This window comes from Epinephelus lanceolatus, chromosome 7, assembly GCF_041903045.1.
Source record: "Epinephelus lanceolatus isolate andai-2023 chromosome 7, ASM4190304v1, whole genome shotgun sequence".
Classification (NCBI taxonomy): Eukaryota; Metazoa; Chordata; class Actinopteri; order Perciformes; family Serranidae; genus Epinephelus; species Epinephelus lanceolatus.
This window is the reverse complement of record NC_135740.1, coordinates 26,009,248-26,073,900: the sequence shown is the minus strand read 5'-3', so window position 1 is coordinate 26,073,900 and position 64,653 is coordinate 26,009,248. Positions and strand designations below refer to the sequence as shown.

Genomic DNA, 64,653 nt, shown 5'->3' with positions numbered 1-64,653 from the left:
ATTAGACGCGTAAAATAAGGAATAGACAAGTGTTGTTACCAAATTAAAGCGTGTTCCCCGGGAAAGTTGAGGCCCATTAAAATGATAGATTGCATGGTGTATGCAAAGGGATGCTTTACACCCACAAAACAGTCTAATTGCATTCATTCCTGTAAGAAGTCCACAAATGTTGAATCTAGATTCTCAGGCGTATTGGCAGCAAGCTGCTAGACAGCAGATGACTAGCTTCAAACGAGTAGGGAGGGGGAGGGATGTAAAATCTTGACAAACAGTGAGAGCCAGTGTCCACATCATCTCTCGCCCCTGACAGGCTTCCCCATGCATGAATTCAAAGCTGGTAAAACCATGGCTGGATTCATTTTGATCTGACATCCATCATGTAGATCAGTGTTGTGGCTTCACTGTACTGTGTCCACGATAAGATGTTTTGGCAATCGGCCCATGACATCTGTTCGAGTCAGTCAAGAGAAACTGGGACCAATTTGGCATTTCTGTCACAAGTTATTGTTGGCTCTTTGGCTTCATTCCGATTAGAATAGTCACACAAAACTATTCCTGAATGTAATTACAATGTCTACATTGAAAAGAAAAAGTTAATTAAAAACTTCTGTATAGGAAGCTAATCATATTCACTCATGATCATTTTTTTGAGGTTGCAGTGTAAGGTGGCGTTGCATCAGATTGTGTGATTCTGTAATGTGTTCCTGTAATGTTTCCCCCCTCTGTATCTCTGCTGTGTCTTTACCTCGGAGAGGATTTGCAAATTGGAAAATTGCGAGGGGCTGCAGATTTATTCTTCTTTTATTTGTTTAAAGCAACCTGAAAAAAAAGCATTGTAGCCAGTCACCAGGGGGTAAATGGGTGTTGTGTACTAGTTTAAAACCATTAAGAAATAAATTACATGATACTGCAATATTAATGATGTGAGAGGCAGACTCAGAGTCAGGGGTTCTTTGACGGTTACAGTGATGTGGTTCACAGCACTGTCCGAGCCTGCTCAGTATATAAGTCTCATTGCTGCGGTATAGAATCACAGATAAAGCGTTGCTGTGTTTCTGTACCAGCTTGTATGGCTCAAGCATGGCGGCATGTGTGTGGAAGGCGTTAGGCAGATGGGATGTGTCTGATATCTCTCACTCAACATAATGAGACGAGAATGCGCTTCACCAATCTTAGGGCCCGTCTGATGGCAAGAGACACAGTGCCCACTCATATGGGAGGGATCTTTCCCCTCTTCAAAGATAATGAGATGACAATGTATTCAACTATCATTAGATAGAGACAGGGTTTGGTGGTGGTGGGTAGGGAGGAGGGGACGGAGGGAGAAACATTCTACAGCACTTGTCTGCAGCCTTTGATCAGACAAGAAAAGCAACTGTCATTCTTTGTATCAGTGCCGGACTCATGAAAGCACAGCTAACTACTTTATCACCACCGGTGTCACTGAAAGGCTATAGTTTGTGCTGTAGTTCCCTCAAGCAGGCGATTTCTCAAGCTCACCTGGATTGTTAGCCAAACAGGAACACACACATCTCTGTTGTTGTCACCGTGCTGCTGCTGCTGCCCAGTGTGATATGCTAAATCTTTGTCTCTCTCTGAATTCAGTCGCTTGACAAAAAATTGCAGCAGTGTAAAAATCAATTTGCCGTCACCTGGGAAGAGAAGACGCAACACTTTTGCCTGACATGGCACTCCATTGCAAGATGTCAAAAGTGCCATGTTAACAGGCTTATTTAAGCAGGCCTGACGAGACAATCTTATTCTAAGTTGACAGTTTGTTGTGGCACTTGTAGAGGGATCCATCTTGTCTTTTGTCCCCGCGGAGAAGATGATCCCTCGCATGCTGGTTTTTTTTTATTTTGTCTTTCTTAGAACACTGTGTTTTGACAAATAAACCATCCAAATCTTTTTTTTTTTTTTTTTTCCTCCCAGGCATTCTTCAGCGAGCATTAGGCCAACTGATCTGCACTGAAGTTCTGAGACTGTATTTTGACAGCAAACAATTATGCAGCGTTATCATTTATCTGGCAGAAGAAAATGTGTTTTGGTGAAGTCCAACAATCTGCGCCTGTAACGTGTAATCTTTGAAAGTTTTCATCAATTACAAATCGCCGCATTACAGTCTTAACATTTTGTACGTTATGTAAGGAACTGGTGCACATGCGGTATGGCTTCAAAAACCAACAATCAATACAGTACAATGTTTGCAACACACACTGTGCTGTTGCATCTCTCTCTCATCACTTTCCATCTCTGTTCACTGTCACACACAAGAAAAGAGAATAAAATACGAGGGAGAGCTGCTCCCTCACTCCCTAAAAAAAAAAAAAAGAAATCAAACAAAGGCTAGGAGCAGAGCTCAAAAATAGAACAATCTGTCTACATTTGTCACACAATTATGAGAGATTGTTCAAACTTTTGTGACGCCAAAATCCCTTTAAAACCTGACAAATCATGTCTCAAGTCAGGACTCATCATCCTCTCCGTGCTTCCCCTTAAAACTCAGCAAGATGCTCATTTGAAAGTAAGAGAAGGAGACGCCTTAACATCCAATTTCCCAACATTTCATCATCGTGTCTCAATAATTATGCAGGGTTATTAGCTCAAGTATTTGTCCTTGGCATCCTTAATGCCGGCTGACATTTATTATGAACAGTAATGGTATTGGAGATCTTTGATTTGCCATTTGCGGTGGTTAAGTGTAGTTTGGTGTGTTCTCTGCAGTGCAACAGCACCCTCTCTTGATAATTTATGATATGATTACATCACCATGAAGGAGCATACAGTATGTTGAGTGAGTGTGTGTGATACTGGTGGGAATATACTAGAGCCCAAACTGCTAAGATGAACGAAGCAGAGTGCTCACTAACAACACCAAAATGGATGCATGCAAATTTTATTACTTTGTTTGCATATTTTTATTGCAAAGTCCCTGAACCAGGCGCTGACAGTGTACATTTGTGTTGGGGCGTCTGCACTAACAAAAGCTACAGTCTACACTGAATGTGCAAAATCTACATCTCATTTGTCTAAATCTTAAATCATCATCTTAACTTCTCTGTGTCTCCTGTTTTGTGGTGTTTCTAGCTTCAATTATTCACTTCATTAGCCATACATTGGGATTAGGGCTGTTTTCAGAGAAGAATAAAGGGTTGCTTTTAATTAGGGCAGTGATAATCTTAAAAAAAATTGAAGGTGACTTAAATATATAGTAATATTTAGCCGACACATTCAGTTTTCGGATTAAATTTAAATGGAAACTGAGGATCCTCTTATGTAGTAATGTGTTTTATTCAATGTAGGTCATATAAAACACCTAAAAGGGTTTAATAATAGGATTCTAAGAATAATCATAATGGGATTTTTATATCAGAGTTTTCCAACTTCAGCTAGCTTTGAGTTAAGTCGGTGCTGCACCACCTTACTTTTAAATTATCACTGAGTTTATTAGGAGTTCCAGTTTAAAAAAATGTAGCAACAGTCAAACTACTGCAGTGAAAGTGTGTCTGCTGCCATTGAAATGTTGTACTGTATCATAAATAGGGTGTCTACAGGCATCACACACTTAAATGTAACGATTTTTAGGAGCTTTTTTAAGATAATATTTAACATTTTTATTATTGGACAAATCATCTTTTTTCTTATTCAAGCATTGCACATATGAATAAAACTACAGCATATATATTTATGGTTATAAGAATAAGGTTCATCTACATTTTGCTAACAGGTAAATACAACTTTAAAGTCAAACTGAGACAGTTTTTGAAGAAGAATCACCTGTGCAGTCATGAATATTTTGGTGCTTCCTGCTCTATGGTGCTAATTATGTATTGCAGTTTGTGTCTTGTATTGTTCTGTCTGTATTTCTATTGTTGTTTGTGCTTTGCACTGTCACTTGTGTTCTTGTTGCTGAGTCTTTTGTATCTTAAGGCCCAGCTAGGGATGGGCATTGCAAATGAGCTTAGGCTATAAATGCTGTGGTGTGGCGTCTATGTATGCTACATACTTGTCCCTGTACAAATAAACATGAAATAAATAAAATAAAAAGTCAGTATTAGGTTCAAGGGTGAGTTTAAAGATGTGTATCGTCAAAAATGTGGACTGTCAGGCAGAAGAGCTTGGCTCGTTTTGACAAAAATAAATGGATTAATGAAAATGTCTAGAATTTTTGTGGCAATTAAGACCTCAAAAATTCAAATTTAAAGACCTTTTAATGACTTTTAAGGCCTAATATTTATTAAATTGGATTTAAGACATTGAAAGACTTTTAATGACCTGCAGACACCTCGGAGAGGCACATTTTTCCTATGGCCCTCTCTGGAAACCTGATGATTTTGTCAAAAAATAAATGGATAAATGAAAATGTCTAAAATTTTTGTTCCACTTAAGACCTCAAAAATTCTAATTTAAGATTTTTTTAATGACTTTTAAGGCCTAATATTTATAACATTTAAGACTTACAGACCTGCAGACACACTGGAAAAGCACATTTTCCCTATGGCCCTCTCTGGAAGCTTAATGACTTTGAGGTAATGTATCATACCCTCATAATGTGATGCTCCTCCTCACTGTTTGTTTTAAACTGTTGTTGCAAAACTGCGGGTGGAACTAGACTGAGTCGACAAAACAGTTTCGTCTAACAGATGTGGAATTTAAAATGGGGCAATACTGAGCTAACCCTCAGGAGAAGAATATAATGTTGCACATTTGCAACAATCATATCCATCGCAGGGACAAATTGAATAAAGCTATTTTCATCACTATGGGCTCATGTTTCCACAGCCATTACACTATGCCTTTGAATTAATTGGACAGAGATATATCGAGATAAATATTCTACATGCTGGGGCTTTCAGTAATGTTATACTCTGAAGAGGTGAACTTAGGTGAAAGCTATTATCCTTTATTGATCTCCATTTTAAGATCTGACAGGAGGAGATGCAGATAAACAGAAATAGAAAGTTGGAGAAGGAGATTTATCTTTGCACCAGCTGAGATACGGATGGTGCAAAAAGGACTATATACAGTACAGGCCAAAAGTTTGGACACACCTTCTCATTCAATGCGTTTTCTTTATTTTCATGACTATTTACATTGTAGATTCTCACTGAAGGCATCAAAACTATGAATGAACACATGTGGAGTTATGTACTTAACAAAAAAAGGTGAAATAACTGAAAACATGTTTTATATTCTAGTTTCTTCAAAATAGCCACCCTTTGCTCTGATTACTGCTTTGCACACTCTTGGCATTCTCTCCATGAGCTTCAAGAGGTAGTCACCTGAAATGGTTTTCCAACAGTCTTGAAGGAGTTCCCAGAGGTGTTTAGCACTTGTTGGCCCCTTTGCCTTCACTCTGCGGTCCAGCTCACCCCAAACCATCTCGACTGGGTTCAGGTCCGGTGACTGTGGAGGCCAGGTCATCTGCCGCAGCACTCCATCACTCTCCTTCTTGGTCAAATAGCCCTTACACAGCCTGGAGGTGTGTTTGGGGTCATTGTCCTGTTGAAAAATAAATGATCGTCCAACTAAACGCAAACCGGATGGGATGGCATGTCGCTGCAGGATGCTGTGGTAGCCATGCTGGTTCAGTGTGCCTTCAATTTTGAATAAATCCCCAACAGTGTCACCAGCAAAACACCCCCACACCATCACACCTCCTCCTCCATGCTTCACAGTGGGAACCAGGCATGTGGAATCCATCCGTTCACCTTTTCTGCGTCTCACAAAGACACAGCGGTTGGAACCAAAGATCTCAAATTTGGACTCATCAGACCAAAGCACAGATTTCCACTGGTCTAATGTCCATTCCTTGTGTTTCTTGGCCCAAACAAATCTCTTCTGCTTGTTGCCTCTCCTTAGCAGTGGTTTCCTAGCAGCTATTTGACCATGAAGGCCTGATTGGCGCAGTCTCCTCTTAACAGTTGTTCTAGAGATGGGTCTGCTGCTAGAACTCTGTGTGGCATTCATCTGGTCTCTGATCTGAGCTGCTGTTAACTTGCGATTTCTGAGGCTGGTGACTCGGATGAACTTATCCTCAGAAGCAGAGGTGACTCTTGGTCTTCCTTTCCTGGGTCGGTCCTCATGTGTGCCAGTTTCGTTGTAGCGCTTGATGGTTTTTGCGACTCCACTTGGGGACACATTTAAAGTTTTTGCAATTTTCCAGACTGACTGACCTTCATTTCTTAAAGTAATGATGGCCACTCGTTTTTCTTTAGTTAGCTGATTGGTTCTTGCCATAATATGAATTTTAACACTTGTCCAATAGGGCTGTCGGCTGTGTATTAACCTGACTTCTGCACAACACAACTGATGGTCCCAACCCCATTGATAAAGCAAGAAATTCCACTAATTAACCCTGATAAGGCACACCTGTGAAGTGGAAACCATTTCAGGTGACTACCTCTTGAAGCTCATGGAGAGAATGCCAAGAGTGTGCAAAGCAGTAATCAGAGCAAAGGGTGGCTATTTTGAAGAAACTAGAATATAAAACATGTTTTCAGTTATTTCACCTTTTTTTGTTAAGTACATAACTCCACGTGTTCATTCATAGTTTTGATGCCTTCAGTGAGAATCTACAATGTAAATAGTCATGAAAATAAAGAAAACGCATTGAATGAGAAGGTGTGTCCAAACTTTTGGCCTGTACTGTACCTCCAAATGAAAAAGATAAAGGTGTGTAATGTTTCGTGTCTTGTGAAAAATAATTAAAACTGTCGATGTAGACATATAAGCTGGTATTCTGTGTGCAAAAACCATCGAAATCTCACCAAACAAGTGAGAGGAGGGTGGAGTGGTGGGGGGACCTTGAAACTATTTGGAGGGTAAACAATGAAAAAACACAAAGGCAAGCAACAGCAGTTGGTCCTCAGTCTGTCGAGTGAAATCAACAAACATGCTTGCTTGATTTAAAAAGTGGGTGCTGCAACGAGAAGAACGCTGAGGTTAATGCCGACATCAAAGTAGTTTCCAAGTCTGTTTAGTCAAAGAATCAGTTTAGTTTACTTTCAGCAGAACAAGAGAAATCAAAATCTGCCCGCCAAGGGGCCACAATCAGCTCTAAACATGGATTTGAACGTGCAGAGAAGACTGAAGTCGTTTTATTTATAGGTTTGCATGCTGTACAAAATTATGATAAAAACTAACATTTGGCCCCAAAAACGTGTCATAATTACAGTTACAAATTGTTCCCGTTGTGATAAAGTTAGTAATGAGCAGAACAACCAACTATGAATCTAAAAATTTCAGATCAAAGTCACATTAGTGAAGTACTGTGGATATCAGGTTTCTGAGTGCTGCGCATTAGACTCAAATAGCTGGTTTGGGTGCACCCAGTGCCTCTTAGCCATAATCTGCCATTTATTCTAGGTTAAAGGACGACCTCACCCTCATATGAACATTTGTAAATGTTTGTCAGTCATGCTGTGTAACCTTGAATTCTTTAAGAAAACAGTTTTCTTGCACGCCTCCACAGAAAATGGCAAACATGTTGACCATCCTTAACAGCAGCAACACTACATCAAAACATCAGTTTGCAAACTCTCACACAACTCCTGCAGTATAATGCAAGTCTATTTTATCTAGTTGAAAGCTCAGAACCTTCCAAACACATGCACGTTCACTACAAAATTCTTAATGACAGAGTCTGGCTTTGAAGAGCGCAGTGTTAATTTCGTTGACGAAAACAATTACGAAACGTTTTCATCAATGACCTTTTTTCCATGATGAAAATCAGACGATGACAAGCTTAAAATAGATCTTGATAATAAAAACTTAGACGAAATCTGTGCTTCATTTTTCGTTGATGAGACGAGACGAAAATGTTTGTGGTGGACTATCAGACACTAAAAGCTGAGAACGGCCGTGTAAGCAATTGTCTTAAAAATGCTGCATGAAGCAAGTAGTCTGCGCAAAAAAACACTCAGACTGGAGCAGCTTCAGCCGTTGGTGTGAGTTGTGAGTTGTCAGCAGTAAATAATCAGCTGTGTGTGTCTGACTATGAATGGAGGAGCTGCTGAATGGATTTGTGGAGTTTGTTAGTTGCAGTGGTGGCTGTTAGCAGTTAGCTCCGCTTTTTAGTCGCTGAATGGCAGCGGAGCAAGCAGCCACCAGCCGCCGGACTTCAAATCTGTTGATGCCAACAGGACTCAGATCAAACCTGGACTGTCTCCAGAAGGTTTATGGGTTGATGCTGTTTGAAAGGCAGGTAAGAGGCTCGGTTATCTGTGCTGTAAGTACAAAGTCTGAACTCAGATCAGTTTTCTCTGACAGAGATTTAAGTTTAGTTTAATCACCGGCTCTGAGAGGGCACAAGTTTAAACCTAACATGTTGCAGATTAAGAAAGAATTCAGGCTTTAATTGGATTATTTTTCTGCTTCTTAACAATGAGATCAATAAGTCAGAGTTTAAAATGAACCTGGGTACCAATCCCAGTTGTCTCAGATTAGTTATTTGTGCTGTCAAAGTTTGAGAGCATAAATAGAGAGGTGTTTACCTTTTCAAATGATGACCAGTGAGTGTGTGCTCGTAAATCACCCATTAAAACTGTCAAACACTGCTGGAGAAATGACAGTTTCGGAAGTGTGCGGAAATTATTTGTAGTTGCAGAAAAAAATGGTCTAAATGAAGTTATTATACAACTACAATGACTAAAATGTCATGAATTTTCATCGACTAAAACTATGAAGGATAAAAATAACTAAAAAGTGACTAAACTAATAAACATTTTCGTCTCAAGACTAAAATATCTGTCAAAATTAACACTGGAAGAGAGCATAGGTAAGTTTCTCTTTCACTTTGGTTTTATATACTAACGTTTGAGTGAAAGTGCATGTGTTAGGGAAGTACTGAGCATACGACTGGCTCAATGAGACTGGGATTATACTGCACGAGGTGTGCAAGAGTTTGCAAATGGATGTTTTGATATAGTTTGCTGTTGTTAAACACGGTCCCCAATCAATCAATGCAACAATATGTTCCATGTTTTCTGTGGAGCACTTCGAGAAAACAAAGTTTTTACAAACTTGAGGTAACACGGCGTGACTGACTGATATATAAATGGTTATTTTGTGGGTGAAGTGTCCCTTTAACCCACTGGTTGTGTTGTAAATGATAACATCCAAAAGGCATCATGTCCTTAAAAATACAGAGTGATCTCGATATATAATATTGCATAAATCAAATTAAACATTCGCTCAGCCAGCATGCCCAGAAATAAAGATAAAAGAATAATAACTGTCATCACCAGGCTGCACTGGTGCTGCACTATCAACACAAATGCAGTTTCAGAAAGTTCACAAAAAAATCTGTACAGCAATGTGAAATATCAATATGATATATTTTCTGTAATTCACAATTTTGTAAACTTTTATTTAATGCGAAACAAGACTTCTAAGACAAGCAAATGACTTTGGTGTTCTGTAGCTACAGGCTCAATAATAATAATAATAATAATAATAATAAAAAAATCCAAATATATTATTCAGTAAAATTTCATTCCTGTTTTTTCAAACCAGCCTGGATGAACTCATCGCCCTCAGTGTTCACAGTGGTCTCCTCCGCAAAAGAGAAAGAATCTGTTCAGACCACCCACTGAGGAGAGACACAGGTACGTGGTGACATTTATATATCATAACAACTTTCATTTGAAGTGGCTATAAAGTGAAATATAAACCCCAAAATATACTGTTTCATGTGATGGCACCGATAAGAAAAGTCTCTGTATAGATGTAAACTAACCTGCAGGCTTCTTTTTCTCAAAATGTAACTTTTACATTTAATCTTACGAACATACACAGAACGTTTCAGAAAACTAGTATAACAAAGCAGTACAACAAAGCCTTGGCACTTGCTACAGCTTAGCCAAGTCTATGGAAATTCTTGATCGTTTGAGAATGTGGAGAATGTGCAGTGCATTCCAGTTTCTGAATAAGTCCTCCCCAGTGGGCAGGCATGTCCACTAATGATAGAAACAATGGTTTATGGGCAAGGCTCTGTCTGTGTTCCCTTCTGAAAAATGTGGACAGCCGAGTTAAAGAAGATGAAAAAACCCCCCGAAACAACAAAAAAAAAACACGACTCTCGAAGGATGTGTCCTTGATCCGTTGTTTTGTTTGTCCACTCCTCTTCACCGCTCTCTCATTTGTTTCCCATGCTGTCGTGAGACAAAACGCTCAAGGCAATTTCACCACCACCACGCAGGCGCCTGCCCTGCCAATGTTGAGAGGGACCTCCTACAGGACGACAGAGAGGTTAACATGCAGCCTCTCATCTGAGGCTGTCTTCAAAAAGAATCCTATTTTACTTCATGCCGATAAGAGGGTTACAGAGGCAAGATTGGAAAAACATATTGCGAAAAAAGAGGAGAAGAAAGCTATAAAATATTGATAGGATTCAGTGACTTGAGCAGATTTATGCTCCTGAGGGGTTTTAACTGGAACCCCGATGTTACATGTCACCAGTGCTGGCAACAAAAACTACAATCTAATTAAAAAGTTTAACCATTTAAAATGTCACAAGTTCCCTAGTTTTATTTATATATCTCAAACAATAGAACATCTATACTGTGATAAATGCATTTTGGTGCGATTACCTCAGTCCACTCGTTGTTCTGTGCGTCATAGGACTCAACGGTGTTCAGATACGTCTGGCCGTCGTATCCACCCACAGCATACAGCCTGTCTCCCAGCAGGCAAACACCCACTGCGTCCCGGGGGACACTGAGTGAGGACACAGTGGTCCACGTGTCCGTCTTTGGATCATACCTGTAATTGCAATATTTGGATTATTTCTGCACTACGGCTGATATGGAAAATGAAGTTTTTTTATTCATCCAAATGGCAAAAATCTCAATAGGTAAAGAGTGTCCCATGTCCACTGAGACATCCTATACGTTTGTGGCAACCCCTCTCAGCACAAACAGAGAGCCAGATTGAAACTTAAAGAGACAGTTCACCCCCAAAATGAAAAATTCATACTTTTCTTTTTCCTGTAGTGCTATTTATCTACATTGTTTTGGTGTGAGTTGCAGAGTGTTGGAGATATCGGCCATACAGATGTCTGCCCTCTCTCAAACATAATGGATCTGCAGGATGATACAGTTGGCTTGTGTAGACTGGTAGAAAGAAAATAGTTCCTCGCAACAAGGTCTGAGGATTATCTCCACCGGGTCATGATTTCTGGAAAGGGACATTGCTATTGAGTTTTAAAAATATACTTAATAGGTGCTTTGAGCACCACAAGCTGAGTGCTGTTTACTCCAGTATATTCAAGAAAAGGCAGACGTCTCTATAGCCAGTGGTGGCCCTAGCACATTTGGTGCCTGATGCAAGTCTTTCCCTGACCCCCAAACATGTTTGCAGACAAAGTACTGCACATTAATTACCAAAATGCAAAGAAACTACCTTGCAAATAAAAATAAAATAATAATTTGTGCTAATTTGCTTTAAGTAACATGTTGTACATATAGTATAAAAACAATTACAAATTAACTTAGAAGAATAAAGAAGAAGAATAAAAAATGAAATAATATATGACATTGTAAAATAATAATAAAATGTACAAAGTAACTTTCTAATTAAACTAGGGATGCACTGATTTTTAAATTCTAGGCCGAAACTGATACCAGTGTTTAAAATAACGATTTCATAGCCAATAGCATTTTTTTATTGATGTTGAGAATAAGCAAAAGGCCCTTTTACTACATATGATACGTCATAATTCCCTGTCTAATATCTATTTTATATTGCTGTGAAAACATCAACACAATTCTCCTTCAAACAGCTGTATTTATTCAAGTTTGCCACCAAACGCTACATTTTACAAGATGACATTGAACACATCATGAGACGGTCATAATTTACCTCTGCCTAATTCTCCTTTTTACTGAACAGAGCTCGAACGCCTCACAGTGTAAATCAATGCAACCTCCGTGAGCTGAGCAGAGGTAATGATAACCAGCTCTCCTCCTGCTGATTCTGCAACACAGATTTGTTGTTGTTATTTTCATGTCTAGTGGTAGTTGGGTGGGCACCAGAGAGCTTTTGTCGTTTTGACAGCAGGAAACCAAAAAAAGGCCTCTCTATTATTTAGTAGGCTTTGCGATGTTGTTATGTTGTTGTGGCCTGATGTGGCATTTCAAAATAATAGCAGTACTAGTATCAGTAAAAAATAGTAAAAGATAAACATTTTGATTTTCCTTCCCCCATTAGTGGCGCCCCCCATGAATGACAGTGCCCTTAGTGTTCTCCTATACTGCCGATGCCCAGGGCCGGCCCTGTCTATGACTGATATCGACAACACTCGTCAACTCACACCTAAACAAGCTAGGTAGAATCTAGATAGCACTGATTATGGGGTGAACTGTCTCTTTAAAGCACATGAAGCGTGACACAACGGATAAACCAAGCTGGTTCCAGAGGACAATTTGATGCACAATCGCTACAACAGAAAGATCAATCTGTTATTATTGTTGCTAAATTACTATGGAATAAACTGCGAACTGACCGCTGGGACTTTTTCAAATCCCCTTGGGAACCTTTATTGAATAATACTTGGATTCTAATTGGAGATAAAGTGGTTAACTGGACACTATGTAAACAATTTCTGAGCTTTAACCAAACTGCAGACAAGTAGAAATTACAAGCTAATCCATTTTGGAGGTAGCGTAAAACTCCAATTAAAAGCCTGGTCCCAATTAAATCTTTTACCAGCCTGGTGTGGCTACACATTTTGACAAATAAAGGCCTGTCTCAATTAGAGGCCTGGTCTGGTTGCCAAGCAGTGCATTTTTCTAATGGAAGTCCTTCTCATGTTTAAAACCGGGTTGTTGGCTACCTCAAATTATGTGTCCATTCCTCAATTACACTGTAAGTTATTCATATCTTTAGTCTGTAAGGGTCCTCAGATCAAAAGAATCAAAAGGGCTTTTCATAAAGTTGTGTGGACTGTTTTAACAGGATAAAGTGGTGCTGTGTCAGTATACCGGGTGCCGTAATCCTCAAGTGTCGTGACTCACTCTCCCTCTGATGCACTGTCTGCTGGAGGTAGATCAAAAGAATGATTCATAATTGATATAAAATCTGAAGCCTAATTTTTGAACAAGTAATATTTGTTTAAATAGACAATTTGTATTTCCCATCCTCGCTGATAAGCAGTTGTGTGTGAAAAGAATTAAAAGCCTGTCCCAAATAGAGGCATGCTGATTTCAGTGACTTAAGCAAATAATAGCTGGGGCTATTAACTGAAGTTTTACGGTATGTCCAAATGCAAAGTACCTTGTCTAAATGGGTATGCAGCCCTCTTAGCTGTCCCACAGGCAGCCCCAAAGAAGAAATGCTTACTAGAGCATCATGTAAGGACACCTCTTCAAAGATCTATCACTCACTGCAGGAACAGTTTTGTGACACCTTGATCAAAGTAGAAAAAACAAAACAACAGGCAGGGGACGTGGCTGCAGACATAGCCTGAGGCCTGGAAGTCATGTTTGACTAACATCAATAACATGCACAAAAAAGGAGCAATAGGTTTATCCATCTGAGAACAACACACAGATGGCATCAGACACCACAACAGTTATATAAGTGGAGACTGACACAAATAGCCTCCTGCTGGAGACGTGACCAGAACAACGCTTCTGTCCTAAATGTACTCTGGATGTGTCCAGCTATTAAAGGTTTGTGGAAGAATATCCAACAGGTTATTTATTTAATACAAAGTCAGGACTTGTACTTGTCCTCCTTTGAAGAGAAATTGATTATTTTCGCTTTTACAACAGCTAAACTGATACTACTGAGACACTGCAGGAAAAGCACCAGACCCCTTGCAAAGAATGAGCTACAACAAGGGCTCAGGTGTCTGCTCAGGAGAGGGTGCCACACTTTGTATTGAACATGCTTGATCAGTTTTTGTTTACATGCTGCCCTTTCACTGATTGGCTGTAACTAGAACTGTACCTTAGAAGTCAATTTAGTGATCCAGTGTAACTAATGGACTGTTGTGCTTAACCTCGGAGAAGATGCCAGTGTGATGGTTTTTGTGTTTTCCCCATGCATCTGATTTTGCACGTTTGTATGGGAGTCTGTTTCTGGTAGGTCTGTTAAGTGGTTATTTTGTCCTTGTCACCTTGTTTTAACTCTCAATAACATCTCGAATATTAAAAAAAAAAAAGCAAAATTGTCTCTTGAACAGCAGCTGGCAGCCTATCAGTGTCGGCACATGCTGAAAAAGACATTTTTTCCTGGGGCATTGGTGTCTTAGTGGATAGACAAGGCACCCCATGTACAAGGCTGTTGCCACAGTGGCCCGGGTTCGACTCCAGCCTGTGGCCCTTTGCTGCATGTCACTCCCTCTCTCCCTCCCCCTCACACTTGACTTTCCTATCAATTAAAGGCAAAACTGCCCAAAAAATATCTTAAAAAAAAGAAGACTTTTTTCCACCATGTTGATCATTAAGATGAAAATGAAGACACATTTTATGATTTACTTTCAATTATTTCTGGGTAATGAGGTCCTTTAAATGTTTAAAAATTCAGCCATGTCTTGCTGAGACTTGGTACTGCCAAGGATTGAAGCTGCCTCATGTAGTTTTGATCAAATAATGATGTGACAGAATGTGATCTGCAATCAGAAAATGTGATATAATAAGTGAAACATCTCATAAACAGTGGTGGAAAAAGTATTTGGATATTTTACTTAAGTAAAAGCAGAAGTATTACAATACTTTTCAAGTACCAAAAATACACTTAAAGTACCAACAGAAAAAGTACTCATCATGCAAAATGGCCATTTTCAGATTCATATATATTATAAAAGTGAATTATAGTTGGTGATACATTAATATATTAATCACTGCAAATGTAGCAGCTGGTAAATGTGGAGCTTATTTTATTTACTTTGTGTACTGATGGGTAGTTCAGTTTAAAAAACCTCCATCATCCTTTATTAGTTTATTGTATTTCATGGTAATAATCTGAATCTGCAAAGAAATTAGTGCTTTAAGTTATCGCATAAATCTAGTTATGACAAAATAATATAATATGTGCTTCCAAAGTGTGGCGGAGTGGAGGTATAGAGTATTATACAACAGCAATAATACTTAGCTGGAGTACAAGTCCCTCAAAATTGTACTTAAGTACAGTACTGGAGTAAATGTACCTGGTTACATTCCACCACTGCTCATAAACATGTGACTGAGTAGACACTGATATACTCGTAATTATTTGATATTATACTGTGTAATGTTTAAAGCGAGTCCATGCCGACTTCTGCTGCATCAAATACATGCAATTAAAATGTAAATACACCTTCTGATCTTGGAGACTGATAAATTGATAAAAGAGGCTAACCACAAAATGCTCAATGCAAACGATTCAAAAATGCTTTTCAGTGAGTAAAAATCACTGTTTCATACATCACTGAACTGTCAGATACCAGGGGCCGTATTCACAAACATTCTGAGAACTCTCTCAGAGAGCTCCTAACTTGGCCTAAAAGTTTTAACTAAGGAGTCCTAGCTTAGGAGTGATTTAGGAAAGGTCTCAGAGCAATGCTAACCAAGGAAGGGACAGAAACTTTTATCTTAGTGAAGAGGTGTGGTTGACCCCGTTGCTAGGTGTGATGCTTTCTTTTAACAGATGTGATTGGTTGTGACAGACCCAAGTCATCACTGCTGCACTGATGCATTTTTCCAGTTTTCCAGATATCTTAGTGTTGTGATCATTTTATTTGTGGCGTTTAGCGTTAGGCGTGAAATGTGTGCGTATCCCTAATGAGACTGACCACACATATCATCCCTGCATGATCCAATCTGTAGCGTTACCCATTGTCATCCAGCATTTGGAGAATATTCCTCCGACCTGTGTGTCTCCACCATTTTCTTCTCTCTTTCAGAAACCCTTAAGCCTCTTAAAAAGTCCTCCTCCCTGCTCCTAACAGTTTTTCACATTAGCAGCTGTTTTAAGGTCTAAGATGCTTTGTGAATAACTTTTATCTTTACAAGGACCTAGTCTTAACTTTAAGGAGAATTTCTAAGTAAACGTTGCAATTCTAAGAATTTTCTTAGAATTTCGTCACAAGGAGCAACTCTTTGTACTGGGAAGCTTCATGAATACGCTCCCTGGTTGTCTACAGGTATCTGACAATTAAATCTAATGCTTTTTAAGGCTTTTTCAAGGTCATTTTTTAACCAAATTTGAGGCAGATTTTTGGCAAATCATCTTTTTCTTATTCAAGCACTGCAGGTCAGTAAAATGGTAAGTATATTTTGCCAACACATAGGTGTGAGTAAATAAGTAAAAAGACTTTGAGTTCAGTAGTGTGTTTAAAGATTTGTAACACTGGAAATGTGAACTTTGAAATTAAAAAATGTGACTCATATCGGACAAAAATGAATAAAAGGATGGATGAATTAAATAAGATAAAATTTACGTGGAAAGTAAGGACTCACAAATTCAAATTTAAGACTATTTAAGATAATTGTTAGGGCCTAACATTGATGAAATTGAATTTAAAACATTTTAAGATCTATTAAGAATCTGCAGTCTCCCTGTGAGCTGTTGTCAAATCGACTAAACACAGGAAATAGAGAGAAATCAGACAGCGCTGAAGGGATGTATGTTCACTTTAATTATCTGTTATTTGAGTTACTGAGTTATTTCAGTAAACAGATATTGAAAATTAAACATAGTTTGGTTGGAAATTATATAGCAACTTCATTTATGTTTATTAAAATTAATCTGTAGCAGAAACCTTGTTTAATTTTCATTACCTCCGCTCACAAAATAATGATACAGATTATGTGATGTTAAATAGAAAGGTGGTAGCAGCATCAGATTTTTCTTTAAATACACAAATAACAGGAAGCACATAAAAATTAGGTGTAATTTGTGATTAAAAATGGGACTAGGTGTTCTTAGCAGTGAGTTCCAGCTGAAGGTGCTCTACTGTGAGTCACACCAGCGTCAGATTCAGGCAGATATTACCGCCACCAGATGGTGCCAGATACTATTAAATAAAACCATGTGTGGAAACTATGATCTCTTCTATTAAGTATCAGTAGTACAATACAGACATGTCTCAAAATGCAGGAACAGGGTGTGGATTAAGAGCAGTTTGCCTCCCTTTTGTTCCAAAAGTGTCGTCCCCACCCACAGCTGCAATCCCAAACCACTTACGTAACATTTTTGTGTGTTTTTTATCCCAGAGAATAAGCGTTTACCAACCTTTCAACACAATCGGAGAGTCTAGAACAGTGGTTGGATGCGGGGGCGTCGTGTCCACCTACAGCATACAGGAAGTTGTTGTACGTCGCCACACCCACACCTCCTCGCCTTTTGGCCATGGGAGCACACATGCTCCACTTGTTGGTGTGCGGATCGAAGCACTCCATCGACCTCAGGCACGAGCTGCCGTCTCGACCACCCACTGCAAACAATCTGAGAAATTAAACAAAGCGGGTTCAAGATCTGAAACATCTGACATGTGCGTACAGTGCTGGAGGATCAGGGGGGAGCAGCTCATATCAGTTGTCAGATGTTTGTGGAAGTAACGACAGAATAGTGATAATATGACAGATTCTGTAAGATACAGCAGTGAGCAGTGGATTGCATTTTTCAAAGGCCCTTTCCTTGAGAGTGTTCTCTTCCAGAAAGATCACATGAGTGTTTTAAGTGCTTGTAGCTCACAGGCCCGACAGCAAAAAAGTAGAGGCTAGGGAAACAGTTTCCTTGTTGTCTATTTTTGACCTAGATGCAGCAGAAATAACTCAGCATCGACTTTAACACTGAATACTGGATGGAGCCAAGCAGCAGCCTCTTCTCTCCTTCGGCACACAAACATATTTAAATTAGGCTAAGAGCCAGTCTGTTCTTTGCTTAATTTACTTTCAAGCAGTGTTGTAAGGCATTTAATACATACAAATACACAAAGCGTTTTGCTTTTATAGAGTCTAGATTAGTCTGTATAAATTACCACACTGATGATAACAGTCTCTGCTGTGAGCTGCTGACTACTGCACGAGTTTTTCTAACACACGCCACAAAGGTCGATTCTGCATTCAAGAAGTATAATGTTGTCAAACTATCACTGCACTAATGCTGCACTTCAGCTTTTCCTGGACCAGTGCACTGAGAGTTATATAACCATGCCTGTGTTATTGCACGCTCTATTCCAAATTACGTATTACATTACTGCTGACCGTTTTCCAAGGCAAATTCTGGAATTTCTTAATGTTTATTCATTTCAGTACCATTTGCAAATCAGCCCTCAGAATATTTAATGGTGGACAGGAACATAAATTCTGCCTCAGCTTTTTGTCAAAGTCACATTATTTTTGCATGAAAACAACAGATGGCTTATAAATGCAGGCACGATGTTCAAACTTTAAGCCTATAAACAAGGTGATTTTGTGTTAGACTTGCTTAACAAAAAATCCCTTTTTAAAAATCTAATTATCATCACCAAGGGTAATGCTAATTTTAATTATGGATGCACTGATGCAATATTTTTCAGTCCGAATACCAATACCTGAACTTTGGATATCAGCAGATACCAAGTACTGATCCGATACTAGTGTTAAAGCAGTACATTACCGCAAAAAATTAAAAGTTATTCCATTATATAACGCTGGGGACAAACATCATTTCACCAACTACAGGCCTATATCATTATTCTGCCAGTTCTCTAAAATATTAGAAAACCTGTTTATTAGGAGGTTGGATCATTTCATTGAAAAGTATCAGTCAGTTCAGGTTTAGAGCAAATAGATCAACATCAATGCCATTAACAGACTTAATAGAATAAATTACTAGTTGTACTGATAACAAGAATTATGTAGTAGGAGTTTTTATAGATTTTTAAAAAGGATTTGACACCATAAACCATGACATATTCCCCAAAAAACTGGAAAGATATGATATGAGAGGGGTTGCATTGGACTGGGTAAAAAGTTATATGGGTTGGCGTCCCACAGGGGTCAGTATTAGGTCCATAACTGTTTATTTTGTACATAAATGATATATGTATGGTGTCCAGAAAATAACAATTTGTTTTATTCGCAGATGACTCCAATGCTCTTTGCTCTGGGGAAAATCTGTAGCAGCTTTTGGAGGCGGTCACGACAGAAATGAGAAAATTCAAACAATAGTTAAGCATAAATAAACTGTCTTTAAATATGAACAAAACTTAATTTATGTTGTTTGGAAACCTCAGTACAGACACAGAAGTACAGATGTTAATGATAATGTTAATGAGAAAAGAGTCTATGAAACAAGATTTCTGGGTGTGATTTTAGACGACAAAATCTGCTGGCAACCTCAGATCAATTATGTAAGAACAAAGCTGGCAAAGAGCATCACAGTTCTGGGGAAAACAAAACACATACTGGACCATAAATCACTGCACACTCTATTCATCACTTGTACCACCATATTTGAATTACTGTGTGAAGGTTTGGGGCAACACTTACAAAAGCAACTTAGAGCCATTATACATCCTTCAAAAGGGAACAATCAGGACAGCACACAGGAACACACCGTTTTTGAAGTCACGTGCATTGAAAGGTTTAGATCTGGTCAATTTTAAAACAGCAATAATCATGTTTAAAGCCAGAAATATTTCACTTCTTGGCAACATTCAAAAACTGTTTTGTGACAGGGAAGGGGGTTATAATTTCATTCACTTTCCATAACCGCTTATCCTGTTAGAGGTTGTGGTGGGGCTGGAGCCTATCCCAGCTGACATTGGGCGAGAGGCAGGGAACACCCTGGACAAGTCACCAGACTATCGCAGGGCTGACACATAGAGACAGACAACCATTCACGCTCACATTCACACCTACAGGCAATTTAGAGTTACCGATTAACCTGCATGTCTTTGGACTGTGGGAGGAAGCCGGAGCACCCCATGCAAACTCCACACAGAAGGGCTCCCCCACCCCAGGTTCAAACCAGGAGCCCTCTTGCTGTGAGGCGACAATGCTAACCACAAGCACCATCGAACCCTTGGTAATGATAATTTTAACTATGGATGCACTGATCCAACACTTTTCAGTCCCAAACCAATACCTGGACTTTGGGTTTCAGCCGATACTAAGTACCGATCCAATACCAGTGTTAATGTAACAAATAAATACATAGATATAAATTTAGTGTATTGATATTTATTATAGGGAGGCACAGTCCCCGTGTTAGTGTGGATTTCCTCCTTGTACTCCAGCTTCCTCCCACAGTCCAAAGACATGCAGGTTAACTGGTGACTCTAAATTGTGAATGTGAATGTTGTCTGTCTCTATGTGTCAGCCCTGTGATAGTCTGGTGACCTGTCCAGGATGTACCCTGCCTCTCACCCAATGTCAGCTGGGATAGGCTCCAGCCCCCCGCGACCCCTAACAGGATAAGCAGTTACGAAAATGGATGGATGGATGGATATTTATTATCAAAATACTTAATCGAGCACCAGCAACTTGCCATCATAAAGACTTTAAACTTGGAAAGACTGATGGAGCTGCTAAAATACTTCATGATATCAAGGTGTATACAACATGAAGAGGAGGGCCCATTTGCACACTGGGAAAGATTATATAAACCTTTTATTGCCAAAGACTTTTCTGAGAAGTTCATTTTTTATCATTATATTTTAAATGAAAGTCGGTTGTCCTTAACCCTAACCCTTTTTTCAAAATGATCAAGAATGAATTTAAGTGTAATCCTTGTAAATCAGCGCTGCCTGGTTTGACCCCACTTAACAAGCAGTACTTGACAAGACTGACAGCTGCTTTAAAGACTCCTCGGCTCTGACTGATTGTTTTCATTTTCACTTGAAGGCCATGATAGAGCACATGATTTTCTCATTTAGTGCACTGTGGTGCTCTGTGAATATAGTGACAGTTTCAGCAAATATGAAAAAGTTTATTTGTTTGTATAAAAGCTTTAAGGCGGACATAGCCCTTTGAAAACCGTGCGCTACCACTAGCATTCCTGTTTTACTGTGTATTGCCTGTACTTGTCTGCCTCCTCAGCTTCTGTTGTGGCTCCACAGATGCCAGTGACCTCGGCCTCAGGCCCCACGATATTTCAAAGACCAGAATAAACTTTGCCTCTAAGTGTAAGGTCGCACATTTTTAGCAATCAAATGCCAGTAGGTCTGAAGGTTCGATAAAGTGACTTACTTCCCATTCAGTGCTGTTACTCCCATGGTGCTCCGCGGTGTTGACATGCTGGCCACATAGTTCCACTGCCTGGCCTGAGGGTCCCAGCGTTCCACTGTGTTGAGGTAGCTCCAGCCATCGTGGCCTCCCACGGCATACATGGGGCCCTCCAACACAGCTATACCTACAGAAATAGAAGCAGGAGATATGTGTTGCCCGGAAAAGTAGAAAGGAATCAAATTAAAGGAATACTTCACCCCCCAAATGACCATCTGTGTATCAGTTACTCACCCCATGAAACACTATATTTGTGAAGAAAATTTTGTTTTTCTTGCATGCCTGCACAGTGTATGAAGAATCCAAAAATCAAGAAAATTCTTGATGAATTTAAGTCATAGGGGTCCGTGTTTAAGAACAGCAAAACTATATCAACACATCTGTTTACAAACTCTCACACAACTCACACATTATGATCTAGAGCCCCGTTTCCACCAAACACTTTCAGTATAGTACATTTGGAACCTAACGTAACCCTTCAGACATGGTACCTAGAACCTAGCATTTCCACCGGAAACAGTACTCCTAAATGTGGGCGGGGTTGTTGTCGCTCACTGCTCCATCCAGCATGTGACACCGTTTAATACCAGATCTGTGTGCTAGGTACCCCAACAGAGGGGTGACCAAAAATGGGGATGGAAAGGAACGGTCCCATTGGTACCATCCACAACTTTTCACAGCTGAAATGGAAAAAAAGCACGGCGAACTGAACCGTACTGTACTGCTCGGTGGAAACAGGGCTAAAGTCTCATTTGTCCAGTCATATGCTCAGTACTTCCCAAACAGAAAGCCCTTTCTGACAGGAAATGAGCTATAAGTTAAACTTATCTATGCTCTCTTCAAAGCCAGTAATTTTATCTCGCTGAGCACAGGAGCTGCTGCTCTGCCACTGCCTTGATCAGTTGGTATGTTTGTAATATTGTGTGACTTCAGTGTTTTAAAGGGTTAGTTCGGATTCACCAAGGCAGTGGTAGACCAGCAGCTCTGGTGCTCAACAAGGTAAAATTATTGGGGGGGGGGGTTCCATTAGAGATTGGAGTTGTGTAAAAAGTTTACAAATGGATGTTTTGATATTGTTTTGCTGTTGTTAAATTCAATCACCTAAGGCTTCAGTGCATCAAGGGTTTTCTCCATTTTTGGATTCTTATTTCACCCGAGGCATTTGAAAGAAAAAATATTTCCTGACAAATTCAGTGTAACACGGGGTGAGGAGCTGATACACAAAGGGACACTTTGGGAGTGAAGTATTCCTTCAGTGGTACCATTAAGTATTCATGCTTCATTTTATACTAATATGTGTGTTCGTTTATAGTGGTCATGAATACTAAATGAAATAAAGTGCTTTTTCCAAAACAAACTCTGTTTTCTTTCAATGGTTCTTGGAGCAGGCAGAGGTACGTTTCTCATTTTAGAAGTGGGCAGAGTGAGTCATACAGCTGACCGAATCTATTCACAAAACAGGAAGACTATAGAGCTGCACTCTTATTCCTCATTCCCAAGTCACAGAGGAAAGCAGTTTTCCTCAGCAACAATGTCGAGGATGTTTTAACACAATGGATTTTTATATTACCACCCTTATTTCCTTTGGTGAGAGTTCAATTATTTGGAGGGAACATGAGGGCAAGACCGCACTGAGAGAACCTCCAATGACATAAACACTGTCAGACAGAAACAATTCTCGTAGCGAGACTTCCTTTTACTACCGACTGGTGGCTTTGTAATAAAAAAGAAATACTTTTTCTCGCCTATACCCATAATGCACACAGCAGGAAATGGTTGGGCAGGGATGCTGGTAGACACTAAGCTCAAATATATTCAGACTAAAAATATGCACGCCACAAGCGAAGCAGCGAGAGATATTTGCTGCGGGAACCATCAAAGACAACACAGGTAATCTGTACAGTGTGATCTCCTGGGCTGGCTGATACCTCCGACCACACTGGGTGAGCGAGCTGAATGCTTTGACAAGATCTCCCTGTTCTGTTACCCAGAACTGTTTCAACTGTGAATCAAAACGCTTCTGATATGAGATTTATTGGGCAGGGAAGGGTAAGGAAGAGCAGGGCCAGCACAGCCTGCCAAGCTTTGATAGGGGAATGGGAAAATATCAAAGGTCTATCTCAAAAAGAAATGTACCTTTTTTTTTTTTCTTTTTTTTTTTTATTACAGCACGCCAGCTGTGACCCTCCTGAGCATGCATCCTGCAGCTTCTGGTGTTTCATAACACCAGGTAGCCGGAGCGAGCTAAAAGCTTAAACCTTGCAATGGCTGACAGAATTGTGTTTTGTTGTCAACGTCCTGTAAACACATGAAGTTTGAAGGAATTCAAGAATAAGAAAAATACACATAATGCTGTCACTGGACAAAGAGACTTTCAGAGTAGCGTAGAGTAACAAATAATTTTTTTGATGACATATAGAGCTGAAAAAATTGGACCAGAGTGATGAATGACTTCGTAATAATTAAGATTTAATCATTTATCAAGCAAAAATACCAAACATCCACTGGTTCCAGTTTCTCAAACGGCAGGATTTCATAATTTTCTATGTCATACATGATAATAAATTAAATATCTTTAGGTTTTAAATAACAGGAAGATAAAACTGTGATTATATAGGGCTCTGAGAAGTTTTATTTTGACACACTACATAGACAAAACTAATCATCCGTTAATTGATAATGCAACTGGAAGACTAACCCACCATTATGCCTACTACATACTAGAAGACTTTGTAAATACTTTTAAAAGTCTAAAGCCTGACATTCTCTCACATGTAAAGACAACGTGAGTTTTTAGTCACAGATTATAAGATTTTTGGATTGGATCTTTGCAGGGTCACTATTTCCAAAACGACAACTAGATTCCTCTTGAGATTATTTTCGATCCTGCTCCTGGTGGAGAATATTTCGCCAAACTTTGTTTAGGAAATATGGTATTGTAACGGACCGGGTGATGTGATGTTAACTGTATGGATTCTGTCACTGTTAAGAATGTTAAGAAAACTCCGTTATGGCAGTTACTGAGTTTTCTGTAATGTCAGCAAACATGTCACTCCCAGCGAAGTTGTGTGTTTTTTTAGATGTTGTGACGCCCGTCAGTCAGCACTAGCACCTATGACAGTGATCTGTGTGAGATACCACCTGTGACTGGCAGAGGCTTGAGGAGGGAGGGTTGTCGTTAGACCTGCTAGTTGTATATGTGTAAGTCGAGGAGCGGGAGTTGTTGAAGTAGCCGCTAATACGGAGAACACCTTGTAAAGCAGACAAGTTTGTTGTTTCGGCGTTGGCTATGGCCCACAATAGCTTGTGTTAAAGTTAAGGAATAAAAAGCCAGCAAAACAAGTTCATATCTCGTAGCCTCATTGTTAAGGGACGCTACAATGTATTCACAATTCCTTATGTGTCCACAAAACACCCAACTCTAAAACTCAAGATACAAGGCGTCAACAGTGAAATAAGTGCAGGTTGGTGGGTCAGATACATGCCAAATTAAACACCAGATCTTGTTCACTCCACAACTCCACCAGTTTTGCCTGTTTTTCCAACAGAACAGGAGAACAGAGACTTGTTCACATTCTTACACCTCCCTCCCCTCCTTGTTTACTGTCTACCAGGTTTGCTGCTCACTGTTAGGTGCTGAAATTGTTGACCACATTCACGTTATCAAACTTCACTATTTCCCATGAGCCACTACAAACTTAAGACAATATTAAACATGTTTGATTTTTTCGGAACGTCAAGTCATGAAAAAGCCTGACTTGGGACAGCTTGGACTGACCTAACCAAACACAAACCATTTTATTCTAACATCTGAAGTATGTCTGGGACAGTGAAATCACTTGAAAAGTTATTTGGTATAAGGCATTAGTTGCAGCCATACTGACATATTAGTTGTTCGAGACTGTCCTTTCCTTGAAGTTACTGAATATGTTGAAGAGTTTAAATAGCAACTTTATATTTTGGAATGGCAGCACTGTCCTTACTGTCCTTCCTGACTGAAGCAATGTTTTTATGCCCATATTATTAGATTATCTGTCAGTGTATCACTGTCTCTGTAATGAAACAAGTGGAGAGACACACTCACCGAGTCCGTGTCTGTGTGTTGACATGGGGGGCATGGTGGACCACACTTTATTGATAGGATTGTAACACTCCACCATGTTGGACGTCTTGAGTCCATCTCTGCCTCCGACCACATACAGCTTGTTGTCTATCACCGCGACACCAAACTGCAGCCGGCGTCCATTCATGATTCCAACCTGGACCCAAGTGTTGGTCCGCAGGTCGTACTTCTCTATGGTGGTGGAGCCTGAAACCACAGACAACAAATATTACAATCTAAAGTTCCCCTTCAGACACATTTTTAAGTATGTCAAAACACTGTGCTGTAACTAATATTTTGTTTGATATGGTTTCCCCACATAAAAATTACAAAAAGGAAGCCGGAAGCAGATCTACTGTTTAGGCAATTATGCAACTTTGTAGCAAAATGAGTCCCTGATTAGGACCAAAGCAGCGAAGTCTAGGTCTGAAAGCACCCTTTAGTGACTTTGCACAGTTACAAGTCAGTATAGTCAAGGTCAGAAATTTTAAGGCATATAAACAGACGAAAAACACATCTGATTGGAGGAGGACTTTAAATAAATTACATTGCTGTGTATTGATAACTGCCTGTGGGCTGTACCTTTGGTGGCATCCATCCCTCCTACAGCATAAAGCGCCCCCACGGTTGACTTTCTAGGTTTGGTTCTTGGGCTCTGAAACATGGGACGTCTCTCTGGCAGAAGATGGTACTTCATGGCCTCCATTAGCAGCTTTTGGCACTCCAGATCATCGGAGAACATCTTGTTGTTTTCCAGATCTGCAAGGAGCTACATTTAAAGGAATCACATTAGGAGAACACACTGTAAGAAAATAATGCATATTTAAAATGTAATTTCAGACAGGAACACTTCAGTCAAAGAAAACTTTATTTCGATTTGCAATATTATATTTAGCGGTATGGCTCTGTTCTGGGGCCTCTCTGCCTTTTTTCGGGCCTACGCAGAAAGCCTCTTCCACACACCTATGTGGAAAGCATAAAGCAGAGAGAGCACACCTCCCTGTCCTTCCATGTGCCTACATTGAAAGCATAAGGCAGAGAGAACACCCCCCTGCCCTTCCATGCGCCTACATGGAAAGCATAAGGCAGAGAGAGCACACCTCCCTGCCCTTCCATGTGCCTATACAGAAAGCATAAGGCAGAGAGAGCACACCTCCCTGCCCTTCCATGTGCCTATACAGAAAGCATAAGGCAGAGAGAGCACACCTCCCTGCCCTTCCATGTGCCTACACGGAAAGCATAAAGCAGAGAGAGAGAGAGCATACCTCCCTGCCCTTCCATGTGCCTACATGGAAAGCATAAAGCAGAGAGAGAGCACACCTCCCTGCCCTTCCATGTGCCTACATGGAAAGCCTAAGGTGGAGAGAACACACCTCCCTGCCCTTCCATGCACCTACATGGAAATCCTAAGGCGGCAAGAGCACACCTCCCTGCCCTTCCATGCGCCTACATGGAAATCCTAAGGCAGAGAGAGCACACCTCCCTGCCCTTCCATGTGCCTATGTGGAAAGCCTAAGGCGGCAAGAGCACACCTCCCTACCCTTCCATGTGCCTACATGGAAAGCCTGAGGCAGGGAGAGCAGCAGCAAAGAACCCAAGTGCCAAATATTTATGGTCTGTTTACAAATTGCCTCTGAAGAGATGCAGTGAAATGCCTGTTAATCTGAAAGGACATATAGAATTACCTTGACTACCTTACCTATGATTTGATTTAAGAGGAAAGAGCATCTTAAATAACAGATGAACTCATACACAAATCTTTAAATGTGGAAACAGCAAGTCCTTAATCAAAATATTACTAATAATGTTAAATGTAGGAAATCAACATTATCATAAAACCATTTGTAGCCACAGTAGTCATATTCTGTATCTGTTTGGAAGACATCACCATTGAGTCTTACCTCTATATTATATTTAGCCCACAGTGAAGTTTGAAGCCGTTGCTTTTCCAAGAGAACATTTCTTGTGTTGTTTTATTGAACATTTCAACACACTTTTTATTTTTGTGAATGAAGGTTTTGTATATATCTATTGATCTTGTTATGCCTGGAAGAAATGTCAGTGACACTACTCTGCTCATCTTTCAGTTTCTACAACATACAGTCCCGGTTTTGACAAATACAGTGATTCATTTCTGTTGTTTATTTGCCTCACAGCCAGCAGTATCTCCCCAGCCAATGCACGAGATAACTTGTGTATTAGATCAGATTTTCCACATAATTTCTATTCACAAAAACATTCCCTTTATTGTTGTTTGCAGTTGTGTTGTGTTGCGGGTTGTTCTTTTCTTCCCTGCATCTGTTCACCCAATATAAATAGATGCAAATATAAAAAATAAAATACACATGTGCATAATTAGCTTTGGAAACCTGTCAGTGAAGATAAAGCTGCCGTGATTTAAAAAGGGAGATATTTTCACGCATCAGATCTGCCAAAAGTTGCTTATCTGGGTTTGATGTTATGTAAATTAGACAGACATGACACAGTTGTAAACCGATGCGTCTTCTCTGAAATACAGCATTCATAAAACATGAGCTGCTGTGTTTAAAACAATAATAATTCACACATAACCAGGCTGACAATGCATATAAAAACTCCTGTGTAGCTGTCGTACTGTTAGTTTGATTTATCACTGAGAGGGGTGAGTTTTGTCTTCAGCCACTAATATATATAAAGTAATTTTTGACAGTGCAGTAGTTGATTGTCTTTCAGTGGTCAGTTGGAAGACTGAAGGTGAACAGTGTGGTTCTTGTGCCATACATATATGGTACTGAAACAAGCAGTTGATTTATTGATTGGTAGATCGACTTTCAAGCTAAAATGCTAATTATTCCCTGGTTGCGGCCTCTCAAGTGTGAAGCTTTGCTTCTTTCTTTTGTCTTATATGAAGACAAACTTAATATCTTTGGTTCTTAGACTGTTGCTTACACAATACAAGACATTATAATTGTCTTCGCCCATCACTTACACCTCAGAGTACTTCTATCCTCGTTCATTCTTGGTTACATCTCATATTGATTAATGCAACTCTGTCCTCTTTGGTCTCCCTCTCAAGTGTCTTCATCAACTCCAGTTGGTCCAGAATTTAGCCACCTGTGTCATTACTAGAACCCCCTCCATAGATCATATCACTCCTGTTCTAGAGCAGCTTCACTGGCTTTGTGTTAAATATCGCACCGATTTCAAGGTTCTGCTTCTCACCTTTCCTCTCGCCTTCCTAATCAAGCCCCTCCCTACAGTACCTGTCTGAACTCTTTCATATCGACACATCCTCCTGTACTCTTAGATCCTCTTCTGCAATCCAACTCACTTCACCATCTACCGGATTGACTACCATGGTTTCTAGAGCCTTCAGCCGTTCTACCCCTCGCCTCTGGAACTCTCTCTTCCCCATGACATTTGCAATTTTGACTCCCTTTCCACTTTCAAGTCCGGTCTGAAAACACACCCTTTCAAGCTTGTGTATTGGTCTGATTTTAATGGTGGTACACATATTGAGGCTTGCCCTGATGATGATTTCATACGTAATATTTACAATTATGATTTTTGTCTGGTCATTTTATGAACTTTTATTGTAAATTACAGAATTGTTTGATTGAAATTGCTGCTTGCATTTTTTAACTGTGTCTTCTAAGGTGTCCTTGAATGCTTTGAAAGATGCCTATAAATAAAATTGATTATTAACATTTTCATTTCATTTCCGTAACTGCTTATCATGTTCGGGGTCACAGGGGTGCAGGAGCCTATCCCAGCTGACATTGGCTGAGAGGCAGGGTACACCCTGGACAGGTCGCCAGACTATCACAGGGCTGACACATAGAGACAGACAACCAATCACACTCACATTCCCAATTAAGAGTCACCAATTAACCTGCATGTCTTTGGACTGTGGGAGGAAGCCAGAGTACCCAGATAAAAACCCACGCTGACACAGGAAGAACATGCAATCTCCGCACAGAAGGGCTCCCACACCATGGGTTCGAACCAGGAACCTTCTTGCTGTGAGTTGTCAATGCTAACCACTACTCCACTGTGCAATATTATTATTTAAATTGTGCATTTTCACTCTTTTCTGCCATTTTATTAACAAAAACGACCAAAATCCTGTATAAATATTAAGCAAACATTTGCAGAAAAGTGCATTTTACATCCAGAAAATTGCACCCTGGACTGACTGACAGTAGCAAAGGTCATAAATGACACTTTCTGTTGACAGTTATGACACATGCCGCACTGTGACAGCTCAGGTCTCAGCTACAAACTCAAGCAGAAGCACAGTTCAGGGTTCCCACACATTCATGGACAAAATTTCTTTGAGGACCCAGAGTAAAATTTCTATGACACTTACTTATGGCTCTGTCTCAAACCTGCAATTTAATTCAAAAGTAGTAGTGGAGCATAGCACGAAGGTACAGACAGGTACAGAAACTTTGGACTTCATGACCCTACACTGTCATAACATCATTTTTCTCTAATTCAAATGCATCAGATTCAAACTCTATTCAAACATGATTATTGTTGGCTGGCACACATGAAGGGAGAGACGCAACGTCAGGAGAAAATGAAGACATGTACGCAATGGTCAACAAAACATTTTGGCAATTATTAGAGCTATGTCATGTTAACAGGTAGCCTACAAAAAATAAGTTACATTACATTACAAGATTATTATCAGAAGATAACTCTAACAATTCCATCACACACAACAAATTTCCATGACTTTTCCAGTACTTCCAAGGATTTTACTGATTCCATGACTTTCACAGGCCTGGAAAATGAGACTGTAAAATTCCATCACTTTCCCATGACAGTGCGACCCCTCTCAAACCTTTTTCCCAGCCACCACCCTCACTCAAACTTTCACCCAATATCCCACCTGTGGAGGAAGCAGAGGCAGGCGGATGAAGGCCAGAAGCACCCCGAGGTCCTGTTGTCGATGCTGGACGTCGTACCGCACCCACATCATCAAAGCCTGGAAGATGGTTTCCTCATCGGGGACGTTGATGTCATCGCTGGAGAGCAGCTTAACAATCTCCGCCGTGGGGAGCAGCAGGAACTCCTGGTTCTGAATGACCTCCAGAAAGTGTTCCTGGAACACAGAGGAGACATGTAGGAGGCAGATAATCATCAGTCATTAGCCAAGGAGTCAGTCGGTGCGGCGATGTGTGTGTGTGTGTCGGTGTTCATACTTCTATACCTATGAGGACCAAATGGCACAAGGACAGAGAAGTGAAGAAAAATGAGCGCAGATAGACAGAGGACGCCAATTTAGAGGTCTCCAAGGACGTTCTCTTACATAACTGATATCCACCCTGAAATACTCTCACTTCTTACAAATTTCGAATGAACAGATGACAGTGTCATCTGTTTCAATTAGCTCACTAAATAAAATGATCCAAACAACAGCAGGCTACAAATCAACCTGGCATAAAGCATCTCCCAAAAAAGCCCCTTGATAAGCTTATACAACAGTTTTGCCGCCGATCGTACATGACACCATTAAACCATTATAATCTTTTAATGAGAAACAGAGAGCCACTGCACACCAGCATTACCATCACACCAACACTGCGTCCAGCTCTAAGTTTTGTGGAAGCTGTTCACTGTTGCCTTTCTGAAGATTGATCTTCCATTTACTGGCCACAAGCCCAGGCGATATTACAGCGCTGCATGGCTACCTCTTCAAGGACATTGTCTCTGGGCAGTTCCATTAGAGATGATACGGTATAAAACACCCTCCTGCCTCTACGCCTCTACGGTTATGGAATACCCAGCATTAAAACACACAGAAGACGTACACAGCAATCTGCAGCCATAATCACGCCCTGATTCCTTCTTGAATGAGGCGTCTGAGCATTAATTATTAAGCCGCCTGAATAACTTAGCCTGGATGCTCAACAATTACGAAAAACAAGCACGCTATTGATCATCAACTCGCAACAAATTACAGCGTCTCGGTCCAATCTATTATGAGAGCAGGTTTTCAGAGCTTAACACAGACAGCCTTAATGAAATGAGGGACATCTATCGATCTGTTGTGGCAGCACTGAGGGAGAAATGCCATCCAACTCACTGACGTTGCTTTAGACCAATTATTTGTAATTACCAGTCCTGAACAGCTGACAAGAAAATTGAAAGCTCTGTCGAGTTTGTTTTATAAACATTTAAAAGGATGTGTTTTCAGACACTGGCAAACTCATTGGTGGGTAAACTGCTTGGAAAACAAGATCAGCGGGAGAGGATACTAATTGATTTAACTACTGCAAAAGAGTAATTGTGTAATAACAGTGTTTTCTGAGGAGGGGGAATGCTGATGTTTAATGGGTGTGAGGCTGGGAGAATTACTTTTCAACATTTTGATTACCATGCAATTTGCAGAGGCTGGCAGAGACAGATTGCTATTAAGGGTGGGAATCCAGAGCCGGCTCCAGTTAAGAGCCGGCTCTGGATTGTTCAGTCCATTGGAGTAGTATGGCTCTGAGCATATCAGTTTCTTTCACTGATGTTTTCTGACAGTATCACATTGCAAAATTGACATCAAACTAATGCATCTAACTGCTGGATTCGTGAAACCGGGGTCAGGGTGCAGACGAGGACATGGTCCAAAGAGAAGCTTCATTTTACAAAGAGAGATGACAACAGTGCTGCTTGTAATGTCTGTAAAATGACACACCAGAAATATGCTGAAACATCTGTCTACACAACTTGTGCATAAATTCCAGGAAGGCCATGTATTTGACACTCCGCACACGATTGCCACTGCTTCCCAGCCGAGCAGCACATCTGTTACAGAGGGTAGATATCCCGTTATAGTAACATTAGGTTTTTTCTTAGACTAAGAAAACAAACCTAAATGAAAAGAAATGCAATGTAAATTTTTGAATAAAAGGTAAATCTCACAAGGCTATAACAATGAGGAAGGCCCAGACGTTGATACAAAATTTATGATATTATGTCTATTTTGATGGGGTTTTTTTTTTTTTTTTGTGGTTGGCTTAGGACAGTGGTTCCCAACTGGTGGGTTGCAGGTCTGAATGGACTGCAAATGATTTGCGAACATGTCAAGTTTGTAAAAAACACTTTATTTTTTAACTACAGTGAATTTCCGGCACAAAGATTTTATTTTGAAGTACCATTTCCTGCTGTAGAGTGAGTGACTAATGGACAGCTACTTGACAGAGACGGCAAACTAGCTTGATGACATGGCCAAACACAAGTATGATGCTGAATATATTAAACTGTGTGGACCTTGAACTGATGACTCAGGAGGAATCTGGAACCACTGGCTTAGACAGTGGCGGCGCCTGGATGCCAGTCACTTTTAAACCTAATCTTAAGACACATCTTTTTACCATTGCTTTCTCCTGAAATGTATTTTTTAACTGATGGTTGTTTTATCTGATCTTAGGGCGTCACAAATGTATTGCTTGTCTTTACGTTCAGCACTTTGTGTTATATTTTATGCATGAATTGTGCCATATAAATAAAGTTATTATTGTAACTATTATTATTATTAAGCGACAAATAAATGCTTGATTGATATATGACGATGACTTTTCTTGGTTCGTAGCAGACAACAGCAGAATGACTGTGGTAAACTATTACAATAAGAGAGAGCAGGATACTGCAACAAAAGGGTTACTGAACCATTTTGAATATTCAGAATCAATGTGTATAAGTAAATCTATATTTTTGACAACACTAGTCACATGTACACCTACTCTGTTTCTGCACTGTGTTCAGACTCAGAGATAATAAAACAGCAGCACTGATGCTGAAAACATGTGTAAAACATGTGTTTCCCACAGAGAAAATGAACCAGGAATAAATAAGGGAATGCAAAAGGAATCAATACTGGCATTGGAAACATTATAATCTTCTACATGCCAGTGTCAGTGTGTCTTAGCTGGTCTTTGTGTTCATGTGTAGGTACCATTTTAGCATTTCTATGGTATATATTAACATACTTTTTGGCTTTCTTATCTTATTTTGTGTTTTATACTGCTTGTTTTAGAGCTGTACATTTTAATTATGTATTTTCTGTATCAGTCTTCAAAAATAGATTTTTAATCCGGAGAGGTTTTTCTGGTTAAATAAAGGTTAAATAAAATTAAAAACTGTTATATTTTGTTATTTTTCTAAACTGGAATTGATTCACAAAATCCAAGTTATAGCCTTTATTAAGATAATAACTAAAATATAGTTTTGTTGCTGTGAAGAAAGACTGTCAGCCGAAACAATACACTACATTTTTGTCTACTTCAACATAAAAAGGCGACTCTTTCAGAGAGGAAAAGGATGTCAGAGGCGGATCTCAGCTACTCTGCTCAAAACAAGCTTATCATAACACAACTGGCTCCCCTCACAACCCAGAGGACGGAGCTCCAGGAAGCCCACAGCTCTCGCTGCACATTACCGAAGTGATTGAACAGGAAGTTGGCCCTCTTGTGCAGTTTGATGATTAGATTAACCTCCTGGTCCTGGATGGGGCCTATGTAAACAGGCTGAGCAGATGTCCTCTAGGAGATAACGGCTGCCTCATGCTGTCACTTCTGCGCGGCCAGCGAGACGTTATCTGACAAATGTGTGCATGAATCTTAATCCAATGCAAATTATTATGCCAGAAATATATCTAGAAAGAGTCTGGGCGGCGCACTAATCAATGTGAAGCAACCTGGTATTTCTTACTGACAGCCACGTATAAGCAAATTCGATAAAGTGAAAGCATGAAACTATTCAATTTCTATTCAAATGTGGACGTCACCCATTTCTCTGCGGAAATTAGATCGTATAAATATCCAGGGCAGCGACAGTTCACTCTGTCACAGGTTATGACAGGTTATTTAAATGAAGTAGCCTCAAAAAACAGGACGGTCACAAACATTTCAATGTGTTATCCCGAGCCATGACATTATCTACACATTCATAACAGTGGTTATTATTAAACAGGTTATAATTAGAGTTGATGTGAGCAGAAATTAAAAATCAGATATGCACTAAAAAAAGGATTATCGTAAATCCCGTCAGCACCTTCGATTATGTGGAGCAGAGTTAATTTGATTCACAGTGTGAGCCGCCTTCCAAGCCAAAGTACATTATAGTGTTAATTAAACTACATTTTTAAATACTCTTGTTACTGTTGGAGCTTTCATTACCGCAGCTCCCTGTGTGTATTCATGCAATGACGAGTCACTTAGAGAGTGTGATCTCTTCTTCCAGAATAAATAATTTAGCCCACCCAAGCCGTGCAAATGTGCTCCGGCTCTATTCGGCCCTCCTACCATGGTGTAGTTATGAGCCACGTTGAGCAGGTCCACGCAGCCCTGGGCATCTGCGAAGGAGCGTATTCCCAGGCAGTTGGAGGGATGGAGCTGTTTCATCAGGAAGTTACAGCAGACCTGGATGACTTGTGAAAGCTGGAGGAGGCAAGCTGCCGCCAATAAACTCTCAATGGTCTCCTCTTTCAGCTCAAGGACGCCTGCAATGTCAGGACAAGGAGAGTATATTTTATGTCATGAATAGAGAAATGTTGCATTGGAACAAACTTGATAGTCATCATGTCATTTTACATTTTAAACACAGTGGAGGTGGACATTCCCAATGGCAGCACAGTAAAATGAAGCAAAATCACACTGAAGTGCTGCCCAGTGATGAATTACCTCATTGATCCATTTTAATCACGCTGGATTTTAGAAGTCTCATAACTGCTTACAAGAGCTAGTGAACGTCTTTTACGAGCACTCACCGGTGTAGGCGAACTGAACCAGGGATCTGAGGGCCTCCGGGTCGACTCCCTCCATCTTGATCTCCTCCTGCTTCGCCTCTCGCACGTCGCTGGTGAACATAGCAGCAAAGTAGTCCGACACGGCACTCAGGACCAGTCTGCCATAAATAAAACACGGGAGCATACATTAGTTCGCAGGTCTATGGGAGATCCATATGCTGATTATTTTAAGTGGTCGGTAAATCAATCCTGAGATTGTGTTTTCTCAAATGCAGCTTTGCTTCATAAGAAACAGACATACCTTTGCAGTGTATTGTATCACATTGTGCTGTCGGTGTAATCATGCTGAGTGGACTTGTACAGCGCCTTTTTAGAGCTCTGACCTCTCAAAGCGCTTTCACACTACAGAGTCACATTTACCTGTTCACATGGAGGCCGAAGCCACACCACACACCTGCTACCACTTTAGACATTCACACACCAATGGCACAGAATGCTGCACAGCTTTTTTATATGTCTTTTCACTCTGCACTGTAGCAGATAAATTAATAACAGATAAGTTAATAACACGTCGGGCAGGAACTTCAAAGTGTGGAATCATTTTGAGAAGGTGAAGGACGAACCCAAGGTGATATGTAAACTCATCTTCATTGGTCGACTACAAACATGATGTATCATCTGAAACATGTCAGTAGCTACATGCCCATTAGCCACTTAGCACAATCATTACTGCTTTGCCGACAGCGTCATTAACAGGCGGCTCGCTCAGTGTGTGACGTGCACTTGTAGATAAAATATAGGCCTATATTAATGAAGGTTCATTAGTACGGTTTTGTATTTCTCTGTAATGTAGCACAGTGTTAACAATGTTACTGATACTATTCTTTCTCACACCTTCAACTCAAACCATTGTGTTGCCCCACCCAAACTATATCATCTAATAATTAAATTAATATGTAAACATGCAGGCGACTAGTCGACTAATGGCCCTAAATGATGACTATTGGTCGACTAGGAAAATTCTTAGTCGGGGGCAGCCCTACATTAGACTGCACTACTGTTACTAGTATTAGTATGACATTCGAAAACCTCAACAGCACGATGGAGATTTACATGATGGAAGAGGTCACTTTCTCTGTGCACCTACAGACGGACATTTTCATACAACTCAGGGAAAATTAGATGCAATATTTTTAACCTTTGACACCTGACTTTGTTAAGATAATTACCATAAGGAACATCATTATCTTTTATTTATTAGAATTTCACTTTCTCTCTATTGTGTTCTCTTATTTGTTAGTTTGTTAGCTAAACTGCTGGAAACATTTTACTCTATTTTATTTCATTTTAGCCTTTATCTCTACCTCTCTGGCTGTATATAGCTTAGTCATATCCCTTTTTCATAGCCATGAGTCAATACAAAACAATATGAGGGTGTGAGGCTTTATTTGTGATACAAGATCCTCTTTTTTGCAACTTTCTCTGTTCATGTGGGTATAGGTTTTTTAATTTATTTATTTTTTGTAGGTTTTCTTTTCTTGTATATTGATCTGCATTGACAAAGAATATGTTAACGCCGTATTTCAAACATATAAAGAAAGTCAATTTTTCTAGCCCTAGTTGTTTCTAAATGTGATTCGTACTGTGTGTGTGGTTTTACACCATGCTAGTTACTGTTCACCCTACACTCTGTATCACTGTGTCAGTGTATGATGTATGAAATGATCCCACATACTTCATGTTGCTAATAGCTACACTGGTCAGACTTGTAATTACGTTCGCTCATTCGTCTGGCTCACATAACACAGTGGTTGATTCATGAAGGAAACCAGAGATCATGTGGGGATATGAGGAACTGAGATCGAGTGGCACAGCCCCACCCATATTTCCGTAATTCTGTGGTTTCGGGTATTTATACGAATACTTGTTATGTTATGTGTCATTTATTTTGTCTCCACACCGTCCCTGTTTTCCTTGCTTGTGTCCTCTGAGCACATACAAAGCCAGAGCGAGAGTCGGAGAGCTGATTATTTCAACTATGTCAGTCACTGATACTTCTTTCTCTCAGTGGAGCATTCTGGTTTCTGTTTCATGAGTCTGTCTGGATGAACCAACAACATTCGCAGACACACACAAGCACACGCACTCAGTGAACGTGATGCCTCTCTGTATTCAGGGGATGTCACTGGGATCTGTTCAATTCAGCCACTGAACCAAGGCTGGATGCTCAAATACTGACACCTCCATGTTTGGGATCACAGTGCTTTCCCAGGGAGCAAACGTAAGGTGGAAATGAGCGAGGGCAGAGGTGTAATTAGATCACAGCGGTGTGCATTATTTAGATGCAAACCACTGAACAGTGAGTGGGCACATCTTTCCTGTCACCTGCAAAATCAGAGGAATCTCACTTTGCATTTCAAAGATTATCTTCCTCATATGGATCGGCACCGGCAAAATACACTTCAGCATGCAAACTGTGGTCCAGACCAAAGCCTGAGCGCTCGCATCGACGGCTTAATGAAGTGAATCCAGATGAGCTTCTGTGTCTCTTCACTGGAGCCGATGTAGGTGTAATTGATGCAATCAAAGCGAACAGAAACAGCAACACCAACCTGTGAGCTGGTATCTTGTGATCCCCGGCTATCAACAGGACATCGCACAGCTGCTTGTGCTGGAGGTAGGTCTCCATCTTACGGAAGGTCTGTTCCGCGTGATTTGTGGCCTGGAAGAACTCATCGGAGGAGTTGGTGTTCATTCTGGAGAAGGTGCTCAGAACCAACCTGAGGACGAGAAGACAGACGTTGTAAGAAAACAGACCAAAACCACGGACCCTGTCTGTGTGTCTACTTTGCATTCTGTTCTGTGTATGTGCAGTTTTTCATTGCAATTTCAAAGAAACCTTCCCACTTTCTTTGCTTCAGAACATTGCATGAGGCTTCCTCTAAGTGATCACAAGACTTTTTAAGACCTGTGAGCAGAAGACTTATGGATTCCTCTGGAGTCATAAACCACAAGGAATTAAAAAAAAGTGCCGTACACAATGATAATTATGAAATAGGTGGGTTAAAACCACCAAGTCTTGTGGCACTGTGACTCACTCTAAAGGCTGCCTTTGCTCAAAAAATGTACTTGCATAAGGGCTGGTTTTTATCCAGGTTATTGGAAGCTACTCTGCTGTGCCAATGAAGTTTTACCTATTTTCACAAATTCAACCGTGTCATATGGGCTCAGTTGAGAACATACTTGGAAACTCATCTGTGCTATTGCTTTCAGTTTAATCCTCCTGAGAACAGAGACAAAGTTTTGCATCAGGTTATATGGTTTAACTCCAACACTGCGATTGAAGGGAAACCAGTTTTTGGAAGTCTTTTTGAACATGGTGTTAATGAAGAAGGAAAACATGTGAGTTACGACCAGATCACTGACGTGTACTGTATGACACTATCGGTTCTCTCCAATCCTTTAATCAGTTGGTTTATGCTCTTTGAATGCACTTGATGAGAAAAAACAATGATGGAAAATACAAACTGTTAGTCTGTCAGCCGGGAAGACACAGGAAGATAAACCGAAACACCAGTCCTTGGGAAGTATTCCACACAGTACTGATCAAAAATGGGAGGATACTTTAAACTGCCCTGTACTATGGAAACTAGTTTTTGGTTTGATATTTAAAACAACTGTTGACTCATGCACAAGGTGTTTTCAGTTAAAAATAATTCATAACTTTCTGGCTACTAGAAAAACAGTACAGTCTTTTTTGGTACTGTCAGATTGTATCTGTTTAGAGTGACGTTCAAAAAATGTGCTCAAGAATGAGTTTGCACCTGGAGCTGGATCTCTCCTCTGTGATATTGTGTTACAGAAATAAAGACTTACACTGTTAATTTACTTAAATTATTAGAGAAAAGGTTCATCTATAAGGCAACTGGAGTAGAATCTTTAAGCATGTACAGATGTAAGGGCTTTCTTAAACACCAGTTCATTTTGGAAGGATATTGTATAAATAACAACGGTTATTTAAATAGATGGGAAAAGTGTATTGAAGTTCAGGGGCAGTGAGAACAGATATGTGGCCTTACTTAAAACAGTGACTGTGACTAGTGACTGAGCTAGTTTTGAACATTGTTATGCCAATATAAATATTTCTACTGTATGACTATTTGGCCCTGTGTTGTGTGAGGTACACTGTTTTGCTTTTGGCTGCTGTTTTGTTTGTTTGTTTCTGTTTTTGTGACGATGCAGTGATGCTGTTTGTTTGTGTATTACACCTGCTCCACTTCTAAATGCAAAGAAGTGACAAAGAAAAAAGAAAATGAAAATACAATTGTGCAAAATAAATACAATTCAGTTCATTCGGGAACCATTTTCCTGAGATAAGATCTTATAGAAATCCAGGGTCCATCATGCAGCACCAGCCTCAGGTAGCCAGCCGCAAGCAGACAATGGCAAAGTATCATGGGAGTAAAGTTAAAAATAGAATTACTGTAGTTTTATTTTTTCTCCCAACGTTAAGACCTGACATGAACACTGTAAGTGGACTACTTGATTACTATAAGCACATTATTTACACAGGATTTGTAAAGGAGTGATTGTGTCCTGAGCTTTCTGATCCATATAAGCAGCTGATCACAGTAACCGTGACCACCAGAGGCGGCTGTACTGACATATTTATTTTGGACATAGAATTCTAATAAACAGTGAGCTGTAAGCGTTAACATTACTCGAGGGAGACTTTACAGAACAGACAAGAAAAATTCAGGTGAAATAAAGAAGGAAATTATTATTTAGGGAGCGTAATTAATTAAACAAATTCATTTCACCCACTGTTTCCTCTTCCTGTCCACCATCCTAAGTATGAAAACAACAACAGTAAAAGCTGTACACAGTGAGATAAGCAACAAATGATTGAGGACACAAAAGAGCTTATTTGGACATATGACACTCCTGGATCCTCGACTCCCTGAGGGCCATCTGCATCTTTCTTGCCACTCGAAGCTGAAATTAAAACTGTTACGGACTAAACTCCGTATAAGTCGATAACTAAGCGCTGCAATCCAACGGGACGAGCCAGCGCCACAATCTATGCAACAGACAGAAATTCCCTGTGTCTGCACGCGTGCATGCCTTTGTGTCTGTTCCTGTGTGCATCTGCATATCAGCATGCGCACGTGGGCTTCCCAAAGACGAGGACTTAACAAGTGAACAAGCCTGTTCCTTGCAGCATTGTGGCGAAGGCTGAGTCCCCGTCCCCACAGGCTGCTAGATTACATGCCGTTCTACAGGCATCCGAGTAATCCCACAGACTCGTGGCGAATAATGCAGCCCAGACACTTCGCTGTCCTTCACACAGCCGAGTCCACTCATTGACATTTAGGGTTGTTTGTTACGCCACATAAACAGACCCAAGCCGCCTCACCGAGGGATTTTACTGTCATCTCACGGTCCCGTGGCTGTGTACAGACTGATTGTGCTCGAGAAAAAAAAGTCTCTGCTATTTAAATCAACACTTTGCGTCATTACAGTTCATACACTGATATGAGAGCTGCGTAAACTAGTCAAGTTATACATTTGTCAATACAAATGCACTGAAAACCACCTAATGCTCGGCAGCACAGAGTATCGGCACATACTAAGATTGATAACACAGGAGGGATGGAGGGGGCGACGGCTCCTATCGATGTCCTGATTAACACACTATTATAAAGTTTTTAGCCGAGTGTGTGACTTTCTCCTCTTTGATTAACAAAAGCAACAACATTTCCCCTCGGGGAGTTGTTTATACCACCCTCAGGTCACCGCAGTATCCTATAGTCTAATTTTTATTGGGAGACTTTATGCTAAATGCGAGAGTAATTTATTGCCCTGTCACGATAATTCCCCACTGACACCGGAGTCTTGGAGAGGAACACCAAACAAGAGTGAATAAGCAATGGGGCCGTAAAACTGAGACGCATTGCCTTTGTATTGGCTCCGAGGCATGCTGTAAGGATTTCTCATGCCTACCAATCTCTCAGACACTAATTGCTTTGGTATCACATTCTAGGGAGCAGTAAATTTCTCTGAGGTGCGTATTTCGCTTTCAGTAGAGGGTTGGATCATCAGAGGTATAGCCCAATTTTATTGAGGCACTAAAGCCTCAGAACACCTTACTCCAGAGAAACTGCTGTGGGGACACTGCTGTACGTCGCATATTACCGAGCAATTCAAAGACAGCCACAGACCCTAACAGGGCCTATAGATTTCTTACGTGGTCTACAAACTACCTCGATGTGCCGACTTGCATTCCTAGAACAGCGGGAGGGTAAATTAGCCTATATAAAAGAATACAATCGAGCAGAGTAGAATATAGGAGGCTTCTATTTCCCATGCCACGTTATCCTACAGTACACATGATGCTTTCTTCCTTCACTGAGCACATTTCACCTGAAGTCTTGTCATTTCCTGCTCACACCTCCCCAAAGATATCACACCACAATGTGACTAATTGGATCCGAGAAAAGACACTGCATATTCAAAAAACTCTAACGAGCTGTTCAGGTGAAGCAGCTGTGTGGTGCGGAGCCTGTTTTAAGGCTCTGCTATAGTAACTCCATATGCTTGATTGTTGATTATTTTCTCAATTAATCCATTAGATGTTTGGTGCATAAAATGTCAAAAAATGTTGATCAGCCCAAGATGATGTCCTCAGATGTCTTGTTTTGTCCACAAACCAAAGAAATTCCGTTTACTGTCTAAAGCCCTATTCGCATGGGATTATTATTAGCTGTGATTTAGAAATCCACCCCCCACGTCTGTGTTAGCAAAGTCTGTATTTGACTTGAATTTACAGACATTATATGATGTGCACAGTCATATGTAACTCCACTCTGCACAACACAGAAACACTACGCAGCACCACTAGCGATGATGTACAGTCTTAACCTCCTTTTTCCTTTTAACAGCCCCCAGCTTTTGATTGGTATGCATTTTTAATTTCTCCGAACTATTTGGATATGTAAAACCTGACAAGTATAAAAAAAAACTAAGCAGTAAGCAACTAAGCAAAAAACTAAGCTGTCTAGTTTTTTTTTTAACACTTTATTGTTTTTATAAAATGCTATAAAAAGATAGAGGAAATAAAGGAATATAAAACAGAACACAAAGAAACAGAAGTAAGTATACAAAAAAATAAAAATAAAATACAAAGGTCCGGATTGCCCTGTGTCTCAAAAACTATTCATCCCTGTGACATAGTCAGTTACTGAGTTGTGTCGTCGTTGATTCCTCCTGCCATACTGCCTAAGCACAATACCATGCATGATCTAAGTGTATCATAACCCAAAATGTTAATAATAACCATATGAATATTTACCCAAAATACATGAGTATGATCCACATTTATTGCCCTGTATCTTCTCCAACATGGTTGCTGCCATAGACAGGTATTTGCCCTAAATCTGTTTTGTAATAAAGAATCTGATTATATTCTTCCAGCAGTGCTCTCTCCAAGTACGAGAGGAAGTTGTAGACTGCTGTGTTCTCCAAATATGCAACCACTCATCTTCTGTGATATTCACACTTCCTTTTCCCCATTTTAGCTTTACATTTAGTCTTGTGTTTCCTCTTCTCTCTAACAAAGACTGATATAGTGTAAATATTATTTTGTATTTCTTTGATTTGTGAACTCCAATTACGGTTCTGTTTATTCCATTTTCATCCAAATTTACTGTATGTTTTATTTCCCTGTCATAAAAGTCACATAGTTGTAAATAATTAAAGTGGTCCTGGTTGTGAAGCATAGTTTTGTTTGAGCTCTTGAAAACATCCTTTGTTATTGTGTTATGCCATTTGGAATCCATTGTTTGAGGCTTAACAGGAAGTAGTTTTTTTTAAAAAAAGATGTCCTCATATGGGGACAATGGGTTTATTTTTAACAGTCACAAGTGTGTAATAAATTATAAAACCGTTTATTTCAATACCTGAACATTGTTGTGCAAAAACAAAATCACAAACAATTGTTGAATGTGTTGTGACTGTTTGGGTTAGACGTCACTGTTCAGGTCTAAAACTGTTCAAAATTGTTCAATTCAATGCCTGAATACAACAATGCAAAAACAAAATTGCAAATAATGCAACATTTCTAAAAGCCTTGTGATTTGTTTGTTTTGTAACTCTGTACTAAATTTACCCTGATCCATAGTGCAGTCTATGAATGTCCTTTTGTCTGTAGGAACAGTCTGTCACACCTAGTCGGCCTGTGTGAAATGCTGGGATAATACAATAACAACTACTTCTTAATTAACAGCATTTTAGCTCGTTACTGTTTCTCAAATTAGTCAAATTTGTTGCCATATCAAACTACAGTTGTTATTTAGCACAAATAAGTTTCAATCATAAAATTTGATCAGGTTTTGTACCTTGTCCACTTTTGTGTCACGATCAGCTGCAGACTGAGTAGTAAAGTGTCCACAATCAAGGACAACAGGTCTAAATTAAGCAGAATGAAATATAAGGTGCAGAAAACCCAAAATGTGATGTCCTCAATATGTGGACGCAGGGTCTCAGGAGGTTAACTGTGGGTTCAACAAACAGAACCAATTCTGCTATACACCCATCGCTATCCATCTCATCATCTTTCGAGATTTCGCTCTTCTGATTGATTTGAGCTTGCTTTTTTTGTGAACAGGTCTCTATGCTGTGTAGCGAGATGAGCCTCCTGTGCCCTGCCTATAGAGGAGTAAAGAAACCAGAAAGTATTCACGTTTAAGAAGCTGGAATCAGAGAATTAATACTCAAACTGCTTAATCCAGGGGAGTTAAACGCACCGCCACCCACCAGAGGGTCTCATTCAGTCTTTCAGATGACTGTATGAAAGACATGATTGGACCTACAACATTCTTATCTGCCAATTTCAACAGCCGTCTTTATATTATCATCGTTTTCTTACAGATCTTTCTTCATATAATACTTCATATAACGGATATCAACATAAGCTACCATGTCGTGGGAGCCCTTCTGTGTGGAGTTTGCATGTTCTCCCTGTGTCAGCGTGGGTTCTCTCCGGGCACTCCGGCTTCCTCCCACAGTCCAAAGACATGCAGGTTAATTGGTAACTCTAAACTGTCCATAGATGTGAATGCGAGCGTGAATGGTTGTTTGTCTCTATGTGTCAGTCCTGCGATAGTCTGGCGACCTGTCCAGGGTGTACCCTGCCTCTCGCCCGATGTCAGCTGGGATAGGCTCCAGCCCCCCCGCGACCCTCAAGAGGATGAAGCGGTTAGAAGATGAATGAATATATATATATATATATATATATATATATATATATATATATATATATATATATATATATATATATATATCTCAAGTTGGGCTGTACGTGACCCCCGAACTAAAATGTGTGTGACACCCCTGGCTGAATCAGTTCTGAAATTAGCTGTTGATAAATGCAATGGTTGACATCTAATCAATTACAATGGAGGTATTTTAAATATCATGTTTAATGTCCCTTCCTCTGTAATTATTCTGACTTCTCGCCGTGCCGAAACCGCCCTCCTAGATGAATGGTCGTACAACTCAAGATGTGCTTTCGTCAGCCAGGATTAGCCCCGAGCTGTAGAGGTTATGAGTCAGACATGTTGCTGAGAATCTCACTCTTATTCCAACTAGTGTCAACTCCATCCCTCTACAAGAGCGAAAGTCGTGCCTGCCTGGGCCAAATGGGAAATGTCTCTTTCAAAATGGATTATAACAGCCATTTGCCCCCGAAGGCTGCTGAGGAGCTTGGGTTGGGTTGAGAATCCAACAACTCCTACAAAGCCTCATGCAGCATGTGCCAAGTCTATATATTCCATGAGATCTTTCTGCCTCTGTGCTTTGACAGTCGGTATTACTGTCATTCGGCTTTGTGTGGAGAGAAATATACACACTGACTGTAATAACTTGATCCCGGCAGTGAGGCTGAGATGATAACTCTGCGCAGAAATAGATTTTGCTCTCTGCACTTTTACTATCTCACCGAGCCCTCGCAACAGACATTCTTCTTCTGATGCCATTGTTATACCGGACATACTTAATATTGATAATGATGGAGGAAATGGAGCTGAGTGCGGGAGCCATGTCTTTTGAAATCTGCTCTGAATGTGGCCAGTGGGCCCTTTATGTTAGGGAGTGCAGTGGAAATTGCTGCTGCTATTAACAGAAATGAAATATTGCCTCCGTATAGCTTCTCCCCTCAGCTTTTACCAAAACCGCACACGTTGTAAAGACGAAGTGACGGCGGAAAGGCATGTCAGCAGAATGTCTGCGAACAGCTAATGAACATCTCAGGTGGCGTACCGACTCCTGTTTTGAATATTAAGAAACCACATCAAGAGGAGTTAAATCCCGCACAGTGAAATATGAACAATCGTCAGGCGAAATATCTGTTCGTTTAATAATGAAAATCTACATAATTTACTTTTACACACACATGAAATATCTGTTTGAAGCCACTGGGGAATAATTTGCCAGGAGACGAATATATTTAAAAATAGAGATTTAATTTCTGCTGTTGTTAAAGGAACAGGTTCATTTTAATGCTTCATCTTAATTCCATATTGAGATGTTCAGTCCCTGTTTATAGATTAGCTGTGACCACAATGCTGAGCTCTGCATTGCAATGACGAGGAATTTGGTGTATACTGGGTGTGTGTGTGTGTGTGTGTGTGTGTGTGTGTGTGTGTTGGGGGTTGGAGGCGTCCTGTAAGTGAAAAATGTGCAGATCTTAGCAGAAAGCTCCTCACTGCTTTGCTGATGGCAGGTTAACTCACATAGTGTATGAGACTGTCATCACTGTTAGACTGTCTGTAATTTATTTATACCTGATGCTTGTGGGTAAACAAATTAATCCACATTATTAAAGCAGAGGATCCTGGCTCACCCACTGTACATATTAGACACGTGGATAGAGCTTTGCATCCTAAAGGCTTCTGCAACCTATCTAGCATGGTGATCTTAAAGGGCCTATTGTGTAGGTTGTAGTGTCACCTAGCGGCAAGGTTGCGGATTAGGTGTCGCAGAACTATGATGGCCAACGCAAAACATGAATGGTCAAGAGCCAGTGTTTGGTTTGTCCGTTCTGGGCTACTGTAGAACAACATGATGGACTCAGTGGAAGAAGACAATTCTTATTTTCAGGGGATTATTGACTAATAAAAACATAGTTATGAATATTATACACCACTTCTGCAAATAGATGTCCTTAAATCCTGCACACTGGACCTTTAAAACCATTTAGAATTAAAAAGTCAATCATTTCATGGAGTGTATAAACCAGGGATGTCCAGAGTCTATCTCGGGGGCCAATCGTGGCCCATGGACAGATTTTAAACTGCTTGTAGTTTGTTGTCCAAAATAGACACCACACACTGTTGGTAACTCAAACAAGACCACTTTGCATTTTTTTCAGGATGATGGCAAGACTATCATGAGTTTGTAGACAAGCAAACAAACAGTTACTAACAGCAAGCATTTTCTGTTAGACAGCAATGAAGCGTTAAGTGGACAGCGAGGGCTGCCACTTTCATGAGCAGTGAAAAGTTCAATACTTTTTCACTGAAAGATGAAACATTCGCTCAATCCTCTGCACAGCGGACGATATGTCACATTAACTGCACCACAAACATGTGACAGTTGACTGAAGTCAGAAGTCGCAATGAGTTACGGATATATGAGCAAGAGGGTCAAATTTCAAGGCGTAAAGTTATGAGACAGTAGCATGTCCTGATTGTGCATAATGCATGCAACAGAACAAATTTTTAAGGGCAGCTTCAGTACCTGCTAAAAGTAAAAAGAAAGAGTATGCGATCCGTAACGCACCCCATATTTGGACAAGAGGATGGAGCCGTGGATGAACGAGCGTTGGGTCTCACTCATAGACTAGTAACGCCTCAAATACAGCTGGTCACTCAAAGCAGCCATGCAAGTAATTATGAGTAACTTTAAGCCTTAATTAAATGTAAACAGGTGAGTTATATAAAAATTCGCCCCCGTACAGTTGTCGTGAAGGGGAAACTAGCTACAGAGACCAAAACTGTTTCTTGTACCAGGCTGTAAACATTTTTATCTCTGCTGTAAAGTTGGGCATTTTAACATGGGGGTTTACGAGGATTGACTGGCTCTATTGGCCTTTCTAAGGACTGCAGTTTTTGGGACCACGTTGGCTTCATTTTTCACCTCTGGAGGCTGCTATGATTGATCATTTTGCTGCATTTCTCTAAAATCCTACCACAGATTTTTCTTTCTATTCTATATTCTAGCCGTGCATGTGATAGAAAACCTACTGGATATTTTCTAAAACACCTCCCTGCAGTTGGATATGATTAAGTTAATTTTTTGTCTACACTGCCACATTTTCAGCTTGATCACAGTTGTCCATGCCGCTGTGATTCCTTTTCAATGCAAATTGCCTGATGCGAGTGCCTCGGGACACTGTTGAACGGAGTCACGGCCCCTGCTAATAGTGCCCATGTAAAATTCATAGAAAGATGTGTGAGGGATTATTTTCTTTGAATTAGGGCCATTTGACGGGGAAAAAGTGACTGATCTGCATCAGAGGAGAAACGAGGAAATGCATCCAGCATATAATGCTGCTGTATCTCTTCTCACCACCTTCTGCAACTGAAAACTCCGGCTTGATCTTTAGCTTCCATCTGAGATGGCCGAGCTGCGTACAGAATGCTGATTTGGCAAAGTTAAGGAACGCTCAGAATCAATTACATGCGGGCACAAAATCTCCTTACACCCCCGAGGATGTCATTTTGAGATTACAACAGATAGACTGTACTTTGCAATTTACAGCCTCTTAAGGACGCCTCCGCTGGATGTGTCACACCCGAACCGAGACCCTATAAGCCTTGTGGTGTTGAGAGACATCCAACAAATATCTGAATTACTGCTGTTGACAGGGGGAGAGGTGGTGGTATTTCTTTTCCAAGGCGGCAGAGAGGGAATTGAGATATCATTCAAACTAATAGCCCGCTGACTCAAGCCTCTGTTAGTGTTTATGTGGGAGAGGTCAGGGTTTCCATTCCATTCAGGTTAACTTCTGTCATATATTCTCTGCCGATGATGGCGGAGAGGTTATTGGGATGAGAGTCATGAGGACACAACAAACATACAGTACATAGATTACTACAGCGCATTAGGTGGAAAACAGCATGGCATTATCTCCTACTTACTTCAGTGCATTGAATTCACAGCTCTGTGGATACATACCAGTCAGTCAGAGGAGAAAGGTTAACTAAATTCAGCAGAGAGCTAACACAACAAGAATAATTACACCAGCACAGACCACGACATGAATGAGTCATTGACTTTTGAGTTATCCTCAGTACTCATGGCACCCAGGCAGGATTATAAGTGTGCTACAAAACTTAATTAACTACATCACATATCAATAAAAAGATCTGTTTTATTAGCTCAGTGAAAATGTTTCCAATAACCTTGCTACCACATAAGCTCCTGTGAACTAATGAGAATATCTGTAAAATTCATTATTAAGAATATTAATACCATACATCAATTCTCAGCCCTACTTACACATACAGATATTTTTGCAAACAAATATTCCCCTCTACATTTTGGCCTCTCGTCTAAATGCAAATGAAGTTACAGGTCACTAAAACAGAGATTCTAAAGTGGATATTTTTATATAAACAAATCTCTTCAGTTCGCGCAAGCCCGTTGTTGCTTTGTGTAACGAGCACATGCTGGAAACAACAACAACAACAATGGCGGACTATTCCTTTGCAAACTTTTTGTTAGCATTGTTTGGTCACATGACTAAAATTAAGCACAGCATTAGTTCAGGCAGGACACGATGTCAAGCTCAACTCACATCCCAGTTACATCAGCTGATCTCAAACAGCCAATCAACTGACGGAGTAGCTGATTGATAGAAGGGAGTCAGCTGATAGGTAACATGATTCCTTTCTATGCAACCAATTGGCAAATCTCATTCAGTGCGCCATATTTAAACTGCTCTGACCTGCCTACTGTTGCTGCTTCCTCTGCAAGCTGCTTTGCAACCCACCTCCGCCCCAGCTCCTCCTTTTCATGCTGTGTCTGACCTTTCAATGTCATTTCTGTTTGTCATCGATGCTGCTCTGTTCCTGGGGGTCTTTGCTGCGGCTCTCCCTGCTTTAGGCTTTCCATGTAGGCGCATGGAAGGGCAGGGAGGTTTGCTCTCTCTGCCTTAAAGCCTTCCTCATTTGCACATGGAAGGGCAGGGAGGTGTGCTCTCTCTGCCTTAAAGCCTTCCTCATTTGCACATGGAAGGGCAGGGAGGTGTGCTCTCTCCGCCTTATGCTGTCCACATAGGCATGTGGAGGAGGCTTTCTGCGTAGGCCGAGGAAAGGCAAAGGGGCCCCAGAACAGAACCATACCTCCAAATATTATACTGGGAATTGAAACAAAGAGAACAAGAGCTGTCGCTGCACCCATTGTTCTCACTCCACCTCAGCATTTTAAAGTCTGCCAGTAACAGCAGTTTTGGATCAGACCTGGTTGAAGCCAGCAGAAGTTGGGACACTTTCCAGAGTGGGATTGTTGTCGATGAGGAATGGAGAGAAAACATGTCCAGAGCATCACTTGTATGTTTGAGTGAGCTCCTTCATCCTTATATCAAACAGGAATCAACAGGGGTGACATCTCCAGTGTTTGAAAAAGTTGACATTAGTACACTTTGCTACCTGTGTGACATGGGGAAACTGCTGAAGACAGCTAACGCCGATAAGTGTGTTGGGTTGTTTTGGTGCTCTTGTGTGGAGATATTCTGTAAAACAAAGGTGGCGTGGACAGAATCATTCAAACAGTGGGGGAAATATCTGTATACGTGTAGAGAGCGCCTTAAAGTCGAGCAGAATTCTACATGTATACTTTTACCACATTGTTTATTCCAATATGATACATCCACAAGTTAGAATGAACTGTTTTCATTGACACTGTCAGTTAGCTCAGTTTGACAGCAATCTCAAATATTAATAACAAAAAGTGAGAAACCATATTAATGAAAGAATGGAATGAACTGATGGGATGGCTTCCTTGTCGACATTGTGTGAATGAAACTAATCACTGAGGAGCATGTACCACAGAATGACTGACACACATTTTCCAACTACAGAGAAACGGCTAAAACTTTTGTATTTTTCACAGCCAGCTAGAACTCGATTCTTCATTCAGCCTGAGGGATTGTGACAAATTATGTGTCAAGGATTTATGATGTGAGACGTAATAGGGCCACCCAGCTGGTGGAGTAAATGAATGTGCATATCTCAGTGACATCCACACATCTGCTTAGCCGTCAATGAACATGCAAGCCATGATGTGCCACACAGTCACTATCCTAATTCACTGTGCAACTTTGAACATCTACAGATGCAGCACTTGTCCAAATGTTCCAGCAACTAGTCCTTCACAGGTACCGAGTGACAGGGTTTCCATTATGAAGAAAGTTGATTGAAAAGCGGCACCATGACAGATGAAGCTATGCACTTCCTGCCTTGTGCAACCTTTCTTACTATTACAGCCACTGCATGATCAGACAAATATCAGTCCTTGATGAATCAAGTGCTGACAGGGTGAGTCATTCATTTATATGAAAGGAGGAAGGTACTGAACTGTCTGTCAGTATTCTTAAAGGCATACTATCCAGGAACTGACCCTTCCCTAAGCCCAGCCCCTTTGCGATGGTCCAACAAGCTGTCGCAGTCAGCATGGAGCCCACACTGTAACTAACTGCACTCCCTGAAGAAATATTATCATATTTTTGGAAAAATGAAAGAGTGATTCCAGAGAGAAGCAGACAGAGGGGTCTACAGTCTGTGTTTGAAGGATATATCCAGGATGTCAAACTGACTCAGCAGCAACAACAGGTTCAAAAGACAAAGACAGTTAGAAGCTAAAGCCGAACTATAGGCTACAGATCACAGTGTAAAAGTGAACCACCACGTCACTGCTGATCGCCACACAAGACAATGAATATAAAGGGAAACTTTACTGATATTGAACCAGCTGTGTGGCATCACAGTGTGTGCAGATGAACTGTGTTTGGCTTCATCTGCGCACACTGCGATGACACACAGCTGGTTCAATATGAGCAAAGTTTCCCTGCTTCCCTTCACTGGTTCCTGTACAGCAGGGCCGGCCTTTTGTTCACTGTTATAATCATTAAAAAGCAAAAGCAGCATGTGTACATTCAGTAGGCTATATCTTCAGTAACTAGCTAGCTAACCCTACACTTTTCAGGGTCTGATTCTGGTTTTGGAACAGGGAAGAAACGTATATCTTTTTCCAACCTCTCCAGGTAACGAGTATCATTAATACACGACGTGCCCCAGGCACAACATTTAGCTCCAAAACCACAAAACCAGCCTGAAAATGAAGGACATCTGAAACGACTGCATTAGAGTCAATGGAGCACAGCTGTGTTGTTGTCGGACCCTGGTCTGAGCCGGCCTGATGCTACGTTATGATTGGCCAGTCTGCTTCTAGGGGTGGGACTTAGCAAAGGATCAATTGTCGTCTGGAAAAGCCAACCCCAGATTCGCTATATTTGTGGTTTTTTGGCACCATGTCCATCCTAGCTTCCTCTTGGATGTGTGCTGCTTACAGTCTGGCACCTGGTAGCTTCCATTTATGATAAGGAATGTCCCAAACTCAGCAAAATAAAAGGAAGATACGGGCAGAGGTCAGGGTTTCTGAAGAAAAATACACCCCCACACTCTTCTAGTGGGTCATAAGTGATGATTGAGAGTCTATACACTGTTCTTTAGAAAAATTCATGGTATACCTTTAATTAAAGAATGTATGATTCATTTTCTGTGTACGTTGTTAAAAGCCTGGGTGGAAATATTAATCAAACCATTAAAAAGACTAAAAAGTCAGGTTCCACTGCTGATTATCAAATTCATAAATGGATACCAGGACAATCAAGTACAGCCGAGCCAAGGATGAATTTTATGATCCACCAGAGCAGAACCACTTTAATATTTCAGTATCATTGTCAAAATATGATGGCTCTGCTGTATTTTACATGGCCAGTATGAACTCAAGGTCCCCCCCGAGAGCCCGAGAGTTACACATTTTCACTGTGAGGCACATCTTTTATGCATGCACTCTTCACATACAGGGACCCCAAAACATGAACATCTGCCAATTATACCAACGAGAAGAGCAGAACATCGAGCTGATTCCAAAACTGCACCTTAACTCGGAATAATTCATGTTCTCTTCAGGGGGACTCGACCGTACACTGCCCCTGGCGTTCATTTAATCCACATTGACACATTTTTGGCGGTAGATAGAGAGTGTGTATTTAGAATTACCTGCTTAATCGCGGTGAGCTCTTTGCGAAACAAAGGGACAGGTTCACTTTCATTGTTCATTTCATCAGCAGGTGCACGGAACAAAAGCACCCGGGGAAGCTTAAGGACCAATCACCTTAGAATGTCACAGACAAGATAAAAGGGAGACTTGGTCTTTTCATCCTTGATGTGAGGTGCTTTTAGTGTTCTGCCAGACAGCACACACACACACACACACACACACACACACACATCTCTAACCTGTTTACTTCCTGGAAGAAGATGTAGCATCACTGGGAGGACAGGGGGGAAAACACAACCTGGAAAAGCAGGGGGTGGGATTTATAGCTGGAGAATGACCCTGAGAGTTTGTCACCAGGGTCTGTGAAAAGATTTCAGTGGAAAATAAATTAAATAACCTGTGCCAGCCTATAGTTATGATAGCTTTTGGCTTATAAAGTGGTTGTAGTGGCAGTCTAGATAATTCATGTGATTGCACCGCTTCCTCTTTTTATAGGTCCGGTACGTGTTACGTGATGTAATGGCTCTTTCCCGCTATCCACTTTTAACTCTACGGAAGAACACATTAGTGTAATGTGTAAAATCTGAATACTCTGGAGGAATCAGGCAAAGTCATACAGTGCATGTAATCTGGACCACGACACAGACCAGGGAGCAGAAAAAAGCCATTGGCGTTCAGTCCACTGAATAATTAAAAGGATGCTTTATTGGTTTACCCTGCCTAACATGCTGTGGACAATGAGAGTGAGCCGTCCCCAGGTGAGCCATGGTGGCAGCTGCCGAGCCAGAGTAAATTGGAACATGATAGCTGTGCAGATAATTTAATCTTAGCTTCATTAAAGGATCTACATGCAGGAGGGAAGTGCAAATATTGACTTAAGTTAAAAAGCTGCAGACACTCTTCTTTTATGTTCGCATTTAGGAATGTTGATGACAGATTTTAAATATGATTGTAGGTGCAAAGTAAGCAACATTTACTGTTGAGAGCAGGGCTGCTCACAACAAAACATTCCTACTGTCTAATCCCCAGGTGCGTGCTGCCTCAGGCGTCAGACTTTCTCAGTTAGATGCAGATTTTATCAAGCAGCTATACTTTCACTATGAAACATGAGGGAGCCATGTCTTCCCAGAATAGCATCCCGCGGTCTGGTTTCCACACACTGATAATATGATATGCTAGGTGACTGGTGTGGCGCCACATAATAAATCTGTGTCTCCCAACAGCCATACCTGTCTCTGGCCTCCACCTCTGCAGGTTCCTCCGTGCTGTTCTTCACATCTTCCTGGCCGGTGATGGCGTCCTCTTTCCTCGTGGTGCTGGGTGAGGAGCTGCTCTTTGAGGATTCCTCGTTGACCTGGAGACCCTGGATGGTGTTCTGCTGATGTTGCCATGATTGTTGACCCGCTCTGACATACACAGGTGTGGGCCCCGGCGTCGGTGCCAAGATGCTGTGGACCGGGCTGTTAGTCTTCCGTAGTCCTCCGACGCCTCTTTCCCTTGAGTGGCTCTTGAGCCGGCCCTGGACAGGCGTCCCTCTGTGGTCCAGGCCATCCTGCTGGATGTAGCCTCCCACCCCGCCGCCGCCGCCGCCGCCGCCGCCTCCACCGCCGGCCGAACCTTGGGATGAATGGCTGAACCAGCGCCAGCGGAGCCTGAGGATCTGCTTCACGTCAAATTCCTTCTTCCCCGACACAGACATCCTCCTCTGGGTTTGGAGACGAAGGCAATGGCACGTTGAGTCCCCAAAAACATGGAGAGCAGAGAAGAGAAGATCCTTGGTTTCAGTCCTCACTGACTACAATGTGCCTCTTCTCTTCCGTTATTGTCTCACTACTATCATGACCACCCCCTCCTCCTCCTATTACTCCTCCGTTGTTCTTTTGGTGGAGATGGAAAGCAGTCCTCTGCAGCTTTTGTTCCTGTGCCTGAGACTACTACCCTCCCTCCAACTCTCCCTCTCTCTGTCTTTCTCTCTATCCCTCCTGTGCTGCTGCTGCTGCTGCTGCTGCTGCTGTGCCGCTGGAGCTGAGTTAATGCACATGCATGATCCACACTCCCTCCCCTTCGTCTCCCCTGTTTCGCTTTCTCTCTCTCTCTGCTTGTCTGTCCTCTGCACACACACATACACACACACACACTCTGAGAGATAGACATATATACTCTGGAAATAAAATGAGAAAATCTCCCAAGCCCTGCCCAGTCCCCTCTGCTGCTGTTGTGTGTCCCTGTGTCAGTATCTGTATGTTTGTGTGTGTGTGTGTGTGAGTGTGTGTATGTGTGTGTGTGTGTGTGTGTGTGTGTGTGAGAGTGATAACAGGGCTGCCTGCTCTTCCTGCAAAGGGGGGAGGTGGGGTATCATAGAGCCAGGATGATGAGGTCACACCTTAACAAAGTAATTCACTGCTTGCTCAAGGAGGCAAAGAGGAAGACTGCTAACTGCACTGTACTATCAGGACGATTACTGTAGCAGGAGCTTGTAATCCATTAATGTATGTAGATACACACGCACCCTCATCCATGAACAGGAGAGCAGGATACATTAATAACTCTCTCATAAATAACCAGCACACATCAAGACACACTCTTCAAGGCAAGTGAAATTTATCTCACACTCACACACATCTGTGCAGTCTGCCATTCTCACATCAAACAGAATCCCATGGGGGAATGTCTCAGTGTATGTAGCCATGCAGAAAAAATATTCTCCTTCAGTCACCGTCTTGAAAGCCCCCTGCGAGTACAAGTGAAAAACTACATACTGATGAACCTTCAAGGTCAGTAAGCGGCCTCTTCCCCCCCAGTCAGGGCTTCGGAAAACAGTCTTTTGCATTTAAAGAGATCCTGCTTCTGTGTGAGGTTAACGCTGTGCCATGCAGGTAATTGAGATACCACACCTTGACTTGTACTTCAAAGGCAAAAGGGACAGTGGAGCAGCACACAAGGTAATTTGGGATTTGATCAATGCTGACAGCATCACCAGCATATGATGGCGGTATATGCTGTGGGACGACCGGGCAGCGACCACATAGTCATAACGATCATCCCTAATTCACTGTGCAGACTGATGTAGCCTGTGACGAGGGAATATTTCTCTTTTCTCCATTGACACAAGTTTCATGTGCAACTTAGAGCTAGTAGGAGACATTTTGTGTCCGACACATTTGCATATTCATACATCAGATAAATTTCGGATTTTTGAATTACAAAGCACCCCATCCACCCACCACCCTTCGCCAGCATGCCGAGTCCCATTTCCAAAAAAGGGCTGAGAACCCCCGCTGTAGGGTATTCTATCTCCTCTACACTATTGGATCGGGGTGTTTTAAGTGCTTTATTTTGATCCAGTCGTCAAAGGAAGCTGTATATGCCCATGGGGCAGGTAGTAATTGGATTTAGAAATGGATTGTGAACCCTGAAAGATTGTGAAACACAACAAGCCTTATCCTACCTGCCTGACACTGCGTAGCATCTAGGATTTATGGATTTCTGCATTGGAATAACTCAATCAGTGTTAATGTTCTGCACCTGAGCTCCCTGTTAACACTACATTTGCATGTTTTTTAGCACTGACAGCCTACACACTGACACAACAGAGCTGCAGGGAACCTTTATTCCTGTTCTTTCTGTAGTCGTTTCCTGATTTTCACTTCCATGACAAAGGTGAGAGGAGGACCTTGCACATAAACTGCTGCATTTCAATATTGTACAATCTCTCAGCCGCCTCCACAAACCTCCCACAGCAGGTTTGGGAGAGTGGACACAACCAGCTATTGTGCCCACGAGTATCTACTTAAACTATAACTGCCCATGATGTTTGATGAGGACTGGCATTAATCTGACCACCAATGAAAGATGCTTAAATATCAATATAGAAGCCAAAAACATACACAGCATATAGCAACACACAGCACGGTACACATATACATATCTGGGGGTCATGTAGTCATGGCTGAGCCTCCCTCTGGCCACCAATTTAGATTCACCATTGGCGTGTTAACTGATTCCCCCAAACAAGTACCATAACATATACACATATGTACACACACCCACACACACCTCCACAAACGATGAAATGCATAAACAGGCAAACACATGCTGACACACATGCAATCTCACAAGCATACACACACACAAATGTGCATTAAACAGGAGTATGTACAGAGGTGGGTGAGAGGACAAACACAGTGTAATATTTAGGAAAATAAAATTATAATGTTAATAATTAATAGTTATAATGATTGCAGTAGCAATGATAGGAAATATTCATACAAGCATATGATACATAATTCCTCATCAGCATAATAATGAGGTCTCCACACAGGGTCAACGCCAGGCCCTGCGTAGATCCAATCCACCTATCCCATAACCCCATTTTTACCCTCTACATATTCCCATCCTTCCTCAAGGCTTAGCTGTTCCCATCTCTTTAGCAATGTCAAGGTCTGTTTTCTTTTATATGACAATCCAGGGGTGTCAAAGATACAGCCCAGGGGCCAAAACCAGTCCAATCCGGCTCACTGGACGACCTTGCACACCTAATATTGATGCACTTGTGAAGGCTGAGAGGTGCCAGGTTTCAGGAGGAGCAAGTTAAACATTGAGTAGTTTTCTTCATGTAAAATGCAGCTTCAGAGGTATTTCCACCCTGACCAGAATACAGGTCTTTTCTTTCACTGTAGTTTGGTGTGGTGATGTCAGGATGACCACACAGGAGTTGAATGACTGACTGAATGTGGCAAAACTGAGAAAGATTATTGAAATCGCATTTATTCTTCTGAAGACATCACAGGCTTTTTGTCATCTGTTTTGTATTTGGATTAGCGTTTTTTTTTTTTTAAATGTATCTCTTGAAAAATTTGGAGGTGTTTGCTATTTATAGGATATTATGCAATGGTTTTACTGCTCCGGCCCACCTGCGATCAAAGCAGACCGTAGTGGCACATGAACTAAAATGAGTTTGACACCCCTGTGTTAATCTTTCTATCATCCCGTGTGTTTTAAGATGAGTTTTAAATTCTGAAATATTAAGCCGTGTGATAGTTTTCCGTTTTATTATAAAAGCTTTGCCAAACAATATTACAATGTTACTGATCTCTGATTTGCTGCCACTTAACTCCCCTAAAATTACATTTTGTTATTGTACATCATTATCCACCTTTGGACTTTATCCCAAAATGAGGCGACAACGGGACAATACCACATTAGAGGCAGGACTGATTCCTCTTCATCACTGCAAAACCTACACAAACAAGTTTGTTCAAGGCCCCAAACATAGCATCTTTTTAATGGGTAGAAATGTACATAGTATCTGTAGTTGTATTATACGTATAGATACATCTTGGGTAGTGTTATATATTCATTGTCTGTAATCACTTATCCTGTTGGGGGTCGTGGGGTGGCTGGAGCCTATCCCAGCTGACACTGGGCGAGAGGCGGGGTACACCCTGGACAGGTCACCAGACTATTGCAGGGCTGACACATAGAGACAGACAACCATTCACACTCACATTCACACCTACAGAGAATTTAGAGTCACCAGTTAACCTGCATGTCTTTGGACTGTGGGAGGAAGCTGGAGTACCTGGAGAAAACCCACACTGACACGGGGAGAGCATGCAAACTCTGCACCCTGGGTTTGAACCAGGAATCCTTTTGCTGTGCTGCCATAATATAATGATATGAATGCATCTTTCCATTGAACTGTTTAAGGTATTAATTGGATTTATAATACTGTTGTCCTTAACCAAGTTATATTTGCATTTTTTTAAATTCATTTTATTTCCATTCATCCACGACTGGTCTCTAGTTTATGAACAGCATACGAGTTGTTGTCTTGGTTTTTTAGCGATAGCATTTTTCCAAACATGACACACTGATACAATAATTACAATCTATCCATCCATTTTCATCCGCTTATCTGAAGCCAGGTCGCAGGGGCAGCAGGCCAAGCAAAGCACCCCAGACATTCCTCTCCCCAGCAACGCTTTCCAGCTCCTCCCGAGAGACCCCAAGGCGTTCCCAGGCCTGATGAAATATGTAATCCCTCCAGTGTGTTCTGGGTCGGCCCAGGGGCCTCCCACCAGTGGGACATGCCTGAAAAGCGTCTAACAGGAGGCGCCCAGAAGGCATCCTGATCACATGCCCGAACCACCTCAACTGACCCTTTTCGACGCGGAGGAGCAGCGGCTCTACTCCGAGCTCCCTCTGGATGTCCAAGCTCCTTACCCTATCTCTAAGACTGAGCCCAGCCACCCCAGCCATGAAACTCATTTCGGCCGCTTGCATCCGCAATATCATTTACACTGGCACAATTGCCTCCACTCTCTGATTATAAATACCAGATTTAAAGCCAAAGATGAAATACACACTTCTTCATTTACACTCACCAATGCTTCTGTCAATGAAGCATGAGAATTTCTAAGTTACAGATAACTAGTCCCTCCAACTAAAATGAGCTGAGAATAACTTTTAAGTTTTTGTGTCCTTCACACACGCCAAACAACAGCACAATACAGACAAAGATTATGATTACCACAGAGACAAGGATTCTCCCACAACTACTGTAAGATCAAGAAGCGCGTATTGCAAAATGCTCAAATCAATGCATTATTCAAATCAACTCTGTGGTAGAAACTACAGGAGGTTGAAAGGCTGCGTTAAGTGTGTGGATCATGCTTTGTTTATATCCAAGTGTTTATGCTAATGATACAATAAGAGTGGATGAGCCTCAAACATTATTTTCACAGTCAAGAGGCAAAACACTGAATTATTAATAAGAGCCTTCTCTGCATATAAACATATTTTACATTGTATTGTGTTATTTTGGATCCTGAAAGGACCAGCGTGCAGCAACTGGTCCCTGCTGGGGGTTCTGATAATTGAAGGAGTTTCTACACATGCTTTGACTCTGTGTATCCACCACAGCCACAGTTCAGTTGCTCCAGGGTTTCTTTTGTTTGCCCAGGAAGCCATCTTGGTTCGTCTCAGACCTTCACCCTTTGACACCAACTGTTTCACGACAGAGATAGTGCTCATCTGTAATGCCATAACTAAATTAATGACTCCCATTAATTTAAAGCAGCAAGACCTCTGGACGTACAATATGTGAGTATGTTGCACACATTTTTTTACGGCGGTGCATTAAGTGGTGCTTTAACCACTCTCATTAAGTGCCACAATAACACGCGATGCATTATCTTTACATGTACATAAAACCGTGGTGTTACTAACCTCCCTCTGCTTTTCTACAACCAGAAAGGGACACGCTTTACTACAGGCATAAAAATGTAAATAATAGTTTTATTGTGCTAAACAAAATGACAGTAAGGAATATTATCGCCCAGGCTGGGTTTAATTTTGTGAGTAAACAATCAAATTATGTAGTTCCTTGGTTTTGCTGTTATCCCTTACTCGCCTCTACTAATGTTTTGGCACCGTCATTAATCACTAAGAGTCATTGTCACCGCAGGTAGCATTAGCTGTGTGCATAAACTGCTGAAAACAAAGACTTTAATATCCCCTCTGTTTTTGTTAGTGAAAAGAAAATCTCCTCATGTCTCCCAGATGTATTTATTTCAGTCCGTGAGGCACTCGATGCTCCTTTGCACTTGATACCCTCTTAAATCAAACGTGATCTGGAAGCAGCTTTACGAAATTATCTTCCAATAAAGCTGTATATGAAAAATAAAATCATTCTTATCAGTGAAAATATAGAAATTTATCCAAATCCTTATTAGCTTGAATGCATCATCTAACAGTACATGACTCTAAATGAAACTCCTGTTACTGTAACACAGGATAAACGCTGTATTTTAAGGACACTATCTATATGCAAGGAAGTCTGGGGTGTATCATAATAATAAAAGCCCATTAGAGCGAGATATGATCTAATGTATAGTAACAAGCCATCATACTGCGTAACCTCTTTTATTCTTGCAGGAGTCAAGGACACCATCTGGCTGTGCTCCGCATGACACATGAGATGTCAGATGTCAGACTGGCGTGGTAGACCACATTATCATCCAACATCTGCCTCCCTGGTGAACACACCTACGTGCCTAGACGGCTACTCTTTAGTTGATATTCTCTGTTTGCACTAGCAATCCAGAACCATGTTTGGAAAACTAAAAAATCCATGGCTTGTTTGAGATGTCAAAAATTTAGAAGCAGGTTGTATGTGTGTATATACACACCAATCAGCCAAAACATTAAAACCACTGACAGGTGAAGTGAGTAACATTGATCATTTTGTAACAATGCAATGTTCAGCTGGGAGACTTTTGGTCATGGCATTCATGTCGATTCTGCTTGATGCCCTCCCCTACCCAAACACCACTGTGGGCTAAGTAACTCCCTCTCACGGCAACAGTACTCCCAAATGGCAGTGGCCCCCACAGCAGCAAAATGCACTATGCCACACTAGGGATAGACCGATATGGATTTTTTAGGGCCGATGCCGATACCGATTTTTTTCCATCACCCTTAGCCGATGACCGATTATGGACTGCTGATTTTCTTGAGCCGATATTTGGGGCCGATACTGCTTTTCCTCCCTCCCTTTCCTCCCTTTACATAAAAAAAATGACACAATGATAACAAATATTACAGCTCTGAAGTTTAAAATAAGAAACATTTATTGAACAGTAAAAAATACTAAAACAAGATGGAAAGTTGAGGTAGAACAGGTAGAATATTATTATTATTATTATTATTATTATACATTCAAATAAAAAAAAAGAGTTCAGTGCTCTTAAATCTTCCAGTAATGTCTTTATAAAATAAACAAATATTTAAGCTGAAGCATAAATAAAACAACAACTACTGTACACAGTAGGATTCAACAGCTTTGTTCAACTTAACCACATACTTTCAAATGAAAAAAAGTGCCAGGGAAAAATAAATCCGCGAACCCACACGCGTATCGGCCAATGCCGATACAAGTAAAAAACTCAAATATCGGCCCGATATATCGGCCGGCCGATGTATCGGTCTATCCTTATGCCACACCACAAAAATTGCTCAGGAATGGCCTGACGAATGCTCAAGGTATCGACCTGGCCTCCAAATCTCCCAAATCCCAATCTGATTGAGCATCTTGGGACATACGGTTACCCCACCTCACAACTGACAGGTCTTAAATGAGTCTTAGCCAATGCCCCTGGTGCCAGACACCACAGGACACGCTCCAGAGGTAATGTGTCCATGCCTTGACATGTCAGAGACAAGTCTGATCCAAGGAGGCCCCACCATGGATTAGGGGTACCTCTGAGGTACCAGCACATCCCAGGGATGCTCAATCAGATTGGGGTCTGGGAAATTGGGAGGCCAGGTCGATGCCTTTAGCTCTTTGTCACGTTCCTCAGGCCATTCCTGAGCACTTTCTGCATTTTGGCATGGTGCATTTTTCTGCTGCCACCAGGGAGTACCGTTGCCGCGAGGGGGGGTTACTTAGACCACAGCTGTGTTTGGGTCGGTGGAATGCGTCAAGTGGCATCCACACGAATGCCATAACCAAAGATCTTCCAGAAAATTGCATTGTAACATAATGATCAATGCTACTCACTTCACCTGTCACTGGTTTTAATGTTGTTGGTGTTTAATGTGGCGTACATGTGTGTATACAAGAACACTGAAGCTCTCTACAAGAAGGACCAGAGCTGCTTCTATTTCCTGAGGAGGCTGAGGTCCTCCAACATCTGCTGGACCATGCTGAGGATGTTTTATGAGTCTGTGGTGGCCAGTGCTATCCTGTTTGCTGCTGTGTGGTGGGGCAGCAGGTTGAGGGTTGCAAACGCCAACAGACTCAATAAACTGATTCAAAAGGTCAGTAACGTCGTGGGGGTGGAGCTGGACTCTCTAGTGGCAGTGTCAGAGAGGAGGATGCTGTATAAGATGCACGTGTCACCTTGGACAATGTCTTCCATCTACTCCACGATTTGCTGGTTAGACACAGGAACACATTCAGTGATAGACTCATTCCCCCAAGATGCACCACAGGAAGTCGTTCCTGTCGGTTGCCATCAGCCTGTACAACTCCTCCCCCTGTTTTATTCTGCTGATGTATATATTGCAGTTACATTTTCACACTTACAGCTTCAGCACAGTGACAATATATATTTTATTTAATATTTTAATTTTATATCTTAAATACTAGTGTTAAACATGGTAGCATGATGCACATTCTATTTCATCTATTGCTTTATATTTAAACACTTTTATTTCATACTCTTATTTTTACTTCTTATAATTCTCTATTCTTTACATCGGAGCAACTGTAACAAATCATAATTTCCCCTCTGGTATCAATAAAGTGTTTCTGAATCTGATATATATTTTATGTTGTATTCACGGGGTTATACTGTGGAGAATGTGGGATACACGCATGAATGGGAATGCCCTCCACCCCCAGCTATGCCTGCAAGACCCTATATCAGCTGAATGCTCCTTGGAAAGGCCTTGAATGTTAAATTTCATGCTGTGTTGGGCAGTGATATTTCAAATATAACTGACCATGTCCATATTCATGAGACTAACAAGAGGATATAGCTCAGCAAATAAAAATGTAATGACAAAATCAAGCACACGTGATCATTGGCGCTCACACAGCATCTACAACTCATTTCAGAGCAATATAGAATACAACTTTGAAATATATGTATATATATGTCTAATTCTAACTATGTCCATGACCAGGGTGCAGAAAGGAGGTGCAGCTTTTCACTCAGCGGAGGTCAGGGAGGACACGTTGAAAATGTATGAGAAAATTATGTTTAATGTTCCATTTGTGGCAGACAAGGTCACCGCACCTCCTGAATCAATGGCATACATCAGACATATCTGAGTGTAACCAAGAACATACCGCAACCAGAATGCAGATAAAAAATTATGTTTTTAATTCAGGAACTGATCACTGAGTTACGCTGCTGGTTAAAGGAAATTCTCTTTCTGGCAATGCATGAATTTACAACACGTATCAGTGATCGGTAATTCTTCCTCTTACCTGAGAAACTGACTCTAACTCTCACTCCTCAGCGTCACAACAATGGAATTATCTTCTAAAATGGAGGACCAATGGAGGCGATCTGCACGTAATCCAGTAATTTACACATCACAACTGTGCTGGACTGTTCCAACTTTTTCTTCTCTCATGTCCCTCTTTCAGCCCCCCCCAAAAAACAAAGAAAAAAAAAAGTTTGCCTCTCCAGAAAGGAAGGGGGCACTTTCCTCTTTTAAAGGAAACTCCTGATAAGTTCCTTCCTCTGCTCTGCAACAACAATTGCATTCAAGCAACCAGGAACGCGGGGATCACATCCTGTGCTTGAGGCAAAACACCGCTCTGATGAAGCCTTACCCTACAAACTATGTTTCTGTAACACTTGTATTAATGAGGTTTTATGTGATCTCTAACTGCTACCAGAAAACAAAAAACATTACTACTAAAACTAGCCCGTATACATGTTGCAAATACAGTTTAAATCATTGTCACATAGAATTGCAGATAATAAATAACCAAAAGTTTTAAAACTGATGTGATTATGCAGCTTTGTATAAATATTTCAGTCTGATAAAATATAGTGCAGAATTAATTTATCAAAATAAGTCAGTCAAAAGTCATTTGAAGACTGTATTTATCAACTTTTTGCACCAGTGATGGTGTATCATAATTCAACCACTGGGTGGCGTATGCAGCATTTTCTCTGAAGAAGACTCATATCCACAGCTCAGTAAAGTGCAGTGTCAAGCGTCAGGCATTTCAAGGGGACATTAAAGATTTTTATTTTGCCAGAATGATCCTATTCCCTCTCTGGATTCCTCAGTTTGAGATACACTGTGTGATAATATGTTGTGACAGTATAGAACTGTGATTTGACAGGGACAACACTGTGTGGGAGACAGGACGTGTAAAATCACAATTAAAAGACAAACACAGGCGTATTGATGTAATCTACGTTGACAGTGTTGAGTGGCATTTTGAGTGTTTGTTGGTGTGTGACATTTATGCACATGTTTTCCTCTTTAAATTAAATTCAGTAGACTTAAATTAAATGAAATTGCAGGGCTTCCCCTTCTTCAGTCACCCCCAGACCCTGGACAGGGGCCTGACTGATGGATGCCACCACCCTGCTGCTCCTTTACCTATGTAGATTTTTATTTTTCCCAAATGATCTTATCCTCTCTCTGCATTCCCCACTTTCAGCCACACTGTGTGATAATATTTTGTGACAGCACTGAAGCTGTGAATTTGAACAAAATCAATAAACAGTAAGTGATCCCTGTGTGTG

The 64,653-nt window shown here is 41.0% G+C and overlaps 1 protein-coding gene across 2 annotated transcripts; it reads right to left on the bottom strand.

Moving 5' to 3' along the window:
• Positions 1-9,319: 9,319 nt before the first annotated feature.
• Positions 9,320-63,562, bottom strand: klhl4 (kelch-like family member 4). 2 transcript variants are annotated; one of them, XM_033633356.2, is made up of 11 exons: positions 63,372-63,562; positions 37,639-37,806; positions 35,048-35,184; positions 34,584-34,780; positions 30,179-30,391; positions 25,885-26,071; positions 25,285-25,509; positions 21,165-21,327; positions 17,221-17,433; positions 10,593-10,764; positions 9,320-10,233 (listed from the first exon to the last, which is right to left on the bottom strand). In XM_033633356.2, the coding sequence occupies exons 2-11, from the start codon at positions 37,779-37,781 to the stop codon at positions 10,174-10,176; spliced, it is 1,710 nt and encodes a 569-aa protein (XP_033489247.1). In that variant the 5' UTR covers positions 37,782-37,806; positions 63,372-63,562; the 3' UTR covers positions 9,320-10,173. The 2 variants fall into 2 exon arrangements, with proteins under 2 accessions (XP_033489247.1, XP_033489246.1); XM_033633355.2 differs by lacking the exon at positions 63,372-63,562 and adding an exon at positions 53,602-54,322.
• Positions 63,563-64,653: the final 1,091 nt, after the last annotated feature.

Coding starts and splice junctions, on each gene's coding strand:
- klhl4 (XM_033633355.2), bottom strand. CDS start 54,071: ATGTCTGTGTCGGGGAAGAAGGAATTTGACGTGAAGCAGATCCTCAGG. Junction 26,072..30,178: donor TGCCTCTGCTTCCTCCACAG/GTGGGATATTGG, acceptor CTTTAAATGTAG/CTCCTTGCAGATCTGGAAAA. Junction 21,328..25,284: donor AACACACAGACACGGACTCG/GTGAGTGTGTCT, acceptor CTATTTCTGTAG/GTATAGCTGTGTTGGAGGGC.